Source organism: Gossypium raimondii, chromosome 6 (genome assembly GCF_025698545.1).
Source record: "Gossypium raimondii isolate GPD5lz chromosome 6, ASM2569854v1, whole genome shotgun sequence".
In the NCBI taxonomy this organism is placed as follows: Eukaryota; Viridiplantae; Streptophyta; class Magnoliopsida; order Malvales; family Malvaceae; genus Gossypium; species Gossypium raimondii.
Window position 1 is genome coordinate 460,394 of NC_068570.1, and position 72,089 is coordinate 532,482.

At 31.3% G+C, this 72,089-nt stretch overlaps 6 protein-coding genes across 11 annotated transcripts; 2 read left to right on the forward strand and 4 right to left on the reverse strand.

Annotated features, from left to right (window-relative positions):
* Positions 1 to 15,914: 15,914 nt before the first annotated feature.
* Positions 15,915 to 20,312, forward strand: LOC105772487 (cytokinin dehydrogenase 5). Its single transcript, XM_012593753.2, has 5 exons — positions 15,915 to 16,765; positions 16,893 to 17,020; positions 17,452 to 17,724; positions 18,083 to 18,345; positions 19,846 to 20,312. The coding sequence occupies exons 1-5, from the start codon at positions 16,207 to 16,209 to the stop codon at positions 20,231 to 20,233; spliced, it is 1,611 nt and encodes a 536-aa protein (XP_012449207.1). The 5' UTR covers positions 15,915 to 16,206; the 3' UTR covers positions 20,234 to 20,312.
* A 1,397-nt stretch (positions 20,313 to 21,709) lies between these two features.
* On the reverse strand, positions 21,710 to 25,625 carry LOC105772489 (uncharacterized). Of its 6 annotated transcripts, none has more exons than XR_008196841.1 (10): positions 25,372 to 25,625; positions 25,213 to 25,280; positions 24,337 to 24,433; positions 24,114 to 24,242; positions 23,914 to 24,022; positions 23,679 to 23,823; positions 23,069 to 23,111; positions 22,591 to 22,764; positions 22,338 to 22,492; positions 21,710 to 21,912 (listed from the first exon to the last, which is right to left on the reverse strand). XR_008196841.1 is itself a non-coding variant. In XM_052632510.1 (10 exons), the coding sequence occupies exons 1-9, from the start codon at positions 25,582 to 25,584 to the stop codon at positions 22,347 to 22,349; spliced, it is 1,140 nt and encodes a 379-aa protein (XP_052488470.1). In that variant the 5' UTR covers positions 25,585 to 25,625; the 3' UTR covers positions 21,710 to 21,912; positions 22,338 to 22,346. The 6 variants fall into 6 exon arrangements, 4 of the variants coding, with proteins under 4 accessions (XP_052488470.1, XP_012449210.1, XP_012449211.1 ...); XM_052632510.1 differs by having other exon boundaries at positions 22,338 to 22,508; XR_001126788.2 differs by lacking the exon at positions 21,710 to 21,912 and adding an exon at positions 21,946 to 22,250.
* Positions 25,626 to 26,497: 872 nt separating this feature from the next.
* Positions 26,498 to 29,888, reverse strand: LOC105772490 (BEL1-like homeodomain protein 11). Its single transcript, XM_012593758.2, has 4 exons — positions 29,336 to 29,888; positions 28,943 to 29,250; positions 27,229 to 27,289; positions 26,498 to 27,140 (listed from the first exon to the last, which is right to left on the reverse strand). Exons 1-4 carry the CDS (start codon positions 29,765 to 29,767, stop codon positions 27,021 to 27,023), a joined length of 921 nt encoding a protein of 306 aa, XP_012449212.1. The 5' UTR covers positions 29,768 to 29,888; the 3' UTR covers positions 26,498 to 27,020.
* Positions 29,889 to 37,987: 8,099 nt separating this feature from the next.
* Positions 37,988 to 41,027, reverse strand: LOC105772488 (BEL1-like homeodomain protein 7). The gene is made up of 5 exons (XM_012593754.2): positions 40,708 to 41,027; positions 39,511 to 40,092; positions 39,051 to 39,427; positions 38,908 to 38,968; positions 37,988 to 38,839 (listed from the first exon to the last, which is right to left on the reverse strand). Exons 2-5 carry the CDS (start codon positions 40,051 to 40,053, stop codon positions 38,240 to 38,242), a joined length of 1,581 nt encoding a protein of 526 aa, XP_012449208.1. The 5' UTR covers positions 40,054 to 40,092; positions 40,708 to 41,027; the 3' UTR covers positions 37,988 to 38,239.
* Positions 41,028 to 44,554: 3,527 nt separating this feature from the next.
* LOC105772491 (protein TIC 20-I, chloroplastic) lies at positions 44,555 to 46,476 on the forward strand. Its single transcript, XM_012593759.2, has 3 exons — positions 44,555 to 44,723; positions 45,430 to 45,585; positions 45,707 to 46,476. Exons 2-3 carry the CDS (start codon positions 45,441 to 45,443, stop codon positions 46,342 to 46,344), a joined length of 783 nt encoding a protein of 260 aa, XP_012449213.1. The 5' UTR covers positions 44,555 to 44,723; positions 45,430 to 45,440; the 3' UTR covers positions 46,345 to 46,476.
* A 5,776-nt stretch (positions 46,477 to 52,252) lies between these two features.
* LOC105772492 (bZIP transcription factor 11) lies at positions 52,253 to 53,438 on the reverse strand. The gene has a single exon (XM_012593761.2). It carries the CDS (start codon positions 52,995 to 52,997, stop codon positions 52,512 to 52,514), a length of 486 nt encoding a protein of 161 aa, XP_012449215.1. The 5' UTR covers positions 52,998 to 53,438; the 3' UTR covers positions 52,253 to 52,511.
* Positions 53,439 to 72,089: the final 18,651 nt, after the last annotated feature.

Here is a 72,089-nt window from a genome sequence, read left to right on the forward strand (position 1 = left end):
CGAATATGATTTTTCTATTCAATAAATTTTAAGGATAAGGGTTTAGTTAACAGGTGTCTATAGATACCAATCAAGAATTATTTATTATTATTTCAGAATTTTCTTTTCAACCTCATAAAAGTATAATAGAAGATATATAGTCGGGTTGTATTTTAGTTTATTTTACTTAAAAAGTGGATAGATTAATTCATATATATTATATCAAAGAACAAACGAGTTCTTCAGAGGCGAATAGGAGGGGCCGAAATTAAATTGTAATTTTTACGATAATAACCATTTTAATAGTATATCTTATAATTTTAAACGGATTAAATCAAATTTTTATCATTTTTAGGGGGGCCAAAGTGTAATTTTACCTTTGCTAATTTAAAATTTTAAAAATTTTAAAGGGCCTAGATGGAAAATTTTCCATTTAAGGGGTTGTGGCCCCTGCCACCCCTTAGCTATGCCCTGGAGCCCTTTTGCTAAATATTTCATCCATTTCTATTGTAAAAAAATTGTCTATATACATCAACATGAGATATATTTATTTTGTTAGCCACGCCAATTTTTATAATACAAATGGATGAAATTTTTAACAGAAGAATCCGTTTGCTCTTTGATCTAACTTACAAAGATTAATTTGCTCATTTTTAGTAGAGATCAAAATACAATTTAACTCAAATACAAAGATTTCTATAATACTTTTATTTGCATTAATTATATTTTTCTTTTTAGAAATATAATCTAAACCCTATAACTAAAACCATTTTTAAAGGTGACTTGAAATCTCTTAAGATTTCCTAAAAATATGGGTTTATGTACGTGCTATATGAATGATAAATATTTTTATATAATTTTAAACTACTCATAATTTTTCAAACTCTTAAATCGAAGATAATACTCACGTCTAATAACAAAATCAAGGGGCAAATAAAGACCTTAGCACCCTTGATTAAATGGAAAATGTTCTCTTTAGCCCTTCAAAATATATATTATTCAATTTGAGTTTTTTAACTTTTGAATAAATGAACATTTTACATTTTGAACCCTCAAAATTTTATAAATTTATCTCAGGTCTCCCAAATAAAATTCTTGGCTTCACTGTTACCTATGCTTTCCTAATTGTTGTAACAACAACCATACTAAATGAATCAAGATTTAATCAGACATTAATGATAATGATAAATCTTCAACTTGAATGATTATATGTATTTAAACTAGGCCTACTATAATTATATACTCGTTTTGAGGATAGTGATCAAAGTATATGCCAAAATTTTGGTATGCATACCACATCAGATTCATATGTCACACAAGATCTAGCTACTCGATAAATCCACAATGAATGCCTTTCTATATCATGTTATAATCCAAATAAATTGTAAATGATTTACAACCATTTTCTCACACAAAATTGTAATAGAATAATTCATACATACTGGGTTAGAAATGGATAAATGAAACTAAATAGGATTTAAATAAATATGAATTTATATATTTTTAATATTTTAATATTTTAATAAATAATATTTGGTACACTGTCAGTGAAGTTTTTAAATTCCACAAGCAAGGTAAAAAAGTTAACAAGTGTCTTATAATGGTAAGTTTTTAAGCTTGCTTGTGGAATAAAAAAAACATACTGCCAATGTATCAAACATTTATTACTTAATATTTATAAATTATAATATATTTTTTAATTAAAATAAAAATTATTAATAATATAATAAGTTTGCGTTTTTTTTTTGGTGAATTACAATAATTCAAGGGCAAAGCCCGAACAACCAACACAACTAATGCGATTCAAACCTAAGCCACACTTGAGGCAGTGAACATCCTTAACCATTAGACCATTACAATCCTTAACCATTAGACCATTACATAGAGTTTAAGTTTTTATTTTTTTTAAATTAATCAAGTTAGTTACAAGAGGGTTTTTTTTTTTTGAAGGAAGCCAATTTCTATAAAAAATGTTTATTTTCCGATAATTAATAAGTCATACATACATATATGGCAAAGGTAGAAAATTTTGTTGGGTGCTAAAATGTGAATTTTTCATTGTATTTATTTATAATATTACAAAATTCAAAAAAATAATCTAATAATTTTTTTCATTTTAAAGGCCAAAATCACTGCCTACACGGCCTTAATCACGCCCCTGCATGCATACATATATATACATGTATTTGCTCATCCATACATACATATACACATACAGAAGCACCATATGTCAGTTGTTTATGCATCTTTCATCCTTATCACTTCCAACAGAAAAATTTTACTGAAAATAGTTATTGTGGGTCGCTATTGCAATAAGCATGCGCAGTACGAAATAAGAGCAGGGGGCATGGCAAAATTAAGTTGTTGGTCCCTCTAAGGATGTTTACATATGCTATTGCTAAGCTAGTCATTGCCCATTGTTTTGTTTTTGGCTTATGTTACAACTTTTACCTAATATTACATGAAATTTCTTTTGACATTTTATTAGGTTTTACTTGTGCTGTCTATTTGATGTCTTCCGTATATATGGATAATGCTATGGTTTTTGTCTTTATGCATAATGTTGAAATGGTGTAGTTGTAAGGGTTTAAGTATGATGTTTATGAGATTAATGGCATGATTTAACTGTAATTGTTGGCTATGGATTACCTTTTTAACACAAACAAACAAAATCCATTTAGGATTCACATGATTTTATTAAGATTTTATACAAAATATTAGCTTTTTTTGTCAAAATATAATCATAGTGTCTTCGTTTGTTTTATGGTCCGAACTTAGTTTTATTTGGGCCAAGGATGGTATTCAAGTAAAGTCCTCTCAATAATGTCGATTTCAACAATGTCGATTTCAAGATTTGAACTTGATATATTATTATACGTCAACGATTTTCCTTAAGATGGAAATAGTAAAATGAAAAAAAAATTAAATTTTGTTGTTAGTCCCTACCTTATATGTAAGTTGTAGATTTAGTTTGTTTACTCTATTTTAGTTATTTTTAATCTTATACCTTTTTTATTTTTGAAATATCAGTTTTAACTCAAATGGTAGTGGTTATATTCATTAAGTTAAATTATGTAATTTCTCCAAAATTTTATGTAATAAATATATTATCACATATGCAATGTCATGTCACCATTGTTTCCACATAATATTCACGAAAGCTACATCCTTTTAGTTAATAGATTTATTGACTATTATTTAAATCGAGCTAAAAATTTTGAAATTTGAAAAGTACAATAACTAAAAGGATCAAATTGGAAAACATGAATTAAATCCATAACTTACGCATAGTACATGACTAATAGCATATTTGACCTAACAAATTTAACCACTCTTGTTTAGATTCAAAAATACAATGATTAATTGTTAGAATTAAGTAACCCGAACCCTTATTTAAATAAAATACTGTGGTAAAATAAAATAAAAGTAAAATGCTTGTAGAACTATACTTCTTTTATTTTATTTTAGAATAAGGTTTTTTAAACCTTGTTAAACTCCATCTATTTGATATTGATTAGAATAAGGTGTTTCACTCCTATTAGATTAAGGTTTTACAAGCCTATAAATAGACATAATCTACTCCTCTTGTAATCATTCGAATTCGACATAGTGAATTTTCTTCTCTTCTGCACGTGGTTTTTTCCCGAAAGAGCTTTCACGTAAAATCTATGTGTTCTTTATTTTTATTTCTATTTTATTTCTTTGCGATATATTGTTATTACTAAATTTATATTTCTACAAATTGGCATCAGAGCTTCCGGGTTGTTTATCGCAACACCAGATTCACGTTGTGGCAGATAAAGATGCAGACAGTTCCTGCACAAATGGACTTAGAGGAAGCCCTGTTAGAGGTAGATAAGATGCCTTCAACATTGACGAAGGAAGAGAATAAGCGCAAGGATCGAAAGGCGTTAACACAGTTATATCTGTATTTGTCTAACGAAATTTTGCAGGATGTGATGAAGGAGAAAACCGCCGCTGGATTATGGAAGAGGTTGGAACAAATATGTATGTCGAAAACTCTAACTAGCAAGCTGCATATGAAGCATCGTCTTTATGCTCATAGTTTGGAGGAAGGTGCATCTGTGCACGAACACTTAACAGTGTTCAAAGAAATTCTCTCAAATTTGGAGGCCATGGAGGTTCAATATAATAAGGACGATCTAGGGTTGATTCTACTTTGTTCCTTGCCCCCGTCTTATTCAACCTTTAGAGATACAATTTATATAGCCGCGAGTCTCTCACAGTTGATGAGGTTTATGATTCTTTAACCTCGTATGATAAGATAAAACATCTTGTGGTTAAAATCAACTCTCAGGGAGAGGGTCTTATTGTTCGTGGGAGACAAGATTAGAATGCTGATGATGATCATGGAAGGACATAAGAACGTAATCCTCGCAGTAAATATAAGGGTAGATCAAATTCTTCAAACAGAGGTAAAACTTGTAACTTCTGCAAGAAGATAGGGCACATTAAATCTGAGTGTGATAAGCTACAGAACAAGATCAAAAGAGAGGTTGCGAATCAAAATAGAAAACAATTAGAAAATTCTGATAAAGCTGATGTTGTAGAAGACTACAGCGATGGTGAACTTCTAGTCGCTTCTGTCAACAATTCTAAAGTGAGCGAGGAGTGGATCATTGATTCGAGTTGCACCTTCTACATGAGTCCCAATTGGGATTGGTTTATGACTTACGAAATAGTGTCTGAATGTATTATTTTGATGGGAAATAATACTTCATGTAGAATTGCAGGTGTTGGAACAATTAGAGTTAAGATGTTTGATGGAGTTGTCAAAACACTTAGTGACGTACGCCATGTTCCAAATTTAAAGAGAAAATTAATTTCGTTGAGTACTCTTGATTCAAAAGGGTACAAATACACAGTTGATAGTGGGGTTTTGAAGATTTCCAAAGGTTCCCTCATTGTGATGAAAAGGCAAAGAAATACTGTCAAGTTATATGTTTTCCAGGGTTCTACTATTACTAATGATGTAGCTGTCTCATCCTCTTCCTTGTCAGATGATGATATTACTAAACTTTGGCATATGCGCCTAGGGCATATGAGTGAGAATGGCATGGAAGAATTGAACAAAAGAAGACTTCTTGATGAGCAAGGAATTTTCAAACTGAAGTTCTGTGAGCACTGCGTTTTTGGGAAGCAAAAGAGAGTTCGATTCACCAAAGGAATCCATAACACGAAAGGAACGTTAGAGTATATTCATTCTGACCTGTGGGGGTCATCCAGAGTACCTTCGAGAGGTGGAGCGAATTATATGCTAACTTTTATTGATGATTTTTCTAGAAAAGTGTGGGCGTTCTTCTTGAAGCAGAAAAGCGATGTGTTTTTCGCATTTAACTCTTGGAAAACCATGATTGAAAAATAGACGGGAAAGCAAATAAAATACCTCCATACAGACAATGGCTTAGAGTTCTGTTCTGATAAATTTAATAAACTGTGCAAGTTAGAAAGGATCGTGAGATACTTGACAGTTCGTCATACTCCACAGTAAAACGGCGTTGTCGAACGAATGAACAGAATGATCATGGAGAAGGTTCGATATATGTCATCAAATGCTAACTTACCAAAGTCATTTTGGGCCGAAGCAGCCTCTACTGCATGCTTTTTAATCAACCGATCTCCATCCGTTGCCATTGAGAAAAAGACTTCATAAGAGGTATGGTTTGGTTCCTGCTGACTATTCTGATTTAAAAATTTTTTGTTGTCCTGCGTATGCTCATGTTGATAACGGAAAATTGGAACCGAGATCCATTAAATGTGTTTTTCTTGGTTATAAAGCTGGTGTAAAAGGGTATAAGTTATGGTGTCCTGAAAATAGAAAAGTTGTGATTAGCAGAGATGTTGTTTTTGATGAATTGCTATGCTACCTAACTTATCTCTTAAAGACTCTTCCAATAAAGAAAAATAAAAGCATGTGGAGCATCAGATTAATACAGAATCTACAATAGTGTCGATTACTGAAGCCAGTACAAAATTTAAAAATAGAGTTGCTTATTCACTACAATACTCTATCGCCAAAAACAGAACTAGAAGAGAAATTAAACCTCCAAAGAAGTATGCTGAGGCTGATCTAGTTTCTTATGCTTTAAATGTGGCTGATGATATAGATGCAAACTAAGAGCCATCTAATTATTCTGAGGCGGTTAGTTGTGAAGACTCAGAAAAGTGGATGTTTGCTATGCAAGAGAAGATGAAATCACTACACAAAAAAGGTTGTTCGTTGTAAATGGGTATTTAAGAAGAAAGAGGGGACTCAAAGAGTTGAAGAACCCAGATATAAAGAAAAGCTTGTTGCAAAGGGTTACAGTCAAATTCCAAGAGTGGACTTCACAGATGTGTTCTTTCCAGTTGTGAAGCATAGTTCGATTCGAGCTTTGCTTGGTATTGTGGTCATGCATGATTTGAAGCTTGAGCAGTTAGATGTAAAAACTGTATTTTTGCATGAAGAACTTGAAGAGGATATTTACATGCAACAACTAGAAGGTTTTACAGTCTTAAAAAAAGAGGACTATGTTTGCTTGCTGAAAAAGTCCTTTTATGGTTTGAAACAGTCACCAAGACAGTGGTATAAGAGGTTTGATTCCTTTATGACTTCTCATAATTTTAAAAGAAGTAACTTTGACAGTTGTGTTTACTTTAAGAAAAATAGTGATGGTTCTTTTGTGTATCTACTCCTTTATGTTGATAACATGTTGATAGCAGCGAAAGATAAATGAGAGATAAGAAAGGTCAAAGCCCAACTAAGTGAAGAATTTGAGATAAAAGATTTGAGACCAGCAAAGAAGATACTTGGTATGGAGATTCTCAAAGATAGAAAAGCAAGTAATTAAATTGTACCTAAGTCAAAAGGGGTCCATTGAGAAAGTTCTTTGCAGATTCAACATGCAGAATGTTAAGCCTGTTAGTACTTTTTTAGCAGCCCATTTCAGACTTTCATCGGCTTTGTCTCCACAATCAGATGATGAGATTGAGTACATGTCACATATTCTATACTCTAGTGTAATGGGATCTCTCATGTATGTCATGGTTTGTTCACGTCCAGATTTGTCATATGCAGTTAGTGCAGTTAGCAGGTACATGACGAATCCCGGTAAAGAACATTGGAAAGTAGTTTAGTGGGTTTTAAGATGCTTACGATGTACTATTGACGTTTGCTTACAGTTTGGAAGAACTAGAGATGGAGTCATTGGATATGTTGATGCTGATTTTACTGGAGACCTCGATAGAAGAAGATCTCTCACAGGTTATGTCTTTACAATCGGAGGTTGTGCAATCAGTTGGAAAGCCACTTTGGAAACTACAGTCGCTTTGTCTACCACTGAAGCTGAGTACATGGCGATTACTGAGGCTTGTAAAGAAGCTATTTGGTTGAAGGGACTCTTTAGTAAACTCAACGAACCGTCAAATCAATACAGTATTTTGTGATAGTCAAAGTGCCACCTTCCTTACAAAAGATCAAATGTTTCATGAGAGAACAAAAAATATTGATGTTCGGTATCATTTTGTTCGTGATATTATTGCTCGTGGTGATATTGTTGTGAGCAAAATTAGTACTCATGAAAATCCTACAGATATGATGACTAAGTCACTTCCTATAACCAAGTTTGAGCATTGCTTAAACTTGGTTGGTGTTCATTGTTGAAGATAAACCCTTAAGGGGTTTTATGGAAGAGGTGGAGAACTTGTTCATTAAGAATTCGTGTCAAGGTGGAGATTGTTAGAATTAAGTGACCTGAATCCTTATTTAAATAAAATACTGTGGTAAAATAAAATAAAAGTAAAATCCCTATAGAATTATACTTCTTTATTTTATTTAAGAATAAGGTTTTTTAAACCTTATTAAACTCCATCTATTTGATATTGATTAGAATAAGGTGTTTCACTCCTATTAGAATATGGTTTTACAAGCCTATAAATAGACATAATCTACTCCTCTTGTAATCATTCGAATTCGACATAGTGAATTTTCTTCTTCTTTGTCCGTGGTTTTTTCCCGAAAGAGTTTCCACGTAAAATTTGTGTGTTCTTTATTTTTATTTTTATTTTATTTTCTTTGCGATATATTGTCATTACCAAAGTTATATTTCTACATTAATATTAACCAAATTAGACTAAATCTACAACTTACCCCTAGTACAGAGGCTAATAGTTGAATTTGACCTAAAAAATTATCCTCATTTGGATAAATATGATCTAATTATGATTTTTAGTCCATCCAGTATGCTAAAATTTGAGATTTAATATCTTTACTTAACTTTGGCATAATTTGATCCCTCTAATTTATAATGTTATTAGTATGTTCAAAATAGTAACATTGTTAGTTGCTACCACTAAAGTGATGATGCGAACCCTTTTTACTGTTATTTGATCACTTAGTAAAGGTCACATGGAAATTCTGTCAATCATGTTCAGCCAATAAAAGTTTTTACATATCATACAAATGCTTGAGGTTGATTTAAAAAAAGTTTTCATATCATCACTTAAATAGTAGGTAACTAATGATGTTATCAATTTGGACCTACTTATAACATTATATCCAATGTTGTGATATTAGAACTCGAGTTCAATCCCTAGGAAGTTCATCCCTACTCTCAATTATAATAACTTTTTTTAGTTCTATACAATTAAAGGATTAGTACTCACATACACATGATAGGGGTATGACATACCCACACCACACACACATACACAAGCACTACTTCCAAAAAAAACTACTTAAATAAAGCCCTACCATTTACTCCCTCTAAGGTTTAAACCCGGGTGAATTCTAAGAGTTAACATCCCTTAGTTATCAAGCCAACTATAGGAGTTCACTCTCCATAATAATAATAATAATAATAATAATAATAATAATTAAAAAAAACTATTATTTAAACGAAACCTTCAGCCTAAAGCAGCATCTACGGGATGAGGCTATATATATAGTAATAATGATAATGAAAACAATTGGATTTTGAGCTGTAAATAGAAGAAAAGCAAGATTTTCTAACTTTTTCCCTCATAATATTCCATGCTACTGTTCCCTCCTTTTTCTAAAGGCTACTATGGATCCCCCTAATCCCTTAAGTGATATACAGTCAATAAGTGTAGTATGCTATTTATATATACAGAAACTTGAAACTTGGGGCTAACCCTACCTTATAAACTGAATAAAAAGGTGAAAGAATCTAATCTAAGGAATAATTTAGAGGCAAGTAAAAGAGGATGATTCTCTCATAAAAAAATATTCATTTAAACACACACAAAAAAGAAGAAGATAAAGTTGATTTGTTTGCTTCTTAATTCCACACCTTTGTCTTGTGAAGTGACAGTGGTGTAGGTCCAATTAATAATATTCATTCGCCCACTGCATTGCACCTTTCAAAATAAGTTTTAGGTTTACTTTTACAAAGACAATAGAGATGGATGATGATGTTATCAGATACTAAAAGACAATCAATTAAAGAGAGTGTAGAGAGATACAAAAGATAACTTTCTTTTGGGGGGTATTTTGCATTAATATGATGGTTAAAATAGAGAACAAGCAAATGCATTGAAACTTCGTGGAAATGATATTGTCCAAGAACAAGAAAAAGTAACCGACCAGAGAAGCCGAAGTTCCGGGGTGTTTTTTGAAAAGTTATATCAAGTCATTATGGAAATCGCCCTAACATTTGCCTTATTAATCATTATTGTTGGGTGAGACGTGTCTATTATGGCAAATGATTCCTTAATTCCTCATCTAAGATTTATTTATTTGTAATTAGTAGTGGTAAATTTAATATTTCTAGTTTAATTCAACATAGTTTAGTGATTTATTTTTGTAGTCCAAATTGATAATACCATTCTATTACGAGCAATGCCTTACACATTGAGGTTGTTCATCAAACTACGTAAAACGTCTTTGGTGCATATTTGCTTTTGTTCATTGTTCTCCAATAATTATGAAAGCAGAAATATTAAATTCCAAAATCCAGGAGGACTGAAACTACAATTACACCTATATCCACACGTAAAATTACACATGGACAACATATTTTCTATAAAAAGAATAAATACTAAAACAAGGCAATGGTATTATTTTATTTATCAAATTGAAATTAAAATAAGAGAATCGAAAATCTAGCAAGGAGGCCGTAAAGAGGGAACCCACCAAATTGATAGCTATAGATTATACTTGAAAGATCCTTTTTTAATGGAATATATATTTCTCTCACAGGTCGACATTATTGCATAGATTGGCATGCATAATAATTATGTTCATGTTTTTGTCACAAAAAATATGGGTTCTCTTTTTTCTTTTGAACGGTTACCAACCAGAGAAAAATGATAATATTAATACAAAATAAAAAAATAAATCATACAGAAAAAAAAACATTAATTGCACGTGCTGGCTGCTAGAAGAACTAACAAAAATTGCAGTTAATGTTGCAAGCCATCAGCAAAAAGAAAAAATTCCCCCAAAATACACCCTTTTTCCAGTTCATTGGTGGGCCATTTCATGTACCAAAAACTTGTACTACAACTATATATATATATATAAGGGTATGTTGATTCAACAGTCAACTTGTTCATGCATTGCAAATTTAATTTGCCACTTGTTTGAAATGCCCAAAGAATTATTCGCCACTTGTAGTTTTTACTTATCGATAAGTATTGAGTGTAATGATAAAATATATTATACATTTAGAGAGAGAATTTGATTTGAACTCTAAAGACGACGCTATTAGGAGGAGCATCCGCGAACCTTAAAAGAATTAATCTAGATACCTTAATAATAATAAAAAGCTTGTATCTACCTGCAAGTGTTGGGTACATTGCACACCTAGAGAGAAATTTGGGTTTCAACTCTGAAGATGATATAAAAAGATTAATATTCATAAATCATAAAATAAACATGAAAAATATTTAATTTAAAAAATAATTTGCATCAACAACACCAACACATAAATAAATGTGGTTGAGCACATCTATGTATAAATGATTAGCATATCATATATATATATATATTCTTTGTTAGAAGAAGAGAGCCCTTATTCACACACATGAAACTGATAAATCTAAGGCAACACTGTTGGTTGGTTTTGCATTCCAAACCCAAGATAAATAATTTATTATGATGATATAATAACAATGTGTATATATTATAAGATTAAACCAACGAGATGCGAAAGGAACATATTATTTAATGCATGAAAGCCAGAAGAGTCCTGGTCATGCAAGCTTTAAAAGGAATTAATTAATCGTATAGTTAATCAAGTTTGGCAATGCCTAACCACTTTTGTGTGTATATATAAATGTATATTTATTGAATTGAATTTTCAATATGTCAATAATGGAGAATAGGGAATACTAAAATATAATAACAAAGGGTGGATCACAATTTGGATTGAGCAATTGACATGAGTTCACAAAAACCAAAACTTTTTTGGAGTTGGAGTAAGGTTTCGGCACATCCATGCATATATATATATATATCAGCTATTTACAATGAATATGAACGGATTGTGATGTGTCATCCATTGTTCCCATTGTCAGGATGAATTTTCTTGGTGTTTGACTACATATGTGGATTATGATATGAAATTTCAATTAATTTTGATTATAAAAAGTCAATAATTAAAACTTGAAATTGATCCTCAACTGAAGTAGCCTGTTGATGACAAAAGGATGGAGTAGGTTTGGGAAATAGCTCACCGAAAGATTGCAAGCTACACGAGATCTAATGGATAGCAAAAGGACGAGGAGAGTCGAGTTGAGAGAAAAGAGGAAGTTGGTTGTTGGGATAATTGTTCTAGCCCCATTCACTTTCGAGAGGTTTTTAAGGAAGGGGACCTCTGATTGGTGGATCGTCACTCAAGTCAAATACCGTAAGTCTTCTCTTTAAATCAGCAACGTGACTTAATGTGATGCAGTTGCGACTTAATAAACAAATAACTTAAAATGATCCAAACTTAAATTGACTAAAATATAAAACCCTATCCGATTAATCAAAGTGATCCTAAAACTTAAAATAACTAACTCAAATCCAAGATAGAACTCAACAACCTAAAACAAAATAACCCAAGTTTAATTCAAATTCAACTTCATAAAGTGTGTGGTAAATGGTGATGAACTATTGCACGGCACTATTCCAAACATAAAAAAAAAAAAACAAATGTAAATTTGGAGGAATTGTACCTAAAAAGATGTTGGATTTAATGCACACTTGGAAACCCAGAGTTGATTTCTTTGTTTATTTAATGGGTTTGTTTGTTTATTTATTTATTTACCTCCAAGGCAACAACATGGTTATATCATGGGGGACTCTTTTTTTTTTTTTTTTTTCTATTTGGAAAACAGAATCATTTTTGTATATACGCAAGAAAGGATGATATAGCAACATTGAGATATGTGGAATAGCTACAGTCTCCTCTTTTAAGGAAATAAGATAAAGAAAACCAAAAATTTTAGTTGAGACTGCTGCCCACTTGAAAAAAAGGACATGACAACAACTCCTTTTGTCTTATAACAATATATATATATATATATTTATAGAATCTTCTTTCATATTATAAAGTATATGGCGAAAATCTTTCATGGAAGATTTTGAGTTTTGAACCCTTTAACTTTACTTTTTTATTCAAATTTCATGTGGCTAATTAATTTACTTTTTTTTTACAAAGACTTTTTTCCTATGATGATATTATATTAATTGCAAGTGGTATTGTCTTAATAAACAACAACTAATTTGATGTTCTAATGTCCAATATGTTAAAACAAGAGCAACTTGTCTACATGAAATCTTGGTTTTTGTTTCAATTGTGTTTTGTTTATGGAATGAAAAGCACGAAAAAAATAAATAAATAAAGAGAATACAGTTAGGATTGACGCAAGGATATGAGACATGGGTCATGGATGTGTCATATGGTTTGACAATGAGCCATGTATTGCCATGTCTTTAGGACAAGAATCACTGTGAAACATCATTTCATGTGAAGTGAAAAAACAAAAAACAAAACCAAGAAATTTTCTTTCCTTGACCATAGTGACATGGGTTTTGGTTAATGTTTTGATATTTGGAAATGTGAGAAATTTTTGTCATGTTATAGGAGACAAAAATTTGAATATGATTCGAATAAGTAATCCAAAATGACTCAAATTGAAAAATTAATTGGTAAACATAAAACTAACCCGAACTTAAAACCATTTGACCCGAAACCCCAATTGATTAAACAGAATTTGAAACAAATCCATTTTAAATTTATCATGAAATGTCAACAACTTAACCTGCCTAACAGAGGCTGAACGAAAAAGGAGCCAGAGGAGACTTCAAAATTTTGGAAAATTGTCATAAAACCCTTCAAATTTTTTGAAAATTTTACTTAGTCCTAGTAAATTTTTTTAAAAAGTTTCTAATTAAGCTCTACAAAATTTTGATTAAACCCTCTACAAAATTTTCAAAAATCAAATTAATTTTCTCTAATTAAAATAATAATAATTAGATTTCCTTTTTTTTAAAATTCACATTATACCCCAATTTTTTAAAAAATTAATTAGAACTCTTAAATTTTAAAAAAATTTAATTAGGCCCCCAAAACTTAATACTACATTCCACTACTATTGCTTAACTCAACTTAAAAATTTTCCAAACCCTAAATAACCCGAACCAATAATCTAAAATTACCAAATTCAAACCCAAAATGTCGAAATAATTCAAAACTTTTAAATCATAAATTAACTGGGTCTAAATTGATGAAATCCAAAACGAACTTTACCGGTGGTCTAGAAACACAATGGTATAATATTTTTCCCTCATGTAAAACATTGATTTGACCGAAAGAACACGTCTAGTGAAGATTGGTTCAAAATCCAAAACGTAGGACACCCAATTGGCAATCGTAACGAATCATCCAAGAAAATAACACTTCATTTCGACTTTCGAGTTCAACAGTTCACATTCAATGGAATATTTAGAAAAACACAAAGATAAATTTGGCAATCAAAAGTGAACACGTTTACGTCAATGACTTAATTGCATTTAGGTTGCTTTCGACGACATTGTAATCCCCACATGTTCCCTCCATGCAAAAGTATATATATATATATATATATATATATATATATATAATTTACTCATCTTAGATAAATTTAATATTTTTAACTAAAATTTTGTTATAAGGATCAAGAAGTTCATTATATTAAAAATTAGATTATATTTGATCATTTTTTCTAAAAAAATGAATAAATGAGTCTTAATATGTCGATCAATGAGTAATTTGATTATTTTGTTAATATGTCAAGATGAAGTACACGTAATATGCCGCATATATTATTTAATTATTTTATCACCGTGTATGTTTTTTAATGGTAGAAATGAATAAACTTTTTAATCTAATGTACCAAGATTAATTTGTTCATTTTTGAATAAAGAAAGTAGAATGTAATCTAACATTTAATACATAAACCTTCATAGTATTTTAGTGTAAAATCTCAGTATTGTGGATAAAGAAAACAATTCGAAAATTTGATTTAACTTAACTTTATATTTAATCGAAATTCAACGTAAAAAACTATATAAAAATAGGTAAATTTAGACGTGAATTTTAAGGCATATATGCTCTTATTTCTTCCAAATCTTATGAAACTGACCCCATATTCGCTGCAGCTGCAGAGAAACAACAGCACCAACAACAACGTAGATTTCATGAAAATTTGTGCATATCTACTTATATTCTACGTATCTATATATTTGTAAATAATTTTAAAATTTTAAAGAAATCGGATTTAATTTATTTTATTTTAAATTTAGTCAAAATTTAATGTCAATATCAAATATTAAAATTTCAAAAAAAAATACTAGGATTAATTACTTTGATGTTTATTTACTTGTTTGGAGTTGTAAGAAGTGTGTGGTTGTTTAGATACTTTTAAAATCAAAGAATGGTCCATGGAGTCAACTTCGAATTGAATTTTCCTCGAAAAGTACATTAAATTTACGAGTGGCCCATATTAAATTTCCAATAATATGGAAATTAATGATTAATAGTGACCACTCAAGAATGAAATATCCATTTGGAAATTTGGCAGATTTGATTACTAAATTCGTATTTTTTATAAATAAAATGGTACATAATTAAATTGAGTAGAAACCAAAAAATACAAATAAGTGGTTGATTTGGATTATTGTATGCAATATGTAGATTATAGAGATCATGAAACTATATCAAGATTGGGTAATTGATATTTAGTTTAATTTCAAAATTCAATCAATTGTTGATTTAATCTTAACTCGGTTGATACGATTGTTGTTACAATAATCATAACATGAATTCCAACAAGTTTAAACGCGTATTATTCTTGGATTTAAGGATTTGAGATGTATGAGTAATAGTAGAACTTATATTAAAAATTCAGGTGATTAATTCGACTCAATTTGATTTAATTGTAAAGATAAATAATCTGGATTTAAAATGACTCGAACACAAAATAATTTAAACTTAAGATGATTTGACCCAAAAATCAAATTGACAAACCTAAAATAACTTAAACTTAATCCAAACTCTAAATAATCCAAATCGAAAGTAATATAAACATGAATTAACTCAATAAATATTTAAAAATGAATTAACTTGAAAAACAATACAAACATAAATGAATAAAAATTTTAAAACCCAAATTAACTTCGAGAGTTTGTAATTAGATGAAAGAGCACAGGGTAAGGCAGCCGAGCTGGGTAGCAGCACCCACGTGAATCCATCCGCAGCCTGGGACCCTATATAGATCCTCCGTATCCAAAACATGACCCCACCACCGTATGTAAATTGCAGGACAGGGAGGAGAACGGTGGTTTCCTCCTCCCTCTCTCACACGTGCCTCCTCCTCTCCTCGCACGTGACTCTCCTACCCCCCTCATGGCCACCCTTTTGACCTATAAATTTAGAACCTGTATGACACCAAAAAGAGCAACACCACCATTACCAACAACACCAGCTTTGAAAATCCATTGTTTTGGTTTCAACCCACTAATTTTAAACCCATTTCCCAACGTGAAAAAGAACAAAGAATCTGTGCTTTTGCATGTTGTATTGATTGTTGGGAAGAAAAAGAATAAATAAAATCTTTAAAGTGTTATACTATCTTACGTTAACACTGCCACCAAAAGATTTTGTTCCTTTTTTTTCACTTTCTCTATATATATATTCACACAAACCAAACAAGAGGAAGCATTGTTTCATTTTTGGGATAATGGCTACAAAGCTTCTTTTAACCTTTGCCATTTGTAGATTAATTGTTACAGTGGGATTAACCCTTGAACCCACGGAGCTTCTCCGTTTAGGTCTCACCGTCGACCCCTTCGACGTTGAGTCAGCTTCTGCGGATTTTGGGTTGATGACTAAAGTTGAACCGCTTGCGGTCTTACGTCCTTCTTCGGCTAAAGACGTGGCTCAGTTCGTTAAAGCAGCGTACGAGTCGAGTCACGGGTTTACTGTGTCGGCTAGGGGACACGGGCATTCGATCAACGGGCAAGCACAGACTGGAACCGGGGTGGTGGTTCAGATGAGTGGGGTTGGGTCCGGTGGTAAGCCGAGAGTGTGGGGTGATGATATGTATGTGGATGTGTGGGGTGGGGAGCTTTGGATTGATGTGTTGAAGAGTTGCCTTGCGTATGGATTGGCACCTAAATCATGGACCGATTACTTGTACCTTTCCGTTGGTGGGACTTTGTCAAATGCTGGTATTAGTGGCCAAGCTTTTCATCATGGTCCACAAATTAGCAATGTCCATGAGCTTGACGTTGTTACAGGTTGGTTCATCAGCTCTTTTAACTTTGCATGCCCTTTATCCCTTGTTTCTTGTTCATAGCTCAGTTGGTACTATTGCATGAGTTCGAGCATGTTTTCACCCGTGTGTATGTATTTGTGGTGAAACAGGGAAAGGTGAGCTTATGACATGCTCAAAGGAACAAAACCCGGAGTTGTTTCATGCTGTTCTTGGTGGTTTAGGACAATTTGGGATTATCACAAGAGCTAGAATTTCTCTTGAACCAGCTCCACAAAGGGTATATAATATTGTCCATAATCTCTTTATATATATATTATCATTATTTATATGAACTTGGTTTAAAATGGGGTTGCCTAGATTTATCCTTCTCTATAACGATAACACGAGTTTAAATTCCATAAAAAAAATGGGGTTTGGGGTTAAACCTAATTGAAACCCCAAACTTTTACAATTTCCTATAGAATCATGGGACTGTATGAAATAAGATTACAAAGTACCTTTTTCACTTGTTTGAAAATGGGGTTTGCCGAGACTTGTTGTAACAGTGATTAAAGCTCCATCCGATAAAAAATAAGCTTTTGAGATTGAACCTAATCATAATCCTACATGAAATAAGATCATATAAAACATGCTTTTTTACCTTTTTTTCAAACACATGCTACTGCTATCCAAACACCATTTTTTTAATTGTATTTACAATATTTGTAGGTGAGGTGGATAAGGGTCCTATATTCCAATTTTTCAGCTTTTACCAAGGACCAAGAGTATCTAATATCATTACATGGTAACCAAAAATTCGACTATGTCGAAGGTTTCGTTATTGTAGACGAAGGTCTCATCAATAATTGGAGATCGTCCTTTTTTTCACCTCGAAACCCTGTCAAAATTTCATCCCTTGGCTCCAACAACAATGGCGGCGTTTTGTATTGCTTGGAAATTACCAAAAACTACCACGAATCTACGGCCGAGACCATCGATCAGGTAGGGTTAATATTTAATACATTGTTAGCATAATATGATTTTAATTTAGGTTAAAATATGTCATAAATTTTTAATATTGTTAATTTTTATATTAAATTTTAAATTTATTACAATGTCATTTTTTTAATTACATGACTATCGAGTTTTTCTTATTTCAAAATACCACTCCGATAAATTTAATAATATTAACAGTTAGACTTTAATCTTGATATCTGAAAAGTATAGAGTCTAAATTTGAAATTTTTGAAAAGTATAAAGAATTAAGTAATATTTTAACCTTTAATTTATAACATTTAGGGACCACTTACCACATTATTCTCCTACAACTAAAATATCTTTTTTATTATTTTAAATGCAGGAAATTGAGGCTTTGTTGAAGAAATTAAATTTTATACCCACATCAGTATTCACAACTGATTTACCATATGTGGATTTCTTAGACCGGGTTCACAAAGCCGAGTTAAAGCTCCGGTCTAAGGGTATGTGGGAGGTTCCACATCCATGGTTGAACCTTTTTGTCCCTAAGTCAAAGATTGCCGATTTTGATCGAGGGGTCTTCAAGGGCATTTTGGGAAATAAAACTAGTGGGCCTATTCTAATCTACCCAATGAACAAAAACAAGTAAGTTTCTTAAATCGAGACCGTGTAATTCTTCAATCCACTTAAAAAGTATTATGAAGGTGTTTATATTAGGAGTGAAATTATATTTTACGTTTTTTATTTAAAAAAATAATAAATTAATCCTTATACATTAGATTAAAGAATAAATTGGTCATTCTGTTAAAAATTTTATCTATTTTACTCTTAAAACTGATCACTATACATTATAATGAGATATATGTGTACGCCATGTATATCTATTTGGTTGTTCTATCAGTCACACCATTTTTAACCGTAAAATAGATGAAATTTTAATAGAAATGATTAGTTTACTCTTTAATCTAACATATAAGGATTAATTTGTTTATTTTTTTAATAAAAATTACAAAATGCAATTTGACTCTTAGTACAAAAATTTTTATGATACTTTTATCGTTGAGTTTTATTTTATGATACTTTTATCGTTGAGTTTTATCTTGAGTGGCAAATGATATCGTTTTTATTACACACTAAAAGCATTCCCATGCATGAAACATGCAAATATTTAACATCATTTTCCATCATGGCCCCTTATAGCCACCATATGCACATCATGAAAGATGTTGGTGTCACCTTTTTATATATTTATAACATGATTTTTACATGTTTCACTAATGGATAAACTTAGTTAATTATATCGATATAATATAACATGTAATGAATGATGTCTATGAAATTATATAATGACATCATCATACATGCATGATATTTGCTAATTAGAGTGTCGGCAATAAAATTTCCATTGTTTTCGAGCTTTCAAGCGAGGGTTTTTTTATTTTTGGTACCTCTATGCCATGTAAGGAAAAAAATGCATATTTGCATTTAAGGACAAAAAAGGTATTGTCCATGTCGGCAACCGTAGGTTAATTTTACGTTGGCATTGAGTTTTCGCTTTCAATAGAAGGTTTAATTTGGTTTTAGTCCCCCCTATTGTGTTGGAATTTAGAATTCAATTCTTAATTTGATTCCTCTACTATTAGTAAGTTCAATTAAAATAACACCTTTGGTTAGTAATAAAATTTCACGTCAACTAATAGTGCTATCAATTTGGACCTACTAAAAGCACGTCAAATTTTAGAATAGTGGAAGGGACTAAAACTGCAATTAGACCATTAATTGGTGGTCCTGGCACAAGGACATGACCTGCTATGTTGGGAGCAACATGCAAATGCTCCTATACCCAAAGCCAAGGGATTTGAATGTTTTTTAGTGATGAAAAAAGGCCAGCTAGGATTGTGATAAAAACACACCCTTTTAGCTCTTTTTGTTGACTGGTAATGATCATCCAAGTGGGAAGATTCTGGTCTGTCAGGAGATCATGTCTTAAGGTCCCATGATGGTAACTATCCTTGTCTTGTCACTAAAATTGTTCCACAAACATACCTATTATAACCACTAAGCTGGGTGGAGTCATTTTAAATCAATTTTGAAATATGCTGAATGTTAAGTTGATGTAGTGTTGTTTTTTGTGATGTGGTATAGATGGGATGATAAGAGCTCGGTGGTGACACCGGATGAGGATGTGTTTTACCTAGTGGCGTTTTTGAGATCGGCGTTGGATAATGGTGAGGAGACGCAGAGTTTGGAGTACCTGACAAATCAGAACCGTCAGATTCTCAAATTTTGTGATGAGGATGGGATGAAGGTGAAGCAATATTTACCTCATTACAAAACACAATCGGAGTGGAAAGAGCATTACGGCAGTAAATGGGATCGGTTTCAACGAATGAAAATGAAATTCGACCCGAGACACATTTTGGCCTCGGGCCAAAACATTTTCACTCCCACCTTCCTTTCCTCTTCCAATATGATGGTGATGGACATACCAATACCAATTAAACAAAAAGCTAGAGAATCTATAGATTTTTAACGTACTGACTTAGGAAAATACCACTAGTTCTTTATGTAAATACAATATGGCATAAACAAAGTAAAATATTTATTAATCACATTACATCTCATCCAATCAAATCAATTTTCTAAAGAAGATAAGCCTTTTAAATGCTGTTTGTTATATTCACAAAACTAAAATCAGCTGTAAAAAAAGATGCAGTTTCTAATGGTTTTACAGATGATGCAGACTAAAGAGTAGTAAGATCTGCAAGAATCTTTGTTTTGTGTTATCCCATGATTTTCCTGTTGGAAACATCGCAGGGAAAAAAAATTGGAACTAAAAACAAAAATACTTTCCAAGCACCGGTAATAAATAAGACATGACTTGAAAGAGACATTTAGTTGGGATCGGTTTAACTTATACTACCGACAAGAATTTAAGATTGCCAACAATAATGTAAGATTATAATGTTTTGTTGAACCATTTTTTCTTCATTAACTGTCCTTTCAGTGACAAGTATCATCAAAGTCTCAAATTATATTTTGTTTTTCTACATAAAAATGGATAAATTAACTTTTATATATAAGATAAAAGAGTAAATTAGTCCTTATTCAATTGTATAGGGCCAATTTTAACAAAAAAGATAAAATTACTCTTTGATTTAATGTGCAAAAATTAATTTGTCTATTTTTAGTAAAATAGATCAAATGCAATTTAACTCTAACCTAAATTCCTCCATAAGTTAATAATGCCAAAATTATCATCAACAGGTGCTTTCATTGAATATAATGATATGTAAGGCTTACTTTACCATTTAAACGAGGAGATGTTAATATCAAAACTCGAAACTTGGACTTAAATAAGTGAAACTAGAGCTTTATTCACTTCCTTCTTTGAGTTGTTAATGTCTATTAGAATTTTGTCAAAGTGCTTATCATAAGTTAGAGGCTTATTTAATTAAAATATAGTCTAATAGCTGTTTAAAGGCTTTGTTAGTATATTAACTAAAAATGTTATTAGATTAAAGGGAAGCCAAAAGTTTTGTATAGGAAGGGCCAAAATGAAATTGGGCCAAATCTAAAAATTTTGGGTTAAAAGATACCAAAATCAATTATTAATTTTGAAGGGAATAAAATTGTAATTTCCTTTTTAACCAAATGCCATAAAAATTTAAAATTTGAGGGGCTAAAAAAATTTACCTATTTATTCAAAGAGGCCAAGGCCGCTAGCTGCTTGCCTACTTCCCCAGCTTGAGCTTGGCTACAGTAGGTTGTCTTATACTCAACAAAAAAGAAATGTTACATTGTGACATGGTCATAGTTCCCCCACAATAAAAAAACAGACAAATTAATCTCTATACATTACATCAAAGAGTAAATTAAAATTTTCATCCTTTTACATTGTTAAAAACTAGCGTAGCTAACAAAATAACCAGACAGTGACATGTGAGATGCCACGTGTAGCTCATGCTGACGTACAAGAATCAATTTTTAACAGCAGAAATAGGTAAAATTTTAATAAAAGAACGAGTTTACTCTTTGATCTAAAATATAAAAATTAATTTGTCCATTTTTTTAATAAAAAGGATAAAATACAATCCACCTCTCAGTACAGAAACCTCTATGATACTTTTACTAGAAGGTAAAAGTACATGTATATTTGAGCTGGTAGCATGCATAAACCTAAGCAATTGGTGAAAACTTTTGGGGATCCACCTAACAATTTCAATGATAATTTCAAATAAGATATAATAACAAATCGCGAGAAAAAATATATAAATATAATGCCTTAAGTACCATTATGACATGAAAATAGAAACAAGAAATGGCAATTACCATAAGTGAAATGGTAAATTCCAGAGATGAAATCAGTGACATGCCAATTAAACTTGGGCAAACTAATAGTACTAAATCTATGAATTACTGCTTTAACATTGATATGGCATGCCCATGTAAACTAGCATGCACCTCGACATGTAAATTACAAGGGTTGTAAACTACTTTGTTTTCGAAAATGAGGGTGAATGGGAGAATAACCTAGCATTGGATATCCCCTGTTAAAGCAAGATGTCAAAAGGGGTAAGTTTTGTTCTTAACTTTCGTACATTCGAGGTATCAAACTCTTACAATTTTAATCTTACCGGTATGAGTTAGAAGCAGCGAGGATATACTGTCACAAGCATGCTTGATATTAATCTGAATCGTCTGCTTTGGTTTTCTTCACGAATTTTCTCAAGGCGAGTGAATATATTGTTTTCTTTTTCATCGATGTTCCTTCGGCCACCAATTTGACTGCCTGAAATGTACATCATCTTCAATTATTTTTATCATATACAACCGATGGATGCAAGGTATAAATTTGATAAAATGTGAAGATGGTGAAATGAAGCATACCGAAGAAAGACTATGGCCATTGGAGATCAATTCTCTCAGGTCATTTTCTAACTGACTCTCTGACGGAGTTTCCACGCTGGAATTTGAATTGCCCTCAATCAAGAGGGTAATTTCTCCCTTTGGCTGGCGAGTTGAGAAGGCTTCCTTTGCTGTCCCTAGAGTGCCCCGCCAGAACTGCCGGAATTAATCATTGTCGTTACTAAATGATCACATAAAGAAAATTCCACAAAGTAAAACGAGGTCAAACTGGCTAATAGATTTAGAACAAATCATTCAAGGCATTGGTCTTTGCTACTGGTTTTTTTTATCAGAAGCATGAAAACAGAACATGATATTACTTATAGAAGTTATGAACATTGATAATTTAGTTATTGAAATGACGAAAAGAAAAAAAAGAAGCTATGTTATCATACACATGGTAGGTAAAAATACGAAGTAGCATACAAATGCATAATGAGAAAAATAAATACAGACCAACCTCTTCGTGAATTTTTGTTAGTTCCCGAGCTATGACACATTGTCTGTAACGAGGTCAAATAAACTGTCACTGTAAGCCCTAAGATTTGACAAATACAACTAAGATTTCATAGAAGTATCAAAAGACAGAAAGCTAACTGAAGCAAGGAAAAAGCACATAATTTCAACCCCGCAAGCAGAGGCTCATGCACTTAAAAGATGAAAATAAACCAGATTTCTTCACCCTGTAACCCGACTGCCTAGGGAACCGCTGATACAGATTCCTATTTGATATTAGAGGTTTCAGCTATTAATCTGATAATAGGTTACCTCAAAATTACAGCAAGTTAACTAACAAGCTTTACATAATTGGGGCCATCATGTGTTCTTTCCCCTCTGAAGACTTCCTATATATGTTTTTGAGGGATGAAGATAAACAGATTCGTAGGCATCCAAAAACAAAGATCCACCCAAAAAAGAGGATTTCTCGGCCACGATAAAACTAACATTCCATATTTTGTACTGAATCCCTTCACCTAGACTGACTTGCATGTTCATCCCTTTCCTATGATTCTCACCATTTGATATTAAATTGATCATAGTTCATGAAGTAATGAAGACATATTGTTTACCTTGAGTCACCAAAAATCAGGGAACTTTCTTCGAGAAACTGGCCAAGCTTGTGAGGAGGAACATAGAAGATTTGCGTTGTTGTTTCACTTGCAGAAGCAATCAACCTCTCCTTCCGTGAACCAGCATGCTTCGGAAGAAATCCAACTGCAACATTATATGACATATAAGAGTCTTAACTTTACAAGAATTTGCAGAAGAAGCATGTTCAACCACAATAATTTACAAATGAGCTACCAAATGTGAATTCATCAGTGGACAAGCCAGAGGCAGAAAGAGCAGTTAAGAAGGCAGATGGTCCAGGAATTGGAATCACAGGGATGTTTTCAGCCACACATATCTTTGCCTAAACCACGATACCAAACATCAATAGTTGCATTCTTAATCAAAGACCAAGCTTTCTATAGAATTCAGCCAATAGGGATGCAAAAACTAACCAGTTCCGTACCAGGATCGCTAATGCCAGGCATTCCAGCATCACTGATTAAGGCTACAATCTCCCCTTGCTTTAACCTCTTTAAAACTGTGTGTTCTCTTTGAGATTCATTATATTTGTGATAGCTTAGCTGAAATTCTAAAACCCACACAATCAGAATTGTTGAAAGACATAACAAAAGGTACCAAACTGATCAAGGAAAAAATTGGCTCGATCTCACTTACAAGAGGTGTTTTGATGTTGTAATAGTGAAGTAACTTCCCAGAATGCCGCGTGTCCTCCGATAGTATGACATCAGCTGATTTCAACACCCGTAGAGCACTGCATTGATGAAATCACCAATAACATGATAGTTATAGGCCAATCGATTTGATGGGTCAAGTTGATTTTGGATGGATCAATCTGGCTCAGATTGATTGGAGTTTTAAAATTTTTAAGTCTTTGTATCAATTTTAAGTTTGAGCCATTTTAGATTATGGCCGGTTCAAATTTTTGGTTCAGATAACAACAACTTCGAATCATTTTAAGTTTTGCTCAGTTCAAGCTCTAGTATTTTTGAGTTACTTGTTCAAATCATTTGACTTCGTGTTAGACAGGTTCGGGTTTGAGTTCAGATTGATTGGCTCCGGTCTTTGATTTCAAGTTAGAGATTGTACTTGAGCTGAGCTGATCCCAAATACTAGGGAGCTTGACTAGAAATTCGGAGCTCTATTCTCGGCTCAAGCTTGATCGAACATTTATTTTTAAGCTTGAGTTCAGCTCAAGATATAATCGAGCTGTCTCGAGCCCGGTTAAGCTCATTTACTAATTTTTATATTCAAGAAGCTCGTACATATTCAACCTCAAGCTTGGCTCAATAATTAAGCTCAATAACTCGCAAACAGTTCGAGTGAAGTATTACTAAGTTTGAATTCGGCTGTATTGATAGCTCAAACTTGAGCTCAGCTCGATAATTATCTAATCAAGTTTAAGATTTTTTTAGTCAAACTCGAGCTTGCAAGCACAATGTATCTCATTTACGCCCCTACATCAGGTCAAGATTCACAGGTATATACATAGATATATAATAAAAATAAACCAAAAGAATAGAAATAAGTTACCGTAAAGTTATATCTTCAAGGTTTCCAATAGGTGTTCCGACGAGATACAGTCCAGGTTTGAGAGGTCCCTATAAGAAACCAAAACTGAATTAAACATCAATCCAAATAAATTTTAAAAGCAATATTAAAATAATAAGTGAAAAGGAGTGAAATTTTTACGCGTTTGGAGGACTGATCTGTGATTAAGTCGGTAAATTCCGGTGATATTTCGGAGGTCGAGCAAAAGGAACGGAAGCTAAGTGTAGGGTAAAAGGAGATTGAATTGAAGGATTGAAGGCGCCGCTGAGAAGATAACAAGTAAGAAGTGGAACGCCGGGATAGAGCGGCGGTTGCGAGGGAAACAGCGGTGGAAGGCAGTCGTCGGAGCAGCATTATCACTTAACTGAGTAGGGAGTACAAGGATTTATCCCTCCGAGAATTTTGAGTTTAACGAATGCCCATTCAAATAATAGTTTGCATTTGAATACTAGGCCTAAAAGCCCAATATGGCCCTTGAACAAGCCCATTTGCTCTACTTTTGTAATTTTTTTACACATAATAACAAATTTAACCCTTAACTTTTACATTTTTATCAATTTGATCATTATTCCTTTTTTAGCTACATTTGACTATTAACCTCTCAAAAGTAGTTAATTTGTTTTTTCTTTTAATGAAAAATTTGACTAAAACATTAATCTTTTAGTGGTGGTGTGGCAACTTTCATAACAGTCCACGTGTACTTCATACTAACATGGCATTATTTGTCTTATATGTCATAGTCAACAAATAATTTAAAATTTATAAAAGTATTAAAAAAAGAAAAAAAAATTAAAATTTTAAAACATTAAAATAGAAGCATGAAGTATACTTGGATTGTCATGCAAGGTTACAATGTTTAAAAATTAACATTTTAGTCAATATTTCATTAAAAAAACAACAACCCGATTTTTTTAAAGGTTGATGGCCAAATTTAATTCTTTTTAAAAGGTCGGGGTCAAATTTAGCTTAAAAAAAGAATAAGGTTCAAATTGACAAAATTGTAAATGTTAATGGATTTATTTATCATTATGCTTTTTTTTTATGAAAACTGAATTCCCAAATATGTTTTGAATCGAAATTATATTGAATTGAGTATTACTATTTGAATCATTATTATTTATTCATATAATAAACCCTTAATTGAGTTCTCACAAGTCAACCAAGTATTATTTAAGTTATATTATTACACTAATAGTGTCGTAAGCTAGTACTTAATTAAATTATTCGTTAGATATTTGAATTCGTTAAATATTTGGATTTAGTTAAGTACGCAAAGTTGGGAGTGCATTGATTTGTGTACTTACAAAACTTAAAGAAGATATGTTAGCAAGATGTGTAATAATTAAAGCTCACTTGCATACACGAGGACTCAAACACCAACCTAAGGCCTAGAAGACACTTAACTCAAATGGTATCACAATTGCAGGTAAGTGGCTTATATGCCTCAAATTGGTGGTTCAACTCTCCGTACACCCAACTGAATTTTAATTATTATACGTCCTATACTAACACCTCTCCTTTAGACCTTGAGTCTTGCAAGTCTACCAACTGAGATGCTTTAACTCTGTGAATCAGGCCCACTAGACAGCTGCTCATGGAATATTGACTCTCGGCACAGTAAGGAGACAAAACCCCACATCAAGGAATAATACTTTTGATTGTTTAGGGATTGGCTGAATACCCGACACACGACACTTCAAAAATACTCTCGAAAGAGTCGATTCCTCAACAAAAACCAAGTCTCAAATCATATCATGAGAAAGATCAGAATTTTTTTCCCACTGCTTGAATCAACCCTCAATAAGATCATGAGAGACGTGTTGTGGAGAATCTGCAAACTCCTCTTTGTATATTTCTTCAATCATTGGTTTCCATAGCCGAACTCGAGCATTTATAAACCAATTCGATACCTGAAATTAACAACAACATCAATTGAAGCTTAAACAAATTGATAAATTTGTGGGTAAAGTTCAAATAAGATTATAAAAGAATTAATACTTGGTTCTTGGTCAACCCTGTTTGTGATGACAACATTAGCTTCACAGAGTCTGTTGGATACCTGTTAAAACACCAAACAACAAAATTGGTTTAGGTAATGATTAATCTTGATCAAGTTATTTGAGGTTTAGGATATTTTCAGGTTATTTTGGAGTTTGAGGCTTGAACTTTTCGATAGTTTCATTACGGGTTTGGATTAATTTTGATTATTTATTCGAGTCATTTTCATTTAGGTTAAATCAAGTTCAAATCGATTTGGGTTGAACAGTTTAGATTGTTTTATAGTCAGTCTAATTATACTTTCAAGGTTATAATTTATAAGTTCTGTCAAAAAAGTAATTTTATTATATTAATTTATAAATTTATATTTTTTTAATGAATTTAGTAAGCAAATTTACCATTTGAAAGGCCTAAATCACCATGGACAAAACCAGAAATTTTGTCAATGGGGAGCCAAGATACAACTTTAAAACATGGTGGTCAGTTCTGCACCAGTTTCAACCATTCCGGACGATGAGCATCATTCTAGTGCTAAAACAAAACATCAAAAAGATCCTTTTTCACACCAGTGAAAACATTAAATGACTATTTTGTATAATTGATAAATATTTTATATTTAATATTTTTAAATATTAAAATATACCTATACTAAATATTTTTAAAAATTATAAATCCGAACAGTATGCCAGAACATATATATATATATATATATATATCAGTTCTAGTAGAAAAATGATAAATCCACTAGTGTGCTACTAACTACCCTGCTTTAAAATTTTGAGGGCCAACGATAAAAATTTTATTCTAAAAAGATTAAATTATTTTTAAATTTTTAGAAGGGGCTAAAATTATAATTTTTCTATTTATTTGAATGACTAAAAAGCTTAGAATGAAAATTCAATACTTAAGGGGGACTATTAATTATTTTTTTCCATTTGACAGGGGGTCAAGGCCCCTGTCTACTCCCTGGCTTTATCTTTGCAGATGACTTCCTACCCCCTTGAATTTTATGGTTGTCGTCTACTATGCTCAAATTTGATATTAATTAAATCGATTCAAATAGGTAACAATGACTTTTTTCAACTCACAATACTATCATGATTTTTTTTTTTAAGTTGAAAGGGATAGTTTTAAGAAAAATCTAGCTCGGTGTTTTAATAGTCAGGCTAACTAAAAGTGTTATCAAAATAGAAAGAGAAATTTATGCCAAAATTATAGATAAAAGTATTATGGAGGTCTTTGTACTAGGAGTCGAATTGCATTTTGCTCCTTCTACTAAAAAATAGACAAATTAGTCCCTATATATTAGATTAATGAGTAAAATGATCATTCTGTTAAAAATTTCATCTATTTTTACTGTTAAAAATTGGTCATTGTACGTCAGCTTTTAATAGTTGAAATTAAATGGGTGAAATTTTTAATAGAAATGATTAATTTGCTCTTTAATCTAACATACAGGGACTAATTTGCCGTTTTTTGAGTAAATGAGGCAAAATGCAATTGACTCTTAGTACAAAGGCTTCCATAATATTTTGCCCGAAACCAAACTATAAAATTAAATCTCAAATTTGAGCATACTAGAGAGACCAAAGCAATAATTTAATCCTTCACAGCCAAATCGAGTTAGATCAAGCTTAATCTAATCAAGTTTTCGAATTCGGATCAAAATCGGGATGGAAAAATGAATTGATTGAGCAAACAAAAGTCCACTTACGGGTGAAGGAAGTGCTGGAATAGCCAAGACCGAAGTATTGCAACAGAGGTTTGAGGCAATCCTCTAACAGGTCTCCATACTTGTCTTTGAACACACAATGTGTTACTATGCCTAAAATCGTGCCGAACCTTCGTTCTAATGCAATTTATTCGAGTCAAGATGGTATCTCTAAGCTTGCCAAAATGTCTACACATGGCTTGCAATGTCAAAGCAGTGTAACACCTTGCTGCTCCTACACCAACAATCGATTCGAATAACGAAACCACTTGTTCCATTCGGTTGTTATATTTCTCGTATTGTGTTTCGACCTGTAAATGAACCGATAATCGATGTTAGAATCGTGTTTGAATAAAAAGAAAATCATGGTAAGTTGGTAATTGGTTTAGTTGTTACCTCCTCAAGTAATCCAATTAGCTTCGTAAGTGTGATGTGAAGTTCGTGTTTATCGGGCGATGGTACTATCTTGCTTCTGAAGAATTCGGAGGAAAGCTTTGGTGTTTCGTCGATATTTTTGAATCCGACATTGACGAGTTCGTTTAAGAGGGATTGAGCTGGTATTAGGTACCTCGAGTTCCCTATAACATACGTAGTTGGATGGCCTATGAAAGGGTAGTCATCACCTGTATCTTCTGCCCCAGGAAACGATGAACCGAGCATGCAAGAGCCGAGTGATAACGAGAGAGTTTGAGTTCTGTGGCGACGGTTCGAGTCGTTAGGTGCTCCGAGAAGGTCCAACAGGTGTCTTGTGTGGCTAATCTCAGTGTTATAAGCATCAAAATGGTGTAACATACGACTAGTTCGATCCGGAGTCTGCCGGGACTCCATTGTTAAGAGAAAATCAAGAACACTAGCCTGTGAGGAAAAAAAGAAAAATGATGAACACTTTTATTACAGTATCAGATGACAATGACTCACTGAGTCGACTACCCCATGTGACAGAACTGAAATGAGAAATATGTATGTATGTATGTATGTATGTATGTATTGGCTGAGAAGAAGTGAAGAAGATGACAATGGGGGAAAAGAGTGGTCCCCCAAACTTCATCCCTGATTATAAAACAACAACCATAAGGCATCAAGTTTTCAGCTTTTTTTTTTTTTTTGCTGTTGTAAGTCATGCATTGGGATGTTGAAATGACAGTGAAAATCACGCAATCTTTCAAGGACTTGCAGGAAAATATATATATATATATATATATATATATATATATATATATATATGTATAAATGGAATTCTTTTGCTGTCAGAGAAAAGGGACGGGGTGAAAATAGTACGAGATACCTCTTTTTTAAAAAATAGATAAATTAGTTAATGTATGTTAGATTAAGGACAAAATTAGTTCTTTTGTTAACAATTGGTCTTATATATTAGAGTATATGTGGCATGCCACGTATCTCTACAAATGGATTAAATTTTTAAACGTACAAGAATTAATTTATTTATTTTTTAGTAAAAATATAATCTAACTCTTAATATAGAGATATAATAGGGTTTTCAACAATGAGATTAATTTTAGGTGCGATGGTTAATCTTTTGGACCAACAAATAATTTGGGAACATTTTTTTTCAAACAAATAATTCAAATCCTGAAATTATAGTTATTAAAAGGGTTTACTTGCATTCACTGGGATCATTTGAAACCTGCAATTATAAAAGACAGATGCTGATGTTTTGGGTGGTCCTCTTGGATGGTTTTGTGAAATGATTGCCACTTCCTTCGACATCATTCTTTAAGTTGTCACCCCACAAACGTTCTCTCACTACTCCATAGGTTAAACTTTAAAGCCTGCATTGTCTAATTCATGCATTAATCTTAGCTGCATGGCATTGAGTACATTAGCAACATTCATGTCAACCTGTCAATTGTGGGTAGTTTCGGAATGACTGAGAAATTAAACTGAATCGAATTTAGGTTTGGATTAATTATATTTTTTAAATTAGATCAAAGATGATAAGATTAATTGTGTTAATTAGCAATATACATTATTTTTATAGTGAAATCAGCACATTAGGGGCGTAATTAAGGGTTAAGTGGAAAATTTTCATTTAGATCTTTTAAAATTTTTAAAATCTTAAATTAGTAAAGGTAAAATTGCACTTTGTCTCTCCTTAAAAATGATAAAAATTTGATTTAATCATTTAAAAACTATAAAGAGATATACTATTAAAATAGTGAAATTCTATTTTTACTATCATAAAAATTACAATTTAATTTTGACCTCCCCTAAAAAAATTTCTGACTCCACCCCTGCAGCACGCATAATAAATAATAAGTAGTCCGATAGCTAGTCACAACAAATATACAAAGAACTAAAAAATAAAGGATCTCCATTAAAGGGGTTTATAAAACTACTCCCCAACTTAGTGAGCATCTTTGTATTTTGGTTGCTTTAGATGATATTTTTGTTATATTCTACCTAGTGTTTAGTAGACTGTTCTTGTTAATATAAAACGCAGACAATCATTTTGACTTTATTGTATTTTTTACATTTTTTTGCTTATAATTTTTTTGCACACCAATATAAAAAAGGACAAATAAAACCTGACATGATTACACGAGTTGAAACATTCATTAATTTGCGTCGGAGCTTTGTACAAATTAATTTTGGCATAATAATAAATTTAGCCCTGAACGTTTATATTTTTTTTGCCAATTTGACTATTATTCTTTTAACTAAATTTGACCTCAACCTTTCAAAAGAAAGTCAAATTTTTTTAACAGAAATGCTAACTAAAATATTATTTTTTTAATGATATTAGCGTGACAACCATGTGATAGTTTATGTGTATTTCATGCTGATATAACATTATTTGTCTTATATGTCACATCAACAAATAACTTAAATTTTATAAAAAATATTCAAAAAATAAAATATAAATATAAATAATTCATAAAAATTCAAAAAATTAGTATGAAGTACACTTGAACTACCATACAAGCTGTCATTTTAAAAAACTTAGGGCATTGAATAGAGGTGTAATGGAATAGAGCTGTAATAGTAATTCAATTGTTTGGTTGAATGGAATAGAATAGAACTGTAATGGTATTCTTGTGTTTGGTTGAATGGAATGATGTTGTAATAGTATAAGGAAAAAAACTAAAATGACTAGAATACCCTTAGCGAGAATTTTTTAGGTAGATGATTATTGTTATTGTTATTAAATTTTAATAAGATTATTATTAAAATATTTTAATAAAAATAATAAATAATTTAACCATATTTTAACATAATTATTATTAAATATAATTTAATAAAATTCTTAATATAATTATTATATGAATTTACTAAAATCATAAGATATAATACTATAAAAATAATATATAATCTACTTTATTATTTTTAAACTGTAATACATATTTAATATGCTAAAATATCATTAATGAAACAATATTTCACATCCAAACATAATATTGATAAATTAACAAAAAGTTACATGATTTCATTAGTTTAGATGTCATAATCCATATGTTATAAAATTTTACAACATCAAAAAGTTACATTTTAATGAAATTCTATCATGTCATATTGTCATTACATCATCCAAATATTACAAACATAAAAAGTTACCAAAATATCATCAACACAACTATGATTTTTAATGGTAAACAATAAATCTTCTGATATTTTTCCGCTTCTTGTTGATACCTTCATGTAATTTTTATTAAAATATGAATTAATAAAATCATAACATAATCTCATGAATCATAGTTGCCATTTTTTTTTTTTTTTTTGCAATTTCCATAGTAAAGCAAAAACAAAATAAATGCAAAATCCAGGTTTTTAATTGACCTTTTGACATTACCGTACTGTTATATTCAATGTGAACAAATATTACATCTAAGCAACAGATGAAAATGGCTACTGAACTTGATAAAACTAATCAAACAAAATCCTCTGTCCAACCAACCAGTAGTCGCCAAATGCAGATTAATCTGTGGTTCATCCTCTAAAAGGAATGCTATATAGATATCTACATCTAACTGCTGCTGTATCCAGAAAAAATATTTGCATGATGTGGCGAAAAGCAATATTAGACACTAAAACCGCTCTCAGTGCAATACTGACAGACAACCCACAAAATAGCTGTCTTTAAACTGATGAACAGAGTTAGCCATGTTCTTTCAAGCCACAGAACACACCTTATCTGAAAATTAGACGGTACAAAATACTGATCATCAAAATAAGCTGCACTGTTAAATTAGTAGAACCATGCACCTTAAAATGTATTCTTGATAAATAAAATCATAACCCATTTTTCACTTTAAAAAAGGGCAGAAATGTATGCTTATAATAGCTACCTAATGAATGTCTCTTTATTTTTCAAAATTGCATTGTAAAAGCTGTAAAAAAGTTTGAACAAGAATATAGCATGGAGGCAATTTCACCTTGTCTAATGCTACTGCAGCAAAGACGATTATCATCTATATAAATTGCCTGGACACCCATCATCCAAGATCCCACTGATATATCATCATGAGCATAAGTCTTCAAAGATGCACTGCATGTAATATAAATTAGAAGAAGTGTACCTCAATTTCATTAGGAATTTTAAGCAACATAAGAAGGTATAGTTCGCAACACAACTTTTCAAATGAATGTTTGACTATGTTCAACTTTGCAGGCAAAGCAAAATGATTGGTAATTGACATACAAAACAGTTATGCATTTAGCCTAAAATAATTGATAAAATATTCGTTTTTATTTATTGCACTCAAATCTCAAGTTTACCCAAGAGTTGAATTTCCCCCGAAAAACTCTTACATTACTGCTAGCATTAGCATAAATGCACAAGGGACTAGGATAGGATGTTCCCACAAGCATAGATATATGTTCCATGTGCCATAATCTTAGTACATTTGTCTCATAATGTAATCTTCTTTTCTTTTTGTAATTTATACTAACATGTTATGAAAGTCCAAATTATTTCCTTGTCCTTATAAACCAACAACAACTACCAAACTCATCTCTTGTTCCAAGTATATTAGATATACACAAATTAGGGAGTGAGTTGAGAAGAAACTGGCTGCTATGATCAGCCAAGAAGATTAGTTATTGAGCTGCTAAATGACTCTTTCTTATAAAACAAGTAAAAGTTAAATTGACCACAAGATGCTGGGACAGTGCAATAATGTAATGTTGTAATGTAAGGCTCCTTCGATAGTCTGTTTGAGCAGTGACAGTGCACTAAAACTGTTGTAATAACATCCAATAGGTATAATGATAAGGGGAATAACTCAGAGCACAATATAAACAGATCACAATCTAAACTTCATGCTTTATAATACTGTTTTCAAAGCTAACTTCAACAAACGTAAATTGGGTAATTTTTTCTTCTTTTTTTTTATTAAATCCAGAGCACAATATAAACAGATCATTCAAAAAAATACAAAAACCATTTCCAATTGAAAACTTCAACAACAGATTTACATGCAATTGCAAAGCCAAATAAAAGGAAATATGGAAATATATATTATGCTTTTTCTGTTAATGAACTAGTAGCCTGAACCATAATGATGAGTGTAATGGCCCAATATTGCCCGGCCCAATAGATAAAAAAAATCAAATACCAAAGTTTATTAAACAGTCCAATTAACAGAAGCCCAAATTCAAACCTAAGCATGGCCCAAATTACAAACCCATTATAGCCCAAATCCCCAACCCGATTGCAGAAACCCTAGCAACTTGCAGCAAGCCATCGCCGCCGCTCTTCATGCACACAGCAGCCACTGCCCTCACACACGAGCCTCACATGCACCACCATCACGCAAGCCTCCGTACGCGCCGCGCCACGTCACCGTACGAACGTACCTGCAAACAGAGCAAACAACACAGCAGAGACAAAGAAAAACATTGTATTTCTGTTTTTTTTATTCGGCTATAAAAAGAGCCAACGAAATCTGTAAAAAGGGCCTCCTTTTTTTACACACGATCAATACAAAGAAAAAAGGTTTTCTTTTTCCTCTTTTCCATTCTTTTTCGATTGTTTTTCTTTCTTTTTGTTTCGTTATTAATCATATACATAAGCATAGATATAAAATAAAGAAAAAGAAGGGAGAAGAGTTCAGGAACATTACCTGGTTTGGTGCGTCGCCGAATCCCCCTCCGTTCAGGCCAAGGTTGAATAGGCGAGGGGGGCTTTCGTTGCTAAAGCGGCGCAGAGGGGTGGAGGTTGGTGTCTGTGTGTCGATAGACTGGTTTTAGGGTTAGGAGGGGTCTTTTATAGTGCGGAAAACGGCACCGTTTAGGGCCCGTTTCAGTGGCCCTAAAACGCGCCGTATTTGTCGATTAACCCCAGCAACCCGCGCGGTGACCCGACCCGAGGGAAGGATCCGCGCGCTTTGGGTCTGATGGGATTATTGCGCAACGAGCCCCTTTGCATTTGCTTTCATTTTAATTCGATTTTTATTCGTTTTTTAATTGTTACCTCATATTTAGTTCCAATTGCAATTAGATCCATGTTTGAACGGCATCGTTTTCATTGATTGGGTTTGAAGGCCTGGTTTTGTGTGTCTAAATTGCAGCAATGGTCCCTCTGATGTGCAATGGTTCTCGATTTGGTTGCCTTCACACTTAGTTCAAAGACGTCCTTGAGATTTTGTTTTATTTTTTAAATTGTCCTTGTCTTCTTTTAATTTATAATGCTATTATTATTATTATTATTATTATTATTATTATTATTATTGTTATTATTACTATTATTAATATAGGTATTGTTATCGTGTTGGTTTATATCTATTTATTTACTTTTACTTTACATTATTTTATTTTATTATGTATTATTTTGTAATGCTTTTATCATGTATCATTTTATAATTTTTCTATGTTAATCTAGTATGATATATATATATATATATATGTGTATTTTGTGATCTTATTTTATAATACTTTTTTAACCCTTTTATATGCCTTTGCGTTTTAAAGATTTATAATATTTTGTGCAATACTATTATATATATATATATAGATATACAATTTATATTAGACCATTTTTATCGTACATATACGTATATATAATTTATATCTTGAAACCCTATTTTATTATATTTTTGTATTTCAACCTCTATATTCATCATTATATGTATATTATTCTTTATATTAAACCTTCCATTTCACATATATATTTTTAAAAATCAATATGTATTATTCTTTCTTCCTTGTTATTTTTATCTCTTAAAATAGATTGATAATTCATTTAATTTTTGAATGTTGTATGACCGAGGTTATCGTTGTCATTCTTGTTTAAATTTATTCATTGCTTGTTCATATTATTTGATGATTTATCGTACACTAGCATGTATCGTAATTTACGAATTATCATTTTGAATTATGCACTACCATTCAATCGCATTACATTTGTTTGGAAAAACATCGAAATCGTTTTGCACATAAACCTACAAAATACGCAGTATCCAAAATTCTCGAGAGGATTGTGCCCTAACTTACTGGGCTTCAATTCTCCTTGTTGAATTTAAATAACCGAATACCCCTTTTTCAATTTGAACATAAAAATTCCAAAATAAAAAGCTCATTCTCGAGAAATCGATACGTAGTGTCCTAACGCATTGGATATGACGTATTGCTTTCTCGAGACGTGGATTTTTCTAACAAATAAATAAAGGCAATATTTGGTGTTTAGAAATTTTAAGAAATTGAACCTTAACTTACTGAGTTTTGATTTCTCGATTGACTCAAATAATCAGATATCCTTCTCAAAATGCATAGGTTTAAAAAAAATCAAGAGATAAACTTAATTTCGCGAATTTAAAATGTTACACTCTAACTTATTGAGTGTGACAATCTATTTCCTTGAAATAAATGAGTTTCATCCTCCGATTCGTTTCATTCAAATTTTTTATTTAAAAGGATTGTATTTTTAAAATCTCTTCAAGATTTCCACTCTAAGACATTAAACAATTAATTTGGTACTAATTTTGGGCGTCACGAGGGTGCTAACCCTTCCTCGTGCGTAACCGACTCCCGAACCTGTTTTCTAAAAATTCGCAGACCTAAAATTATTTTCAAGGTGATCCGATCTCACCTCAATAAAAGATCGGTGGTGACTCCCATTTTAAAAGCCGATCCCCGATTTTCCAAAATAAAAAATGGGTTTCGACAATGAGAATCAATAGCCGAATTAACACGATTTGCTTTTTGAGAAAAATTTTCAAACAAAAAAAAAAAAGATTCCAAGTGGAGAATTGAAATGAACATAAATCGAAAGGCTATGGAGATTGAAACGATACTTACCTTGAAGAGAAAGAAACTACGACGGAGCGGAAAATTTCAGGCCTCCAAAAACCAGAAAAACAAAAAAGCTATTCATAGAAATTTTGAGACTGGAAATTAATTTGCACGCCGCGGAATTTTATTATTAGAAAAAAAACAACGAAACCCAATAAATGGTTTTTAAGCAAATAGTTAAAAATTTCAAAACTGATAAAATGAAGAAAAGAAAAACTGTCAAAACTGATAAAATGAAGGAAATATCAAAGAAGGAAAAAATAAATTACCTGAAATATGAGAACAGAAGGAGAGAAAGTTGTAGATCTGTGGGAGAAGATGAAGGAGAAGATCTGAAAAATGGCAAGAAAGTGAAGGAGAAGATGAAGGAGGGCAGAGATTGGAAAATGGGAAAAAAAGAGTCTTCTCTCATAATGGGAAAAGAGACGGAATAGCCAAACAGATATGTGGGTAATGAATGGCTATTACAGCCTTCTCACGTAATAGGGGCTGAATGGAATCAGGCTGTAATACAATTACAGCCAACCAAACGTTGGTTTGGTGGTGGGCCCATTGAATTGGGGGAATGCATTCCTATTTCCCCAACCAGACATGTTAATATTTTAGACAATATTTCTATTAAAAAACAACTCGACTCTTTGTTATAATTAAACTTACTTTTTTAAAAAGGATTAAAGACCAAATTGACAAAAGATGTAAACATTAAATGTTAAATTTATCTATTTTCCGAAATTCAGTTTACTTTCTAATCATATGTATTTCCAAATATAGCATACATCAATATCACAAATGAGAATACACTTATACAAAGAATCTTTATTCATACAGAAGCTATATGTATCAATTTTTTTTCTTACCATATCTTTACAATATATGTATATATATACCTGCTACAACAATATATTTGTATGTTACAGATGAGTATATCATATACCCATATCTATATTCTATCATGACAATGCTTCGATCGAAAATGAAACACATGACAATGCTTCGGTTTGTCATCGTATCGTGTGTCCCCCACCCGGAAAGCTCGCTCGAGGCAGAAGTTCATCAGACTACAAAATCATGCAATATATGAGGATTTCCAAACCTGTCTTGTTGATTTCCTGGTTCCATGAAACGGAAATCCACCGTCTCCGGTCCTACCGATGAATCCACCTTGTGGTTAGTTGATCCGGACATGGTAAATACTTTGTTTTCATGATTCCGTAAACCGAGTGCAAGTGAAACTTGATTGCCAACCGCAAAACCGTTCAATTCCGTTAAGTCATACACGGTATCACCGGTCATAAGGGTACCGTGACCATGTTGGTTGGATGGGATTACGGTGTTGGGATAAGGGTTAGCAATGTTTTGGTACATTGATCTTGCGGTTGGCCTGTTCGGTTCTACATCGGGGATATGATCTGGTTTCGGGTATAGAACTTGTCCTGGTTGGATATTATCAGCACAAGCAACTTTGGATGTAATATTCTCGTGCAACTCTTCGCCTCTATCCTCGGATGCCGAAGAATTCTCACCAGTTGCTTTGGCTGCATTTTCCAAAGAAGATTTGAAGTTTGAGTCCATTTCACCAAACTCTTCTTTGTACATCTCTTCGATCATTGGTTTCCAAAGACGCACCCGAGCATTAATGAACCAGTTTGCAACCTGATCCACACAAACTGTTAGCTACTAATGATTTACGGGTCAGATAATTGCATTTTTCGTCTCCATACCTGGTTTCGGGTCAGACCTGTCTGTTTTGCAAGCATTATTTTCTCTGAATCCTTTGGATACCTAGCCAAAAAACCAAAATCGGAAAGGTTAACAAAACAGAAAGTCTCAGTATTAACATGAAAATAACGATCCGAGCACGTACGGATGGAGAAAATGCTCGAAAAGCCAAGCGCGCAGGACAGAAACAGAGCTTTCAGGAAGTCCTCGTTGAGGCCTCCAAGCGTTTCGCATCACACCGAATTGTTGAAGAGCTCGTTGTTGTCTAAGCTGATGATCGACATAACGTAGTCGCGGTATTACCGATCCTTGATTGTTCGATGAATTATCGTGCTCTCCAAGACTTCTTTGTGTCAATTGAATTTGGTTGCTGATTGCATCACGTAAACAACGGAAATGTCGGGAAATTGTTTGCAGGGCAAGTGAAGTGTATGGTTTAGCCGCCCCACAACCAGCTACCGAGTCGAAAGACGACACCAAGATTTTCATCTGATGGTAATATTGCCTGTATCGTCTATCAACCTATATAACAAAAACAAAATCATTAACAATCTTGCGAGACAAGCAAAGTTCAATTAACATCGAAAACACTATTAAAGGCTCACCTCATCGAGCATGGACAAGAGCTTTGTCTTCTTGTTCTGCAATTCTTGTCGTTCCGTAGGTGATATCTTGGAAAGGTTATTTACCGACTCGTTAGACTCAGATGATTTCAGTTGAGAGCTCACGTTTTTATCGAAATCGGATTGTCTCAAAGCTTGCTGTACATTAATCACTTCGTTAAGCAACTCTTGAACCACCTTGAGATATTTCGAGTTCGAAATAGTACTCGTAAAACCCGGTTGAAACTGATATATATCAGAATAAGCCTGGTATTGACACGGCAACGAAGGCAAAGAAACATCTGGTGGTATCTCCGATCCAAGACTAAGAGATAGTCCCTGAGATTGACAATTCACCGCGCTCATTGTAATGTTTAACCGCCCGTTCACCGATTGTAACGAGTCACTACAAGGCGGAATCAATGAAGTACCAGACAAGATCTCTGTGAATTCCCCCATTGAAGAAGCTCGGTAAGGTACTGGTTTTTCGTCCTGGATCGATAAATCATCTCTCCGATTGGTAAAACTTGGATAATAAGTAGCCATTAAAGCATCACCAGTTTCCCCGACAAATCAAAATGATTGCTGCATAATAATATATATATATATATATCAAAGCTATTTCAAAGTTCTCTAATTCTATCGATAAACACAAAATCCGAACATGAACCAAATAATGCCGAAACAAAATCAATAAAACAAAGAAACAAGCAAAAAGAAGCATAAGCAAAGCCTAAAAACAAGCAGATAATCATGGAAAACAGAAAGGAAAACACATAATTAAAGAGCAGTGAAAACCCAGATTTTAAAAGGGAAAAATAGTACAAAGTGTACAACTTTTTTGCTCTTTTTTTTTTCCAATTTCATCCCTCATCACCATCATCACTAAGTACCCACTGTTACTCAAATACCCAGAAGAACCATAATTGAAAACCCAGATTCCATAAGGGGAAAAAAGAAGAAAAAAAGTACAAAGTTTACAACTTTTTTGCTTCTTATTTTAAACTTCTATTCAGTTTCATCCTCCATCAATCATCATCACTAAGTACCCACTGTTACTCAAATAGCCAGAACAACCAAATGAACCGTAAAAAGCTTAAAAAGCTTTCAAAGTTATCATCTTTTTTTCATTAAAATCAATCATCAAAGCTTCTTAAAAACTAAAGATTCAGAACAAAGAAGGATTAAAAGTGAAAATACCTGGAAAAAAGGAAGAAGCTTGAAAACAAGGAGACAAATAAAAAAAAACAATCCCAAGAAATATAATCATAAACGTAAACCAGCTCTCTCCCTTCTTCCTTATCATCGGAACATTGACACCAACCCAAAAGAAAATATTATTAATTTATTATTAAAATAATTCTATACCCAAAATAAATAAATAAACAAATAATAATAATAATTGATGACAACAACTGTAATATTTTAATTTTAAGAAACGATGATGATGAAGAATATTTGAGAAACCAAACAACAACAGTTGCTTAATTTGTCAAATCTTCTTACAAAGAATATCCCACGTGTAATAAACAAAAAAAAATAGGGACCAAAAAACACAAGAGGCAATAAAGAAGGGTCTTTTATTATTTTCTTTTTTTGGGTGTTGGTTTTAAGCAAAAATGGAGGACCAAAAACAAAAGGGTGGGTGTTGTTTTTTTTTTTCATTGCTTAAGTTAACAGAGTTCAAATGCTAACTACCAGTTGGTAGACCTATTACCCGCCCTTAAACCTTCTTTTAACGCATAAAAATGGCGACTTTTTTTAGGGGTTTAATCCTGCTCTTAGTGTTTATACTTTTTGCATGTTTAGAATTTAATCCTTTTAATTTTAATTTTAAAATGTTACTCTTTTGATTTAATAATTGAAGTTTATTTGATACATGGGTTGGGTCTAGTCGAGACTCGGTTTTTAAAAAAATATATATATTTTTATATGGAATAATATTTGGCATAGTGCCAGTGAAGTTTTTAAACTTTATAAATAAGATCACGGGTTGACAAGTGTTATGTAGAGATATAGTAAAATATTAAACATATATATTTTTAAAAAGAGACATATGAAAATTTTTTAAAACTGCTTTTGTTGGTGTACCAAATACTAACCTTTTTTCTATTAGTATTTGTATATATTTAAATTTGTGTCTGTTCATGGGCAAAACTCTTTATCCAACCCCAACCCAAGTTAAATCAGACAGATTGAGCCGGATAGGTCACCCGACCTATGGACAACTTTACTATCAAATAACCTCCGTTCAATTCTATTATATGATTTTTTATTTTTATTTTTATTTTAAAAATTACTCGATAAATAAATAAAAATATTGATTTTCACTTTGTTTCCCTAACTTAATGTCGAAATACCATACAATCCAGATTCAAAATAAAAAACCTTTAAGCTATTCAACATTTTTATTTGCTTATTTGAGTTTCAAAAACGTGTCATGTGAGTAACTTTTATATTTTAAAACTATCGCATAAATTAATTTAGCTGAAGTTCTGTAATAGTTATCAATTTGACTTCAATTGCTAAATTCAAAAGAAAATAGAGGATTAAATAAAAGGATTAATTCAAAATGTATAGAGAATATAGGGACTAAAAGTAAAATTAGACCAATTTTAGGATTAATTTTTTTTTAAAAAAAAAAGGGTAGGAAACATCTAAAGCTACCGGATATGGTTGTTTTAAAATAATTAATAAACTAAAAAAAACAAGCAATAAAATAAAAAAAAAATAAGTGAGAGAGAGACTAAAAATGTTAGCTGTACTTTGCAGTTGGTGAGAGTGACAAACACACACGTTATTACCACGCCTATGCTTCTATACGCTTACCGGCTTTTGCCTAACGAACTCTCTTTTTCTTCAATATATATTTTTTTTCTGGATTAATTGCAATTACATCCTCCATTATGCTCTACATTTTAACTTAATCTCTAAACTTCAAAACCTATGTTTTGAATATCAAATAGCTTCTTTCAGCTTAGACATTAAATGTTAGACGTTATCATGAAGAGGCAGCTTGCCCCTTTTACTCAAAAGAGCACACTGGTCCTTTTTGTTAAAGATTTCTTTCATTTTTACTGTTGAAAATTGGCGTGGTTAACTGAATAACCTGTCAGTTCACATGCAACCTCATTCTGAATAACCATTTTGCTCTTTAATTCAATGTACAGGGACTAATTTACCTATTTTTTAGTAGAGGGAGCAAAATGCAATTCGACTCATAGTATAAATGCCTCCATTTTACTTTTACCATCAAATTGTGAATACATTTTTTACTTATCGTATGGACAAATCTGATTTGAGAGGTTAAAATAAAAAGAAAGAGTCCTCTTCGATTTTATTGATGTTGTATTTTCTTTCGACGTGTGAGATTCAAGTTGTTATCACAAAAGTTTTTCGTGTCATATTTGAAGAATTTGATTGATATGGACTTAATTAGAGTATTTTAAAGTTCATTGTCCAATTTAGAATATCTGCAACAATCTAGGGACGTTTAGTGGAATTAGCTGATCTTTCTTTATATTTTTAAATTATTATTTTTTGGGTTGGTGATTGAATATTTATGTGCAATTCAAGAAGGCATGAATCATGGGATTCTGTCTAATTCCCAGTTTTTAAAGGTGAAAATTATGTATATATTATTTGGTCAAAGGAAAAATTATATGCAATGTGTAACATAACAATAATTTACCCTTTTAATAAAATATAAAATAAACATATATATTCATTTTATAATATTTTTCAATTTTAATATTTTAAATGCATAATAATTTGTGATGTTTCCATGTTTACGTGATTAATACATTCGAGTTTTAATCTCATGAATGAAAAATTAATAGAATTTTTTTCATTTAAAGATTCGACTTTAAATTTAATCAAAATTCGATATATGTAAATGATTCTAATAAGGTCATACCAAAAATAAAGTGCAACTAATTTTGTTGCCATCATTCTTGCCTTTTAAAGTACAAAAAGAAAGTGAACCTAAAATCTTCCCTTTTATGTATTATGACTTAAAAAATAAGTTTTGTTTCTTAAAATGCAAGTAAAATGTTATTCTCTCTTAACAATAAAATCAAAATTAAATATTATATGATGCCTTAAACATGTTGCAATTAAAATTATCTATATTCTTTCGAGAAAAAATTATAAAATGTTGTATGTCTAAAATTGATGTTCGATATTATCTTCAATAAAGATTTTGCCTAAAGATGCGTTCATAGAGCAGCAACATGGTTTGACTATAGAGCATTTTCAGGTATTCGAATTCTCAATAAAGTCAATAAACAAAACCCCCACTAGAGATAATACAACCCGTTAAAGGGTCCGCGAGCTCCTAGTGAATGACACTGCACAAACTTCTTTGACAAAATCAATCTCATATCAATAAAATTGAAGAATGGAGACTAAATTTACAACTTATGCATAGTACGAGACTAATGGTAGAATTTGACTTAACGGAGTTTACTGCTACCGCTTGTATCAAAATTAAAAATTAAAAATTCGAAAAATGCATAGACTAAAAGTGATTAGATTAGATTGTACTGACTAAATTCACAATTTAAGCGTGGTACAAGGACTAACAGAAAGTTTTGACATCCTTTTTTTATTAATTTTTACATCAGATTCTGTGACCCGTAAATAGAGATGCCAACAAGGTAGGGGTAGTTTTTTGCCCGCTTCAATAGACCCCTAACACAACCAAATCCGGCTCGAAATTAAATATCAATTTACTTGTCCCAAATTCACCTTGACTCCAATCGCTCTGATCCTATATGTTATAAATATTAAAATTTTTAAATATTTTAATCAAAATATAATAATATTTTTTATTTTTAATTATCTTTTAATAATATTATTAATTGTTTTCTAAGTATAATTATACTAAAACAAATGTTTATATAAAGAGATATTTTGATAATAATATCTAGACGAGCGAGACGGGTTTTCCCCAAACCCGATCTGAGTATTTGAAAAACTAGACCCAATTGGACCTGAAACCTGGACCCTGTTGAGTCGGATCGGGTCAAAACCGATGCCCATGTTTTTTCCCATCCCTAGCCACAAGTAAAGCTAAAAAAGTTGGCCCTTTCTTTCTCAGGAAAAACAAGATAGAATTTACGATGACGAAAATCCATAGCAGGCAGTCATAAAACACTACCCATTTAGCTATAGCATTTCAAGCTGCTTTGTTTCGTTGCTTTTTTCAATTCAAGGTAACTTCTTTTCCTGTAATTCTACCCAGTTAAGCAAAATTTTTCATTGATTTTTTTGGGGGGGGTTTTGTTTCTTTATCAAATGAGCTTAGCAATGGGTTCAAAAGATGGTTATTAAGTTTTAAATTTGAGAATTTTATTTGGATTTTTCTTTTAATTGTTGGGTTGAAAGCTTTTAAGTGTAAAACATTCATTTCAATTGCTTAATTATGTGAAAGATTTCTCTTTTTTTAGTATTATATTTACTTTGTTGCTGGGATTGAATTATAAATTAGTGTTATGTTTTTTCTTTTGATTTGTTTTGTAATATGTTTTAAATTAGTGTTATGTTTGAGTAAGCATGTTCCTCATATGTTTACGAACCAATGATAAAAAATGTGAACAATGTTGAACCAGAAACACTAATGCTTGTATTGGTACTAGGAGTTTACTGTGATTGTTGCGGAGGATTTTTTATGGTAATCTTTACTAAAAATTTTTCATGTGCAAGTAACGATTTGGGGTTCGATATTCCTCGATTAGTACAAAGATACATCCTCCTATACGAAATTATAGATTTGGTATAGTGTGGTGTGTTTTCACGACTTTATGTTTTAGATCATTTGAATGAGTGGGATTTGATAGTTGATCTTGTTCTGTTTTAACATTTTCTCCGTTTTTGCTCTACCTAGCCGATAAAAAATCTCTAACATTGTCTCTTCAACAGGTAGTGTTGCCATGATTCTGAATGGCTTTACCTTTCCGTCGAGGTCTATTTCAGTGAGTTCAAGGCTTCGTAAGCCTGTGCCGTGTAGCTCTAGTTTTGCATGCTCTCATCATTTGGCTACCACAGCTCTATTTCGAAGCAGCAGTGAATCTGGAGGTATATGCAATGGCTTGCATTTTTTTTTGGTTTTTCCATTCTGTGGTCTTGCATTGATGAGCGCCTCAATTCCGAACAATTTTTCTTATTTTTCTTTTGTACAAACTATCCAATCTCGTAGATGTGCCTTTCTTGCGCCTTTCTGCTGCATCATCTCCGTTGTTGAGTGGGGATCTAGGTGGTCTATCACAAGCTTTACCATCATTACCTAGGCGTCGTGGATCTAATTTGGTGCCTCGAGCTTCAAAGGATGTTCCGTACAGTTTTCGTTTTCCACCAATGACTAAGAAACCCAAATGGTGGTGGAGGACTTTAGCGTGCCTTCCTTATTTAATGCCTCTTCACGAGACGTGGATGTATGCAGAAACAGCATATCATTTACACCCATTTTTAGAAGACTTTGAGTTTTTGACCTATCCATTTCTCGGAGCCATTGGAAGTTTACCGAGCTGGTTCTTAATGGCATATTTCTTTGTTGCATATCTAGGGATAGTGAGAAGAAAAGAATGGCCCCATTTTTTCCGATTTCATGTCGTGATGGGCATGTTATTGGAAATTGCTTTGCAGGTAATAGGGACCGTGAGCCGGTGGATGCCACTTGCAATATATTGGGGTAAGTTCGGGATGCATTTTTGGACAGCTGTGGCATTTGCTTACCTCTTCACCATTTTGGAGTGCATAAGATGTGCACTTGCCGGTATGTACGCTGACATTCCTTTTGTATGTGATGCTGCGTATATCCAAATTCCATATGATTAATAATCGAAAACATACGGTAGAAACTGTTCTAAATTTGCATTATGCAACGTATGTTTTAAGTTGAACATCTTTCTCATTTTTCCAATGACAATCGTGCTAAGGCTGTTCCGGCTTTAGTTATTATTAGTGTTATCCTGATTACCCTTTCCGATAACAATGATCCTTTTCTGATTAACGTTACCGTTATTGACGATTTTGCTTCCGATGTTGCTATTTTTAATGTCCGAATCGTTTTGTTTCGTCTATTTGCTTGCAATCTAATGGCTCCATGGTGTAGGATTAGTCCAATGTTGGTTCAGTTAAGTCGGTTTTTCGATTTTTTTAAACCGAATCGAGCTATTGTTCTCCTTTAATATAATATGAGGCCTTTCCTTTTATGGTAGGGTCTATGACAAACATGTATAAGCTTTAGTTCCATGTTCCATTAAAAAAAAGGGTAAACCACCCAACTGTTTATAAGTTCTTTTTTTTTTTTACCCAATTGTGAAAAGTTACAAAACGGTCATCCAATTATTCGATTTTGTCTTATTTGGTCACCAACTAACGGAAAGATGACATGACAGCTTTCAAAATTGGTAAAATAACAACTTTAACCTATAACATTTACCCATTGTGTAATTTGATTTTATTTTTTTTGTTACACTTTTACCAACTAAATTTGCTTGAAAATATAACAAAATTGGAAACACCAAAAGATTTAAGATAATAATTTTATCTTCTCATTCTTTTAAAATTAACTTTTCAATGTAAAAAAGAAAAACGAAATTACAAAAGGGTTAAATTACACAATCTGTAAATGCTAAGAGTTAATTTTTTAGAGTCAACACTAAATGGATACGATGTATAGATATTGAAGGTTAATGTTGCTATCATACTAAGTTTAGAAACTATCAAGTTATTTTAATTGTTCACGATAACAAAAATTACTAATAATTGAATGATTCTTGATATAATTTCCTTAAATAAAATAAAAAAGAAAAAGAAAACAGATCTTACTTTGATGTTTGTCGGAAACCCACTCATCAAAGTGGTGATTTGAGATGATGCAATTGTAACCTAAAAAACTTTTGGATGAATTTTAATTGTTTTTAACACAATTATTTGGATTTATTTAATGTTTTAGGTGGGGATGTCATTTAATCTTACATCATATTTTGTCTTTGTGTGCCTTTCTTCCTATTTTCCATTCTACCGAAATCCCCCAATAAAGTCTTTGAATTTAATATTTTTTCTAATTTAACAACTTAATTGAAATGACTCGATTTTTTAGAACTACAAAAAAAGTACTATTACTACAAATAAAATATATTCACAAGTACGATATAATTACAAATTATAATGCAAAATTAAACCACTACAAAGCATAATGGATGAAGAATGAGTTTTTTTAGTGTTGGTATTACGAATAGAATACATTCACGAGTACAATATAAGTATAAGTATATGTTCGAGTAACTACAACGTAGAATTAAATCATTACAAATCATAACAGACAAAGAACCGAAAAGAATCTAGACAAAATCCATACATGATATACGCATAATATGAACTTAAGAGACATAGACATTGCAATTACACATGGTGGTGCTCAAGAACCTAAAGCCTTTACTTTAACCAACAATACAAGTTCGTGATAAGAGTATATTAATTTGAAGCAATGAATCTAAATTAAGGTAAATGAATGATGGTGGGAAAAGTTTAGTGATTCCAACAAAGATGTCTTCTTCTTCTACTATGGAAAGACTTTCCACCATAGAAAAAAGTAAAATAAATATAAATTGCTTATGTCTTTGCTTGCGTTATGAAAAATATATAATTCAAATAAACACATGAAAGCTATTTAAAACTATTATCTCTTCCATTAAGCAAAAGGAAAATGACACTATTTTCTTCAAATGGATCCCCTTTTTTTTTATTAAAGCTTCATGCTTTCATTATTTCTTTGGTTATTAAACTAAGCATGCAAATGCAATCATGCACAACAAAGCAATTTGAAAGGGATTGCAATGGGGTTTGTTCGGTAAAAATATTATGGAGGTTTTTGTAGTAAAAGTTAGATTGCAATTTTCTCTTTTTACTAAAAAATGGACAAATTAATCAATGTACGTTAGACCAAAGAGCAAATTGATTCTTTCTATTAAAATTTTTATCTATTTCTACTGTTAAAACTCGCATGGTTGACGAAATAACTAGACAATTACACATGGTATGCCATGTGCCCCTCAAGCTGACATATAGGGATAAATGGATGAAATTTTTAACAAAAGGATCTTTTTTTTTATTTGATTGCCTATTTTTTTAATAGATGAGGCAAAATACCATCTGACTCCTAATATAAGGGCCTTCATGGTGTTTTTACTAAGTTTATTTGGGGTTTTGGTTAACGTGGGTTTGGATTAATCAAGATTCAAATTAGTTAATATTTTGGTCAAATTATGGTTTTAGTAGATTTAAACTGATGTTTTTTGACAAAAAATTGACTAGACTCTTAAATTTTCTTCGACACTGACTTGACAATCTACATGACAATTCACACATATTTCTAAAAGAAATAAAGAAAAGTTCATAATTTTTTCTAAAAAATTATCCACACTAGTAATGAAGTACACATGAACTATCACGTGAGTTACCACATCAGCATCATAAAAATTTTAATAGTTCAAATAGCTTTTCAATCCAAAAAAACAACAACTTGACTAAATTTAAAAGGTTGTGGGTCAAAATGATAAAAAATAAAAATTGGGACCAAAGTGACAAAAGGAGAAAATATGACTGGCTAAATTTGTTATTATAAAAAAAAGTTAAAAAGCTTAAAGAGAAATGGAGACATGATTAAGTGTAAAATGAATATTAAAAACTTAAGCACCGCCAATTAAGTTTGAGTAATGATAAGTAGGATGGCATCTCAATTAAACTATAATAATCAAAGGGGAACATGACAGCCCATATCTCTGTACTAAAGGGTCACCTTTAAGCCATTAAATGGCTTTTATATGCTTAATCTTTGCTTATATCCTTAATCAAATTATAATTTAAAATTTAATCCCTATACTTTTATTTTCAAGAATTTAATTCTCTACTTTTTAAAATTTAAAATTCAGATCCAATTGTTAACGTTGTTAAATTTTTATTGGTAAATTAATTGATGTGACATTTAAAAAAACTACTCACTTGGCGTAATGCAACTAAAAAATGACTTTGTAATGAATTTGAATTTAACAAAATAATTTTAATAGTGTTAATAGTTGGATATGAATTTTGAAATCTGAAAAGTATATGGAGTAAATTCCAAATTTACAAAAATTACAATGATTTATATAAAATAAAATTTTGTGAAAAATATATAAAAGTTATATTCATAAAAAATGTAAAATACAAATGAAACTTTGATTAAAATGATAAATATGAGACTTCAAAGATTATGGTGTTTTAGGTCCATATCTCAATCATGTGTGAATATCGTTTCTAGATTTATTCCGTGTATAAATTGGTTTTATATACTTTATATAAAAGACAAAGATATCTTCTTATAATATTTATTATTTTGTAGAAAAAATGAATTATTTCTCAATTGAATTGATATCACATTGACTTGTAACATCTAATGTTTTAATAATCGGATCAATAATTGAACCGATCATCTACCATTTTATGGTTCAATTAATTTTATACTAATAAATTAAATTGTCATAACAATTTGTCTCTATATATAACCTTGTTAATTAGAGTATTAGTTTTAATATAAAATACATCAATTTTAATTTAAGTTATTCCAACTTGAAAATACCTAAAGCATTTAGATAATTTTAATGAATTAAAGTCATAAGAAAAATTTTGAAACTTTGAATTAAACATTGTACATTGAACCTTTACCAAGAAAAAAAAAAAAAACTATGGGTGTTTCCATAATGTGGCACAAGAATCAACAAACAAGAAATTAGTGGCACTCAAGTTGGGAGATTTAATTTTATTTAGTTATTTATAATTTTTCTAATATCTTATCTTGATATTGATAATGTTTAGTGGCAAAGCAAGACGATTAAAAGTGTCACGTTCTACAATATATTTTAAAATAATAAATAAAAGAATTTATGTGAATGAAAATTTGGTTTTAAAAACATTTGCTTAAAAATAAGAGGTTGGTAATGAATTCAAAAAGTTTTGAGAATAAATATCTTACTAAATAATCACACTAATGATTGCCATGCATTCAATCTCATTAAGTAGGTTTATTGTATGTGAGATTTTTATGAATAATATCTATGATTTTGAGAAAGGTGAAAACATGTGTCAATTTATAATTTTATTGTTTTTGATAGAAAATTTAATAAAAAAAATTCATTTTTGAAGCAAAAGTATAGCTTGACTATATATTAATTTATAACTTAATCAGTACTGTATACAACTTTTTCTATTTGTTGGAGGTTAAGGGTGGATTTGGATGGACGATTGGGTGCGGTGCGGTGCGTTTAGCTTATCTTTTGTCTCACGCTACAGTATCGCTACAATATCTAATCTCACCGCCACCTTTGTTTTTACACTAACCGCAGATAAACGTACCGCTTATCCAAACTCACCCTAACACCTCTTCAATTTGTCCCTAGGTGGAAACAGCGTTCCAAAATGCTCAGTCAAAAGTTGTATTTTTGGTGGAATATTCAAAGTAACTTTTACGTAGATTAATCTTTTTAGAATTTATTAAATAGGTAAAATATTTCAATTTTTGCTGTTGAAATTATGGTTTGACAAAATCAATTAAAGTAGGGACGAAGCTAATTTTTTCCCTTAGATTTGAATTATAAAACTTTTAGAGTTACAATATAATTTTTTATTGTATTAACATTAAATTTTACAATATTTCAAGGGATTAAGTTTAAAACTTTCAAATTTTGAAAGGGTCAAACTTAAAATTAGAAATTATTAAAGGAATTAAAAGATCAATTTTATTTATGGGGCCACGATGCCTCCAATAGAAAAGCAGCTTTAAACGTTTTATCTAATAGAACTCTAAGTAATTCAATTATACAATATGATTATAAAAAGGTGTCGATATTGTTATTAATATAAGAGAATGTAAGTTCGAATGTATTAAAGTGTATTATCCTCCTATTTAAAAATTAAAAAAAATTATAAATATTTTTAAAGATTCTATTAAAAACCCATAACCAATTTAATTCCTGATTCAATTTTTCAAACCAAGATTTTCAATGTTGCCTGTTGGAATAAAATGGATTTGCTGAACAAGCAACAATTGTCTTAAATAAAGGACGACCTTTTCCCCTTTTAATTATTTTTTGGCATTAGCAATTATTTGCCACTTTTCTTCACACAAAAAACATAGAGAGATAGAGAGAGGCATCCATAAAGAACAAAAAACCATCATAAATAATGACCCTTTCCAAGGAAGAAGAAGACAACAAACAAGTGAAATAAAATTAATTATATGGTAAGGGACACCACATACATGCATACCATATTTTATAATGTTATTCGTATGTCCATAAAAATTAACGTCTCTTTATTATTGAATGAATCAAATTAGAAGAAAGTTAACTCTATTATTAAAATAAAATTTTAAACAAGACATATTTACTCTGTTGAAATTTGACTTTATTTGATTCTTTTTTAAAAAATTATTTAAGAAGAACTGAGATAAAATTAATGAAAATTGGAGAGGTCAAGGTTAAAATTGTTTAGTTAAAAGCTTAAATTACATTATTTATATTTGTAGAAGGACCGAAATAGAAATTTTCTATTTATTAAAAGTTAAGAAAAACTTAATTTGAATAATTTATACTTGGGAAAGTGTTAAAAGGAAATTTTGTATTTAAGCAATGAAACTAAAACTCTTGCCACCCTTAACTTGTGAAATGCATTCATAAAAAAAAGTTAAAAGCATGGTTAGGTGTTGTCAGAAAAATTAAATTCTTAATTTCAATATAATAAATAGACTAAAATTATAATTTGACATTTTTAATTACTAGATGTCAAATTCACTTACAGTCGTCTTGTACATCATCATCTCATTTGCTTGGCACCACCAAAACATTTTTACTACAAATTTCAATGAACACCACCAACACAAAACAGAAGACAATAAAAACAACATCTCAACACCAACAAATCATTGCAAATATACATTTTCACCCAATATTTTTCAATAAAATTTAGTATTGAAACATCATCATATCACTTGATGCCATAATGGGTTGGTTCATAATAACAAAAGGATTGTTGTTGTGGTTGCTGATAATGGTGGTGAAGCTTTCATCACTTGTTGTTTCAAATCCCTCACTCGTTTCAAACCCATCGTTGCTGTTGTTGCTATTGGTACCACTATTAAGATAATTGAGGATTTCATTGAGTGACTCCAGTCTTTGACTCAGTTCCATCATCTGAGCTCTCAAAACCGAGTTCTCAGCTTCCATGTTGATGTAGTGTTGAGTGGTGAAGTTGATGGTGGTTAAGATTTGATTATTATCTTTAACCAACTGAGTCACTTGTGCCATTAACTCGTCCAAGTGCTTTTGTTTCCTCATCCTAGACCGCCTCGCTGATTCTCGGTTGGATTCCATCCTTTTCCGTTTCCTTTGATTGTGCAAATCCTCTTCGGATCCTGAATTGGACATGGAGTTTCCACTAGAAGAAGCCATTAAAAAAGAAAAAAAAAGAGACTAAATTGTAAGCTAAATAACTACTTAATATATATATATATGTATATATGGTAAAATAGGACAATTTATTTATGAGAAAACATAAAACCAGTAAAGAAAAACAACAGAGAAAGATTGAACAAGATGAGTCCTTCGTCTAAGTGAAGAATTTATCATAAACCCAGAACGGAGGATTTCACTAACAACCGGAGACATGAGTCTCAAACATGAAAATTTTCATAACACATAAGACTTCAAATAACACAGAGGAAGAGAAGAGAGTGATTTTTGAATGAAAGGGGAAGAGGTTTATGAGAGAAATGAGAAGAGAATTTATAGAAGAAAAATGAAATGAAATTTTGAAGAAGTGAAATAGAGTGGTAATGGAATCTATTTGGTGATGAGAGAGATGATTGGGGGTGTGGTGTGGGGTGGAGACGAATTTCTCATATACGTCCAGTTCTTCCAGCTGGTACCCATTATACACACCCTACAAATTATTTTAATCATTACTTATTTCAGGTTCCTCTTTATTATTTAATTTATTCATTGTTTGGACCCCCAAGGTTTCTTTTTTATATTTATTGCGGCTGAACATACATCATTTTTATGTGAATGAAAATTTTCACTCAAAAGTTCTTACATTTAACCTAGAAGATTTCTGGAAATAATTCAAATTTAAAATGACTCAAAATACAAATAAATTTAAAAATTTTTGAAATGATTTCAGCTCCTATTCATGGGATTCCGTGAATATTTTGGTTTCAAAAATAAAAAGTTCAAACAGTTGAGTTTTTTTAGAGATTACTTGTACTTACTAATTCATGATTTAGCATGTATCATTCTTGATTCTATGATAATTTTATGAAAGTTTTTATTTGCTTCTCTTTGATAGAAGTTTTATTTTCCTAGAATGTATCCTGATTTTTCTAATGACGATCGATTCAACCTTTGATAAAAAGATATAACTTAATTATATTTCATCTCTTTTCGAATGTCAAATCAAAATGAAAAAGAAAATAATTTTAACCTTAATTAAAAATCAAAATTAGAATTATCCGAAACTCTTAAAGGCTAGAATTACAAAATATTTCTCAATCATTTTGTTTATTATAATCATGTAATTATTCACCTACAACATAAAATTAGGTAAAAGTTTATATAGATATTTGTATAATATTCTTTTAAGAGGTTAGCGATTACATTGTTGGAAGGAACAACTTCATACCCTAAACATAAACAATAAAATCGAAAATGAAATATAAAAATATATATAATTAATGGTATCTGAATAACTAAAATCGACATTATAAAGTAATGATTATATTGATAATTAGAATTTAAATTTAAATTAGAATAAATATAGATAAAATCTAAATACCGTAAGATTTAAATGGAAATAAATTTGAATTTATTTATTTATTTATAATTAAGTTAGTGAAATTAATTATTGAAGAATCTGAATATAATGTGTGAAAATGCTTGAAGTCCTCATTTTCACCGCCAGTACCACAATTAACCGTTTAAGTCTGGCACTGTTGCTTTTCTGACCACTGACAGTTGCTTTGAAACTAAAAGGAATCTTAGGGATGGCGGTGTTATTTCAAGTTTTTACAAGCACTTATATGTATAAATAGCTTTGGTTAGGTTAGTTTAAATTTTAGGATTTTTGATTCATTTTTGTTTTGGATGTATTTTAAGTTCATCTTCTTTTGGGATGCAACTCGTGTTCAGATTGTTTGGATTTAAGGTTCGTATTTTTCTAATCAAATTATTATAGATATGTGGTTTTAAATTATTTATTCGAGTCATTCTGTACTTGAGTTAGTTTTTGAATTTAGATCAATTTAAATTTGAGTTTAATAAATTTAAATTATTTACCTTTATAATAAATCCAATTAAGTTAAATTTAAATTCAATTTAATCAAATTAATTTCTAATCGAATTTACAAGTTTAAATCAGAACAAACAAATAAAAAATTGGTTCATTCTTCTTCCCTTGTAATAAAGCATAAAATCTTTATTTCATACTCAAAACACCATCACAATTTAATAATTAATTCTTTATATATAATCTGACCAAACTATTTTTTTTCCATTAAACTTTTCAAAAACAAAAAGCATCTCCATGTGCATTAGTGCAGCTCCAAGAATGGTGCTAAAGCATGGATTGAACCTCAAAGTAACCCATCTAGGCTTTGACTTTAATTAGGATACCAATTGCTTTAAAGAATTTGAAAACACTAGATTTAATTATAGATTATTATTTGATATATTATCAATTTTTATTATGTTATTAGTGTTAGTTATTGTTGTTAAAAAATGATATTAAATTTATAGGTGGCGTGAAAAGAAAACCTAGTCAATCATATTCACTTGATATTAAATTTATAGGGCAATCAAATACTTAAAACCATGTTAAAGAAATTTCGTATCATCAATTTTTGGTACAAGCATCATAGAGGCGCATGTATTATGAGTCAGATTGCATTTTGTCTCATTTACTCAAAAAATGAACAAACTTATCTTTTTATGTTAGATTAAAGAACATACTACTTTTTTGTTTAAAAAGTTCATCCAATTCTACTGTTCAAATCTCGCGTGATTGACAAAATAATCAAACATCTATAGAAAGGATACCAACCTATATATACATAGAGGAATAACAAACTATTTAACAATAATATATTTAAACTTTAAATGATGGATAATAAAGCTGATAATATTACTAAAGAAAAGGAAGAATCCCAACAACAAGATTAAGGTGGTTGAAGAATCTTATCATGCCCCCGCAAGATGGACGACGTTGAGACGAGGCTAATCCTTTTGACAATGTTAACAAACTATCGGTGAGGTAACAGTTTTGTGAGAGCATTAGCAAGCTGGTCGGCAGTGGAAATATGAGACACACGAAGACAACCGCTTTGTACTTGTTCACGAATAAAGTGGTAGTCTATCGCAACATGCTTCATGCGCGAATGAAATACTGGATTAGCACAGAGATGACTGGCTCCAACATTGTCGCAATATATCACTGGCTGTTGTGGTATGATGACACCAAGTTCATACAGAAGGGAGCACAACTAGCGTAACTCAGTAGTTGTATCAGCCACGGAACGATACTTAGCTTTGATAGAAGACCAAGCAATCGTTTCCTGTTTCTTCAAGCTCCAAGACACGGGATTGCGGCCAAGATAGATAATATAAGAATTTGTAGAGGTAAAACCATCTTTGTCACTAGCCCAATCAACATAAGAGAAAGCATGAAGGGCAAGAGACGAATGACGATAGATAGAGAGGCCATGATCTAAGGTACCACAGAGATAACGTAATAGTCGTTTGACGGCAGTCTAATGGTCAGTCTTGGGTTGATGCATGAACTGCGACAACTTATTAATAGCATGCAAGATATCGAGTCGTGTTAATGAGAGATACTGAAGACTGCCAACAATAGTGCGATAGGCAGTTGCATCTGCTAATGGGGAACCAGAATGTAATGTAAGAGACACCGAGGAGGACATAAGGGTTGAAACCGATTTAACTTCAGCCATCTAAGCTCTGTGAAGAAGGTCAGCAATGCATTTGTGCTGACTAAGAAATAAACCATCAGCATGGGGAATGACCTCGACACCAATAAAATAATGCAAGTGACCAAGATTCTTCAATGAGAACTGAGCTAATAGGTGCTGAAGAAACTGAGATATAGCTGAAGAGGTATTGCCGATAACGATGAGATCATCAACATAGACAATAAGATAAATTACAGGATTGCGGCCACGAAAGATAAATAACGAGGCATCGACAATGGAGTTGATAAATCCAAAAGATAGCAAGAATGATCGTAATTCATGATACCAAGCACACGGGGCCTGTTTAAGCCCATAGATAGCTTTTCGAAGCCGACACACATGATTAGGATTATCGCGGTTGATGAACCCTGGAGGCTGAGTCACAAACACATCCTCTAAAAGAGTGCCTTGGAGGAAGGCATTATTGAAATCAAGCTGATGAAGGGCCCAACCATGACTAACAACAAGGCTAAGTACTAGGCACAATGTGGTTGGTTTAACAACGAGACTAAAAGTTTCAGTAAAATCGACGCCCGAGGGTTGATGGAAGCTTCTTGCGACTGGACGGGCTTTGTACCTGTCAAGGGAGCCATCAGAATGATATTTAGTGTGGAATATCCATTTAAAGCATGCTAAATTTTGAGTGGGGTACAATAGGACAAGCTCTCATGTTCCATTGCGAAGAAGAGCATCAAATTCATCGGACATGGCACGCTTCCATTGGGGGTCTTTTAAGGCTTAAGTAACTGTGGTTGGTTCACGGGTAGGGTGGTGGAGTTTTGTATGAAGGTTGAGTTTTTGAATGGGTTTGTATATATTGTGTTTGGAACGAGTAATAATACTGGGAGAGGGTATAGTGGTGGTGGTTGGTAATTCAGGTTGAGTGGAGGTGATGAGGGTTGGTAATTCAGGTTGAGTAGGTGTAGTGTTTGGTAAGACGGTTTGGTCTAGAATAGTCGGAGAAGACGGCTGAAAGTTTGGATCAAATGAAGTGGTAGAATGAGATGGAGCATTAGAGATGGGTGTAGTGGTAGGTGTTGAGGTGGATGAAGTAATGATTGGTATAAACAAGATGCACCATTCAAAAATAGTAACGAGAGTAGCTTTCGGGAGAGTAAGAACAATTTGTGTAAAAGGAAAGACGGTTTCAATAAAACGAATAAGAAGAGAAGTATATAGGTGATGGAAAAACGTATCAAGGCAGAGATAGGCACTTTGAGTAGACGAGTAACCAACAAAGAGACAAGGGGTCGATCTGGGTTCAAGTTTGTGAGAGGCATAGGGACGTAGTCAGGGATAACAAAGGCAACCAAAGCTTCAGAGTTTGCTATAGTTAGGAAGAGTGCCGAAAAGTTAGAAGTATGGGGATTCATTGTGAAGGGTAGGCGTATGCATACGGTTTATAAGATAAATGGTTGTGGAAATGGCATATGACCAATAGGATAGAGGCATTGAGGCATGGGAAAGAAGGGAGAGACCAGTTTCTACTATGTGTTGATGTCAACGCTCAGCAAAGGCATTATGCTCAGAGGTGTGAGGAGATGTAAGATGGGAAATTCTATTGATGTTGAAAAACGAAAATAAGGCTTGGTATTTACCGCCATTGTTTGAATAAATTGTTTTAATTTCAGTGTTGAAGAACTTTTTGACAACGACTTTGAAACGGGTGAAAGTATCATGAGCCTTAGACTTGCACCTTAAAGGATACAACCATATTTACTTGGTGAAGTGATCGACACAGATTATATAATATTTAAAGTTTTCAACAGAGTGTATTGGAGAGGTCTATACATCAGTAAAAACTAATTCAAGAGGGGATAAAGATGATAAGGTGGAAGCGGAGAAAGGAAGTTTGTGACTTTTATTAGAGTGACAGACATTACAATATGTATCTGACAGAGAAGATGTGTTAACATCTAAATGAAAAAAGGAAATCATCTACTTAAATATCGAGAGAGATGGGTGACCAAGTTGGTGATGCCAGACAGGAGGTGTTGTCTTTAGTATAAAGAAAACAAGTAACAGGGTGGAGTTTAAGGGCCACTCATAGACACCATGTTTACATTGACATTGGAAAAGAATTGCCCCAATCTTTAGATCCTTGACAAGAAAAGAAGAAGGTAAGAATTCAATAGAAGCATTGTTCGATTTGCAAAATTGAGACATAAAAATTAAATTGCATTTCATATTAGGAGCATAGAGGACATTAGATAGAGTAAATGAGTGAAAGTAAGTGGGAAGAGTGATAGAACCAGAGTGAGCAATAGGAACACTAGAGCCATCACTAATCATTACTTCATCCGAGCCAGTGTAGGGATTGTGAACAGATAGATTTTGGAGATCAATTGTGATATAGTGTGTTGCACCACTGTCTAATAGCCAAGGATCAGAGCATAAGGAATTGGAGGTAGCTACATGAGCTTGAGGTTACCATGGTGGAGGCGTACGAGATGTCGATGAGTTGGCCTGATGTGGAGGTGCGACTACATTCGGGAACTGCTGGGGAAAGAGAGAGCACTGAGTGACAACATGCCCCTGAGTTCGGTACCATTGACATTTGCCCAAAAAAGGACGCATAGGTTTATCGTACTATTAAGATGCAGAGGGCGTAGGAGATCGGTGAAACCACTAGTTAGAGCGTTGAGTGTGAATTGAGTAGGCGGTGACTGATACACTTGAGGAGGAGTTGTGTAAGGCGAGCTCTCTGTTGATCAGCTTCTCATGCAACTCATCAAAGGTGATGGCAGTATCTCGACTATTGACAGCATCGATAACTAGTTGGAAGGTGTTATCAAGCCCTTCTAGGACTTTTTCAATAAGATTCTCTGCATCTAACGGTTTACCAACAGTAGCAAGCTCACCGGCTTTGATTTTAATAGCTTGCATAGAGTCGGTGATAGTTTGAGAGCCTTTGGAAATGTTTTTGAGATTATCTTTGATTTGTTTGATATGGCCATGAGATGGACGAGCATAAGTATTGGCAAGGACCGTCCAAGTTTCAGCTGAGGTTGTGCACCGTAAGACTAGAGGTATAAGGTTTTAGGAGATGGTGCCAACTAATGCACCAAACAAGAGTTTGTCTTATAGTAGCCATGTTTGATATGCCGGATTAGTGGAGGTTGTGTTATCGGTAGTGATAGTTTTTGGTGGACAAGGATGTGTGCTATCAATGAATTTGAAGAGGTCATAGCCTATGAGGATGGATTCAATTTGGGTTTTCTAGGAAAGATAATTGGTGGAGTTGAGTTTGATAGAGTTCTAGATTGTGACTATGGTGAGGGGATTGTTAGAGTCAAAAGGGTTGGAAATGGAGTTGTCAATTGCCATTGGAATCGAAACTTAACCTCGTTTGAGATAGGTAACTGATACCATATAGAAAGAGAGAAACTGAAAGTAATTAAGAGAAGAAGGTTTTTATTCATATCACTCTTGTTAAACAATACCAACCTATATATACGTAGAGGAATAACAAACTATTTAACAATAATATATTTGAACTTTAAATGATGGATAATAAAGCTGATAATATTACTAAAGAAAAGGAAGAATCCCAACAACAAGATCAAGGTGGTTGAAGAATCTTATCAACAACTACACGTGGTATGCCATTATAGCTCATTCTAATGTACAAGGATCAGTTTTTAATAGTAGAAATGGATGGAAATTTTAATAGAAGAACCATTTTTGCTCTTTGATCTAACGTATATGAACTAATTTGCCCATTTTTTGAGTAAATAGAGAAAATGCAATCCAACTCTTAATACTAGGGCCTTCATGTTTGATGTCTTTCATGATATTTTTACCTCAATTTATTGGCAACAATTAACAACAGATTATAAAAGTGGCCTTGAACATGACCCAAACTAAACGAGATTAAACTAGTATAAAAAGAGACAAAACATATACAAAATTTACATAAAATAATACTCAACTTTAAAAACTCTAGATTTTAAAATTTCAACACTACAAATGTTTAAACATATACTTTAGCATATTCCATTCATTATTACCTAAAAGTAAAACCAGTTTCCTAGTTGATCTCCAACTTTTCCCTTTGTGTTACCATAATTGAGTTAAGCTTTTGCTTTTGCTTTATTACAAAAATAGAACATCAATGTTTATTTTATCTCTTCCAAAAACGCAAAGAGATTAAAATTTTCGATTCAAACATGTTTATTTTTCATCAATTGTCATACAATAGCAGCCTAATCATATGTTATGTTGGTGAATTTCAACAAAATATACTAATGTTTTAATGATCAGATCTAAATATTTAAATCGAAAATGTAATAGAAATTATTATTTTAATTGTTTTAGTAAAAGGCAAAATATTAAATTTATAGATTAACAAAATATACGTTTTTTCTAAATTACTTCAACTAGGGTAATAACTGTTTAATTTAAATCAATTTAAAAAAATCCGATTTGATTTAAATAATTACAATTTTTTAATATATGAATAAAAAATCAAACCGAATCAAATATATTTAATTAATAACCAGATTAAAACCGAACCAAATACTACTATTCAAATCAAATGTTGGAAATTTTATCGATTTTATTCTGAACCCCACTTCAACGGAGGATTTGTAGAATGCACGTGATTTTTTTGTTTCGCCGACAACATTGAAACTTGAAGGAACATGTTCATCGCCCAATCCCACAATATGGCAACAAAAAATATATATATTTAATCCAAGGAAATAAGAAATAAGTGGAGATAATCTAGTTAAATTTTGCTATTTATTGTACATATTTAACATCTATATATATATATATTTTAAATTTTAAAAACTGAGTTCAACGAAACGGTAATTATTGAATTTATTATGTTTTGTTATTTTTAGAATATAATGGGGTATGCATTATATTACAAGTGTAATGGCATGTCAGCATGTTATTTTTTGCGTATTACTCATAAAAATGTTAGTTAATCGATTTAATGATTGTCGTTTACGTTTACATCAAAGCTGAAATATCGAAATTCGAAAAATACAGGAACTAAATTAATTGATTGACAAAGTATAATGACTAAAATTGACTAAATTAAAGTATAATGATTAAATCTACAACTTAACGTGGAGTATAGGGACTAGTAGCAGAATTTGACCCAAAAGAAAATTAATGTTGTAAGGTATGCTATAGTAATTATGAATGTGACATTGTGGATTTTCAAGAGAAAGTTAGGTCGAATATTTGGACCTTTTGTGAAGTTGGTTGAATAAAGTCTATAAACAGTAATTTTGTAGATGAAAAATTAACATTGACATGCTAGAATAGCAATATGTATATATTTTTGATATAGAGTGAGGACCTAACTTTGTTTTGTTATAACTTGTGACCTGAAAAGTATATATTTATATAAATATTCTTCACTTTGAAAATAAGAAAAGTGAGAAGCTAAAATTGACATTTCATCAAAATAAAGCAAAGAGAAAAAGACATCAATGAAGGGAAAATCAATCTTATTTTTACCATCATCCATCTTTGTTATTCCCATAATAGAATTTATACTTTTTTTTATAATTAGTAACATAAAAAAATCATTTTATAACGATAAAATTAAAAGTTTAAACTATCCAATTAATTGAACACTGATGGTGCATTGTCAAAAAGTAATAATACTGTTGCGACTGGAGGAGTGTTAGAGACCATGATGCCAATTGGATGTGTAGTTTTGCTATGCGGATTGGGAAGGATTCAATTTTCAAAATTGAGGTAAGAGCTATATTAGAAGGCCTCAATTTAGCATGGGCATTTGATTTTAGGCAATTGGAATTGGAGTGTGATAATACTTTAGATGTGAAAACTATCTTAGCTGGTGGTGCGGGTACTATGTTATCGGAGTTACGTTTGATTAGTCAACTTTTTTGCCGAAATTAGAGGGTTCGTTTTCAATTATCCCTAGGGAACATAATAGAGTAACTAATTTGATGGCTAAATCGGGAAGCAGGAATTATGATGAGGCCCCAATCTTATTACAGGAGCTTCTCAAAATTGATCTTGATTCTATGATTGTTACTTCTAATTAATTTGGTGTCTTTGCATTTGCTTTCTAGTTATTTCTTGTTACAAAAAAAAATCCAATAAATAATAACTCTAACAAAAATATTCATTATTGAATGAGTCAACTAGTCACCATGGTTCAAAATTAAAAAAAAAAAAAGGAAATACAACAAATAAAACCCAAAACATATGAAAAACTGATTCGAATGATATTTTTTAACCTTAGTTTTCAAATTTCGATTTTTTTATTTTATTTTAAGTTATTTATTAAAATATTATACGAATCGATTTAATTGAATTGTCCAATAAAATTTTTACAGTACTAATAAAGTGGAAGGCACAACTTGAGCCTTTACAACCGCCCCTAGATTTCAAACAAGTTGCTAGCACTTTATATCATTGATTGCAATAGAAAGGTGGAGAAAATCAAACTTGAAATGTAACATAAAACAAAAGTCACCATGCATATTTGGGGAATATTAATTTGCAATAACAAAAGGACTATACATTAGATAGCTAAATAGCTATATAGTATTATTAATTATTGAAAGAAATGCTTCCAAGATTTAAAAAAAGTAATGGGTTGCTAAAAATATCACATCTGCCTCAATTATTGCCTTTGGAAGAGTAAAGTGTTGTAAGTGTTTACTTCGTGTAAATATACACAATTTGTTCATGGTAATTTTATTTATGGGTGACAAATGCAAGCGGTCCCCCCGAATATAATGAAACCATGTATTAGTAACTCCCAAATTTAAATCAAGAGGTGTAGTGTAGTAGTTGCTCATCTCGTTCCATAATCATGTGGTTGAGAGTTAAATCTTTACTCATAATAATGGAATATATTTCGTGGTTAACTGTTTACTTCTTCGAAGAGCATTTATAGTAAGGGGATTAGTCATTAACACCAATAGTGAATATCCTAATTTCAGTACAAAAATAATTCTTGAGTTTAAGATTTAAGATTCATGATCTCAAGTTTAAGGTTTAGGGTATTGAGTTTAAGATTTAAGGTCTCAGTTTTAGAGTGTAAAGTTTAAGAGTTTAGTATCTATTTACAATTAATTATTATTCAATTATGTTTAAATGATGTTATCAGTATTTATTTGTATATATAAGTTTTCCCTTATTTTTTGTTTTACTCATTTAGAATGTGTTATTATTATTCATTGATGATGTATCAAACTCATACACTACATTAAATATTCTCCCCACATACGTATAATACAAGGTGGAATGATCCATGCAACCCAAAAATAAAATTGCAAAAAAAGCTAACAAAGAATTTATGGTTAAGAAGTGCTCCAAGGGGATGGTTTGGGCTTTAAGGAAGAGCTTTTGGTCGGTCTTTGAAAGGTTCTTTCTCTTTATTTGTAACATAAATGCTTGGTGGAGAGGTAGGAGTAGCTTTCAAAAGCTGATATGTTTGTTGGGTGTTACTAATTGATAAATTTGATGTTACTTGAGAGAGCCCCAAGTTGCTTAGGCTATTGTTCCACTTGTGTCTTCAAATGTTTCGGAAATGGAGGTGTGGGTTTAAATATTTGTAAATATTTGATTCATTTTGATATTTGGATATTTTAATTACTTTTCGTGGTGAATTCAAAAGGAATAAGGGATATTAGTCTATATGTATTATTCAAATTCTTTTAATTTTGTGGATAATATCTATTAGTCAAAACTGTTTTATTTTTATGGATAATGAGTTCGAATATTCAAATTTATTGTCTATTTTATTATTAAAAAATTAATTTTACTATATGTGAATATTTAATGAATTCATATATCCGATAAATAATTTAATTAATTCGAATAATAATACTCAAATTTAATAGGATAATCATTAGCCTTTTATCAATTCAAGGATTTGTATGTTAAAAATAACCTCATTTCTAGTTTCTCAAATTTCCCACAAAGCACAAGTAGAGAGAGAACAAAATTTATTTTCTTACTTTTGTAGATCTTCTCTTATAATCATTGAAAGATTCAATTGGAGATCAACTCCAAATTAAAAATTTTGAATTTTTACAGATAAAGATCTCGAAACTATATGTATCTCGTAAAAATCATGTTTTCCTATTGAAAGTGTATATATATACACAATATTGAAGATATATAGAAAATTCTTGTCGAAATAGAACATCTCCTTTAAATCAGCCAAAATTAGGTGGCAAAGTGAAAACAGTTTGCAAGGACACAAATTTTGTACACCAAAAGTCAAAAACAATTATTTAGTTTTTGAGTCCATTTGCAAAAGGGAAATAATAATTAGGGTACGTCCGCTTCATAATTATTCTTTTCAATAATGTCATCTTTAATGTTTAAGCTTAAACTCTCTTTTTTAAAATGTAAACATTTATTGGTTCATGTAATACAATTATTAGCTTTTCAAGTCTCAATATTCGTAATTTATGCTTAGATTGAGAAATTTCCATTTCTTAGGAAAATTTATTTTATAAACTCTTCTATTTAATTTTATTTCCCACTTAGAATCACACCTACCTCATTTAGCTAATTTCAGCCATTGATTGAATCAAAACAGTCACCATGAAATTATTACGAATACTATATTTAGCTAACCAATTTGCAACAAAATTCTGCTCTCGAGAAATATGAAAGATATGAAATTTTTATTAATTTAATAAATTCCTCACGTAATTTCAAACAATATAATAAAGAATGGTCAGTTTTTGTAGGGTCAAGAGACAGTAGTCTATTTTCAGCTTTTGCAAAAGTGTTCAATTTTTATTTTCCCATGACTTTTGATTATTTTCTCATGTCTTTTCTCCTATTGCTTTGGGTAATAAAGCATTGGTTAAAATATGGTACGAGTTTTTGTATATTTGAAATTTAATTTTTCTATATTTATTTTTAAAATTTTAATTTATTTACTTGTTAGGTTTCAAAATTTATGCCCAATTGTTAACATCGTTGAACTCTGGAGTGAAGTTGGGAAATTTTTCTGTAGGAGTTGAAATTAAACTATAAACTTTTATGAGTCAAAAAGTAATTCTTCCATTATAAGCTTATAACTTTACAGTTCTAGCATGATTAAACCATAATTTTATCATTTTAGGGGGTCAAAATACAATCTTACTATGTATCAACCTATAATTTTTTAGATTTTAAAGGGGATAGGCACAATTTTTCTATTTTCGGGGAGCTTTGCCCCTGATTAACTTCTTCTGTTAAATTTTCTAGTTTGAAATATTGAAATAAAAAAAAATTCACTTGATAATCATGTAACAAAGAAATTGACATTGTAATGAACTTAAATTTAATAAAAGAATTTTAATGGTGTTAATAATTGGACTTGCAATTTTAAATCCAAAAAGGTAATGGGATTAAATACCTTGTAATAAGATAAAGGGACTAAATTCTAAATATACAAAAAGTACAATGACTTAATCATATTTTAACCTAAAGCATTTAATCCAAGGGTTTGGTCCCAATCAGATTTTCCTTTTCGCCTACCAGCTGACAAGGTAGGGCTTCTTTCTCCCTTCAACTTGATTCTAAAGACTTCATAATTCAAATGCAAATTCTCCAAATTCCCTGCAATAGAATATGCAAAAGTTAATTACATATAATTCAACTTGCTAATGGGATAGGATTAATTCTAGTTTTAAAACAATCGAATCAATTTTAGATCAGATTAATTAGATTTGGGTCATTTCAAGTTCGGATCATTGGAGTTTACTAGTTGAGGTAAGGTATCTCAAAGTTCTGGTAAATATTTCAGATTAGAATAAATATCAAATTTATATATGAACTTTGATCTAATGTGTAATTTGATACATTAACTTTGATTTGGTGTAATTATACACATGAAATTTGAATTGTGGTTCATATGTATACGAGAAACTTTAATTTTCATTTCAATTGTACATATCTAAACACATTATATTGTCGAAAAGGAAACCATTTTAAATATTGCATAAAAGAAAATTGTGTTCGAAACAGGATCTCCAAATAATACAAAGTGGACATAATCTTTAGAAATCGTGAAAAGGGGAAATAAGACAAAATCTCGAAAATACCAAGGAAAACATTACGATTACTTTTTCTAGGTGAAATTACTTTTAATTTTCAAAATATTCCAGTAGGAGGGGAAAAAAGGGAAGTAGATTAAATCAGGGACGGATACAATTTTGACCCATTGATTAAAATATTGCATAAAAATATTTTTCAGCACAAAATTATAAAATTTATTTAATTTTAAATTTATTTTAAATACGATGAAATTAAATTTTAATTTAAATACATTTTAAATAGTTTAAATTAATCATATATTAATTGTGAGATAAATGTATTAATTTATTTTATTTAAAACATATAAAGTAATATCATTTTAAATTAAATAGATTAAATTAATGTTTGCTAATAATAAATTAAGTTTTGTTAATAATATATATCATAAAAATGTTTTTACATTTTATTCAATGGCAGTATTTTCAAAATTTATTATATCATTTCTAGTAAAGTGTTTAATGAACCAAACTTATAAATACAACTTTCTTCGGATTTTAATTAGTATTTTCTTATGAATACCAAACAATGTAATATTACATTCCTCGCAATCACAGTCCCAACAATTACATTATTAGAATTTTATCATGAGAAAGTATCAAACATTATTATTGGGGACTGACCCGAATAAACAACAAGATAATAAAAATGAAGAAGAAAGAACACAAATATTTTACATGAAAAACCCTCAAAGAGGAAAAAACTACGTGCAAAGGAGGCTTCCAGCTTTTCACTAATGAGTAAACAAACGAGAGCATAATATGAAGAAATAAATCTACATGTACTAAACGTATATTACCCTAAACCCTAAATACAAAGCTCAAAATCTCAAAGAGCAAACCGGTAAATAAAATCCTAAATCTCATAGGGCGCTCAAAAAAAGGTATAAAATACTCTCCATAATTACCACAAAACTCTCACCAAAACTCACATGTGACTACATCTTGTCGCCCTCAAAACATGATACAATGGCTCCTTTAAATATGCTTAGATTCGAGTTCTAATCATTCTAAAATATCCTTGGAATAATCAGAGTGCAACTAGGAGAAGCAGTCTTGCTTGAAGTCTAAAACGCGACTATATAACTTGGAGAAATCGTCGTGACGTCCCATGCATGCTTATCATGATGTCACCGCCACGTTCGTTTGGGGTTTCGTCGCAACATCACTTGTCTTCACGTCGTAACGTTGCCTCTATTTTACCTCTTCTTCGACAAATCCTCAAACATCTTCCTAAGTATTTGTAAAACATCTGATAATTATGAGGCACACCCTACAAATCTCCACATTGACTCGTATCTCAAAGAGAAAAAAACCACGGACAAAGGAGGTATCGACTTTTCACTAAATAATTAATCAAATGATAGTACAATATAGAGAAAATAAACCTAAAAGTACTAAATGTACTATCCCAAACCTCGAAAGCAAAGTTCTAACTTGGGAACAAAATTCTGTTTATAGTTACCATGAAAGTCTCACCAAAATTAATATGCGACTACATCTTGTCGTCTTCAAAGAAAACCCTTGCTAATTGGCTTGTCAAAATAAAGATACAATGGCACCTTTAAATAAATTTAGATTAGAGTTCTAATCATAAATTAATAATTTAATTTCTTAGAGAAAATCATGTAATTAAACTATAAGAAATTAAAGTAGCTGGAAATTGTGGGAATGGAACCCAAAATTCCGGTTGTCCTTTCTTAGTTTTAATTTGAAAAGTTCCATAAGGAGAATTACATTCAAAGTATGCTTGATTAATATTCTATCTAATGAATATATAAAAGCCCAAAAGTGTGTGTATATATATGTGGAAAATTTTACTGAATTTGACCTACATTCAACCTTTCAATGAAAGTAATGGGAATATAAAAGTATTCTAAACCTTAATTGTCTAAAGCAAACTGTTGTTTTTTAAATCAGAAAATCATGCATGCATGTGAACTGTACTTTTTTTTATCAAAAAGAATGCCCAGAAGCTGACAAAGAATCCATGAACTTTAAGTCTTTAATAATTTTCTTTTCCAAGAAAATTCCCATAGATCTTGCAGAAAATTTTGGTTCAGTCTCACAATAGTATAGTAGCTGTTATTTAAAACCCTTAATAACCATATTTAAAATATATGAATCAAATTTTAAATAATAAATATATTTATTGTATTTACAGTTTGGATCGTGTTAAAGAAACACAATGTAAACCAAATATTTCTTCTTCTTTTTCTATTTATGCATGGTAGATACTTGTTTACGTTTTGCTTTAAATATGTTTTACATCATACTTAAACTGCTATTTAATGTTTAAGCTAATAGTTAATCAATGAAATTAGAACATTTTATTTATAGTAAATGTACATGATAACGTCTAATGTGAGATATTTTTATAGTAGGATCCCATGAGATTCTTTTTAAATAAATGGTTTTGATTAAAAGACAGAAATAAAGAGATTGTAGCTATTTGATCAAGCCACATCAGAAACTAAAAAATTGTGTTGGTGGCTTATAACATGTTAAATCGGTTGCTAAATATGTTGTTTTTCTCTCGAAATCAGTCTCTCATTCTTTAGTATTGAAACAGGTTGAATTGGTTAAAAAGTAAAGTCATATTTTTCAGTGCAACTCCTACATGGCATGATCAACGGTGATTTAAAAGGACCCCACAGGATTTTACTATAATAAGATCTTTAAATAGATGCTACTATAATACTCTTAATTAATTTTGTGATAATTATTTAATTTTAGAAATTGGAATGAAGATGAATATATAAGAAAACAATTGAATAAGATTCCAATATTATATATGCAGTAATTAAAAATAGTGAAAAAGATTCTTTCATCATTATTTTAATAAGAAGAAGAATAATAGTACACTCACTAAGAAACAATAAGGGTCTTATAAAGAAGGTTTATATGCAATGGAAAATCATTAATCAATCAGCTGATCGGTTCCTTTTTAGTGATCCGATCTTACCTGCTTATTTGATTTCTTACAAGTGGTAGATAAAGCTAGAAAACGTAATTCTTCAAGCACAAAGGTGGAAGTTGGGTAAATTTGCATTTTAAAATTTTAGATTATTTTAGGATTGAATTATTTTGAATTCGTATCATTTAAAGTTTAGGTTAATTTTTAGATTTGAGTTATTTTGATTTGTCAATCAGGTTTTTTGTCAAGTCATTTTGTAGGTCATTTCGAGTTACTTGTTCGAATTATATTAATTGTAAATCATTATAAGTTTAGGGTCATTCCAGATTTAGACTCTTTTATTTAGTTATTTCTAGTTTGGGTTATGTTAGAATTTGGGTTGGTTTTCATATTCAAGTCATTTTGATTTTCAGTTGAGTTATTCAGTGGAGTCTTCTGTTTTGGCCATTTTAAGTTACTTATTCAAATCATTTCGATTTTTGTGTTTAGATTGTTTTCAACTTGAATTATTTAAAATTTTTATGATACTAGTTTAGGTCATTTTAAAATTTGAGTTGGATAAACTTGAGTTCTTTAACTTTGTTTTATATAATTAAATTGAGTTAAATCAATTTTACATTCAATAATCAAAGTGATAGAACATTACTAGTAAGGTATCATAAGGCCCTTTTATTAGAAGTCGGATTGTATTTTGCCTGTTCTTTTAAAAAATTGATCAAATTAATCATTATACATTAGATCAAAGAGCAAACTAGTTATTTTATTAAAAATTTTATCCAATTTTATTATTAAAGACTGGTCCTTATTCGTCGTCATGAGGTACATGTGACACGCCATGTGAAACTGTCTAGTTATTTTGTCAGTTATGCCAATTTTTAACAATAAAAATAAATGAAAATTTTAACTAAAATAATAAATTTACTCTTTAATTTAAGTATAAAAATAAATTTACTCATTTCTTAAATAAAAAAGACAAATTATAATCTAACTTTTTAATGCAAAAACCTCCATATTAATTTTACAATATTACCTACTTAACCAAGTGACATTGGAAGTACTTTCGAAGCTTTTTAACAGTTAAAGCCAAAGCCTATATATATCAGTCTTTTTAGGACATACTTCATAGGATGTGACCCCTCAAGTAAAAGGAAAAAAGAAGAGTAGTTGGGTTAAAAGGGGAACCAAGTCGAAGGGTTAGCACTTGCCAACACAATACAAAGCTGAATTTTGCCACATGTGTGGGTGAGTCGAGCAAATTCACCTTGCGGATTTGACTTCGCCTGCTTTGAGTCGGAATTGGATTTAACATTTTTTATCATTTGAGTGGCTGAACTCAAGCTTAAAATTTTTAAAATCAAATCTAGGCTCGACTTCACAAATAAACTCTTTATTCAACGTCAACAGCATGCGGGGTGGGAAAAGAGAGACACTACCAAATCAAAAGTGGACCCATTTCCCTCTTTAGGGATTTAACTTTTATCCAAATCTATGTTGAAATTTTAAATAGTTGAAACAAATATAGAGGTGGTTTGAAAATAAACATAGAAAATGTTTTCTGAAACCAGACGTGCCAATTTATCTTGCTAAATATTTTTTTCTCTTATTTTACTTCAAATATATATGCAAGGATGAATCTAAATTTTTTTTAGCAAAGATTAGAATTTAATTATATTTTTTCATAGATCAAAATATAAGTTTATTATGTATTAATTTATAATTTCATCAGTTTTGAAGAGACTATAAAAATATTTTATTTTTACGGGGCTAAAGTGTAATTTTTACTATATATTAATTTATAATTTCTTTGTTTATAAGAGGACTAAATTGAAAATTTTTCATTTTAGGGGATCAAAGAGTATTTTTACTATATACTAATTTATAATTTATTTATTTATAAGAGGACTAAATTGAAAAAAATCATTTGGGGGGGGGGGAAGGCCCTGCCTACTCCCTTCAAATTTGCCCCTATATATATAGTCTCGAATTAATGTGTTCTAATTGGAAATTTAATTGTATTGTCAACAAGATTTATATTTAACTTGTTTATTTTTCTTTTAATTTAACTAAGATAAATTTATTCAACTCGATTCAAATTTCATTTCACTCTACTCGATTAAAAAAAATTCAAATTAAGTTAGGATGAAAAATTGAACTCACCAACTCGAATAACTTGAATCAGAGGTGGCACCAAAAGAGGGCTGGCAGGAGCTAGAATCCCCGACTAAAGTGAGAAAATATCATATTGGTCTTTTTATATTTTATAAAATTATAAATTAGTAAATGGTCAAATTGTACTTTGACCCTCTAAATAATAATTTTTTAATTAAATTCTTTAAATTTTATAAAAAATTTATATTAATATAATAATAAAATTACATTTCAAAAATAATTTCCGACTTCGTGATTTACTCAAAGTCTGTTGGATGGAAAGTTTGACCCCTTGCCAATGATCACTCCGCCCTCCCCTTCCGTTTTGTTGTTGGGTCTCATTATATAAAAAAGTGTAGTCTTTGTCATTGAGAACATAGTGGGCTTTAGATTCTAGACCAATGAGAAATGAAAATGGCAACCA

Excerpts from the sequence above, each read along its gene's own strand:
- LOC105772487 (XM_012593753.2), top strand. The coding sequence starts at position 16,207 with ATGGCTACAAAGCTTCTTTTAACCTTTGCCATTTGTAGATTAATTGTT. Across the intron at positions 16,766-16,892 it reads TGAGCTTGACGTTGTTACAG|GGAAAGGTGAGCTTATGACA; the intron begins GTTGGTTCATCA and ends GTGGTGAAACAG. Across the intron at positions 17,021-17,451 it reads TTGAACCAGCTCCACAAAGG|GTGAGGTGGATAAGGGTCCT; the intron begins GTATATAATATT and ends CAATATTTGTAG.
- LOC105772489 (XM_052632510.1), bottom strand. The coding sequence starts at position 25,584 with ATGCTGCTCCGACGACTGCCTTCCACCGCTGTTTCCCTCGCAACCGCC. Across the intron at positions 23,824-23,913 it reads CACTGATGAATTCACATTTG|TTGGATTTCTTCCGAAGCAT; the intron begins GTAGCTCATTTG and ends ATAATGTTGCAG. Across the intron at positions 23,112-23,678 it reads CTGATTTTTGGTGACTCAAG|ACAATGTGTCATAGCTCGGG; the intron begins GTAAACAATATG and ends ACCTCGTTACAG.
- LOC105772490 (XM_012593758.2), bottom strand. The coding sequence starts at position 29,767 with ATGGAGTCCCGGCAGACTCCGGATCGAACTAGTCGTATGTTACACCAT. Across the intron at positions 27,290-28,942 it reads TTCCAGCACTTCCTTCACCC|GTATCCAACAGACTCTGTGA; the intron begins GTAAGTGGACTT and ends GTGTTTTAACAG. Across the intron at positions 27,141-27,228 it reads CAGGGTTGACCAAGAACCAA|GTATCGAATTGGTTTATAAA; the intron begins GTATTAATTCTT and ends TGTTAATTTCAG.
- LOC105772488 (XM_012593754.2), bottom strand. The coding sequence starts at position 40,053 with ATGGCTACTTATTATCCAAGTTTTACCAATCGGAGAGATGATTTATCG. Across the intron at positions 38,969-39,050 it reads TTCGAGCATTTTCTCCATCC|GTATCCAAAGGATTCAGAGA; the intron begins GTACGTGCTCGG and ends TTTTTTGGCTAG. Across the intron at positions 38,840-38,907 it reads CAGGTCTGACCCGAAACCAG|GTTGCAAACTGGTTCATTAA; the intron begins GTATGGAGACGA and ends TGTGTGGATCAG.
- LOC105772491 (XM_012593759.2), top strand. The coding sequence starts at position 45,441 with ATGATTCTGAATGGCTTTACCTTTCCGTCGAGGTCTATTTCAGTGAGT. Across the intron at positions 45,586-45,706 it reads AAGCAGCAGTGAATCTGGAG|ATGTGCCTTTCTTGCGCCTT; the intron begins GTATATGCAATG and ends CCAATCTCGTAG.
- LOC105772492 (XM_012593761.2), bottom strand. The coding sequence starts at position 52,997 with ATGGCTTCTTCTAGTGGAAACTCCATGTCCAATTCAGGATCCGAAGAG.